This window comes from Micromys minutus, assembly GCF_963924665.1.
Source record: "Micromys minutus genome assembly, chromosome: 26".
Lineage (NCBI taxonomy): Eukaryota > Metazoa > Chordata > Mammalia > Rodentia > Muridae > Micromys > Micromys minutus.
In genome coordinates, this window is record NC_137961.1 from 16,291,085 (window position 1) to 16,363,173 (window position 72,089).

The following is a 72,089-nucleotide window of genomic DNA, read 5'->3' on the forward strand; positions in this document are numbered from 1 at the left end:
GATTAAGACACAGGAGGAAACAGGCATTTAAGCTAACTGCAGAATCACCTGCTGGGAAGGTCATCCTTGCAGTTATAAAGGCAAACATGATGTGTTCCAGATATCAGCCTGGTCTGGCCGTTTTCCTGGGGAGACCTAACTTAGCAGTAGTTTCCGTCAGGTGCATGCTACCAGTCTCAGAAATCACAGCTTTCAGTAGAGCTGCTGAGTGGCTTTATTTAGGTTTCAGCTGAGAACTTGATTTTCAACCACAGGAGGAAAGACAAAGGAATGGTGCTGGCTCTTGAAATCTCAAAGCCCAGCCTCAGTGTTACACCTCCTCTAATAAGGCCACACCTACTAATCTTTCCCAAACAGTTCCATCACTGTGTTCAAATATACAGGTCTATGGGACCATTTTTATTCAAACCATTGCAACCATGGTGAGGAAAACAGATGTGATTATTGTTATGTGTTTTATTTATTTACATTTTTGTTGTTGTAGTTTGAGACAGTTTTTCTTCATAGCCCTGGCTTCCTGGAACTTGCTCTGCAGACCAGGCTGGCCATGAACTCATGGGGATCCACCTGTCTCTGCCTCCAGAGTGCTGGGATTAAAGACATGGGACACCATGCCCAGTACCCCCCTTCTTCTTTTTTTTTTTTTTGTTTGTACACAGGTGTGTGTGTGTATGTATGTGTGTTAGTGTGTTACTTTTCTTGCCTGCTTAAGTGTATGGTGGCCAGAAGTTGATGTTGCAATTTTTTTTTCTCATTTATCCATCTTATTTTCTTGAGATGGTTTCTCATTGACCTTGGAGTTTTGGCTAGAGAGCTGGTTAGCAAGCCCCGAGATGCACCTCTCTCTGCCTGTCTGGCGTTGCTCATTCATGCTGCGTCTGCAGTGACTGTTACATGGGGATTGAGTGTTAGGTCCTTATGTTTGCCCATAACCTCATGTTTGAATCATCTCCCTATGTCAAGTTTTCTAAGGCTTATTTCTCTCTTAATAAAAGATTATTTTTATTTTGTTTATGTGATTGCTTATCTCCATGTGTGCATGTGTACCTTCAGAAGCCAGAAGAGGGTGTCGGATCCTCTGGGACTGGAGTTACAGACATTTGTTGTAACCATGTTCATGGATGGTTTCTGTTTTGGTGTTTTCAGGTTAGTCTTGCTGAAGATGAGACGATCTGCAGCACCGAGTCAGGTGCAGGGAAATTCCTTTAAAAAGACAAGATTCATACCTCCAGGAAGAAGTAATGCAGGTGTGAGTGAAGAGATTACAAAGGTGAGTCCAGATACAAAACTGTTTCAGGTAAATAAAAGGGGACCAGAATATGATCTGTCTGTCAGTCTGTCTGTCTATCTATCTATCTCCTAAAACTAGGTATGGTGCCTCATACTTAAAACCCAGGCGGAGTTTGGAAGGCTGAGACAAGAGGATTGTCATAAGTTCAGAACTGGCTTAGGTTTCATAATGAGTTCAGGCCAGCCTGTTCTGAGTAATGAGACTGTCAGAAACAATCAAACACATGAAACAAACCCAAACAAATAAAAACCTCACAACAAAAAGTAAAACCTTGTTGCTTTTTAGAATTTTCAGTGGCTTTGACAAAATCTTCTAGAATTTTTACAAATAACAGTGTGGCCTTTTGTTAGTAGCAGATAAAAATCTTTTCAACGAAGTGCAGTCTCTTATAGAAAGTCATGTTTGGCTGGCAGGGTGGCTCAGTGGGTAGAGGCACTTGCCACCAAGCCTGGCAACCTGACTACAATCTCCAGGACTTATAGAGTGGCAGGAGAGAACCAACTCCCATAAGTTGTCCTCTGACTTCACATATGTGCTGTGGCATGTGTGTGCACATACATGGACACCTGAAGAGTACATAATAAATAAATGTAATAAAAAACCTAGTCAGTGTTCTTTAGAGTTATTGATTAAATGAATTGATGCTTGGTAGAAAGTTGTTTAAACACATTAATAATTTACATAATTATTTCAGACTTTTACACCATCTTTTTTTTTTTTTGCGCTAGGGGGTAAACCCAGGTCCTTGCATATGGTAGGTTAGTGATTTTTGATGGAGTTACAAACTCAGCTTCTAGGTGTTTAATTTATAAAGAGTAAATGCTTGGGCAAGGTGATTATGTATTTGTATAATTTCAGCAGTCGAGGCAGGAGGATTGGGAGTGGGAGGCTTTGAAAGTTTTGACACTTTGTCTCAAAAACAAAACAAGATTTCTAGAAGTGTCTTCATAGAACTCTTATAAGAAAAATAATATATTTTTATTTTGTGCGTGCTGGTCTTTTTCTGTATGTATGTCTGCACCGTGTGCTTGCAGTGCCCCCACAGAAGGTAAAGAGAGCATTGGATTCCCTGGAGTTAGACCTACAGATAGTTATTAGCAACCATGTGGGTTTTGGGCATTGTACCAGGTCCTCTGCAAGAGCTGTTCATGTTCTCAACCGCCTAGCTGTCTCTCTATTCCTAAAACAATTATTTTTGTTTTATGTCTAAGAAGAAGGTTCTTAAGTGCACAGGTACAATACAAAACATAGAAAGTATATAAATTCTTTCCTATAATTTTTTTATTCATTCATGGTTGGTATGTATTTTATGTGTATGGGTGTTTTATCTGCATGCATCTCTGTATGACATGCATCATGCTTGGTGCCTATAGAGGGCAGAAGAGAGCATCAGGTCTTCTGAGACTGGAGTTTCAGGCAATACTGAGCTGCTGTGTGGTTCTGGGAATTGGACCTCTGGAAGAGAAGCTAGTGCTCTTAACTGCTGAGCCATCTCTCCAGCCTAAGTTACCTTTTAAAAAATATTATTGGGGTAAAACATAGAGATAGCATAAAATGTATCTTTTTTTTTTTTTTTTTTTGGAGTCAAGTTCTCTGTAGCCCAGATTGGCCTGGAACTTGTGTATCTCCAGTTGTCTTTCAACTTGCTTTGAGCCTGTCTCTCCCTCTTGAGAACTGAGGTCACAAGATACCTGACTTTTGAGATTTTAGGGATTTTTAACTGTGCGATTTAGTGGCATTGATAACCTTCAGCCATTGTCCAGAGCATCCTCATTGTTGCCAAAGCTTTCTCAGCAGTCCAAACAGAAACTTTGTGCCACCGAGCAGTAACTCTACCCAAAACTCTACCCTTTACATATACCACTCAGCCCTGGGTAGGGACTGTTACTGTCCATGAATTTCACTCCTTCGTGTTCTACAAAGAGGTGAAATTGTATGCTGTTTGCACTTTTTAAAAATATTTAATATATGTGAACACACCATCTCTCCTTTCAGACACACCAGAAGAGGGCATTGAATCCCATTACAGATGGTTGTGAGCCACCATGTGGTTGCTGGGAATTGAACTCAGGACCTCTGGAAGAGCAGTCAGTGCTCTTAACAGCTGAGCCATCTCTCCAGCCCTTGCCATGGGTTTTATCAAAGCTCATCTACGTTGTACTATATACTGGACTTGATTCTTTTAAAGCGTTCTTATTTTGTGTATTGTATGAGTGCATGTGAGTGCCTTTGTGCTACAGAGCACCTGTGCAGGTCAAAGATTGTTGGTTCTCTTGCGTTATGTGGGTTGGGGACCAAACTCAGGTTGTAAGGTTTGGTAGTAAGTACTTTTAGCTGTGGAGCCATCTTACTGCCCCTTTCCTTTTTCAGACAGTTTCTTCTAGCTCACTGGCCTTGAACTTGCTGTGTAGCCAAGGATGGCCTTGGATTTCTGGTTCTCCTGCCTCTGATGGGATTACAGGCCTGTGGCACTCTGCCTGTTTTAGGTTTGACATGGCTCCAGGGCTCATCCAGTATGTTCACCCAGCAGCTCAGAGCTTTTAATACAGTTTTTATTTTCTTTGTTCTTTCAGGACAGGGTTTTACTGTGTAGCCCTGGCTATCTTGGAACTTGTTCTGTAGACCAGGCTGGCCTCCTGCCTCTGTCTCACAAGTTCTGGGATTAATGGTGTGCACCACCACTGCCCAGCTGATTTTTGATTTTCTTTTCTTTTTTCTTTTTTTTTGGTCTGAATATGAGTGTTTTTTGCATGTTTTTCTCTCTTTCTTCCTCCCCTCCTTTTTTCCTTCCTTACTATTCCCCTGCCCCCTTTCTTATTTATACATCAGGGTTTCTCTGTATAGCTCTGTCTGTCCTGTAACTCATTTACTGTGTAGACCAAGCTGGTCTTGAACTCAGATATCTACTTGCCTCTGCCTCATGAGCACTGGGATTAAAAGTGCGGGGCACTACCTCCTGGTAGTGTTGATTTATTAAATTTACAGGGTGTATAGCTGTGGGACCCTAAAGACACAGAAATGGCTGAAGTCAGACTCAGAAACTTTCCAGTCATCCCAAGGCTCTTGGAAGAAACCAAGCCCTATCTGTGCTGACAAATAAAAGCAATGGCCCGGAGTAATTCTCAGTAAAACCACATAATTTGCTGGTTGACAGCCACAAGGTCTCACAGAAAGGACCCAAATGTACATCATCATCAGCCCAAACCCCCTCATCCAATGACTGCAAAGGTCACTGTAACTCACCAATGCGACGTCACCACCCCATGCTGTTGCTGAAATTTGCCCACTGTAAAGTATAAAAGATGTGTGCTTTTTGAACCCCCTGCGAGAGTGAGCAACCCCATACCTATGGAAGCAAACCTCTTGTTATTACAGCGGTCTGTCGTCTAATTGTGTTCTGTGGGTCGCGCTCCTGAGCTAAGACTCCTCGGGGTCTTACAACGTAGCTATCACCACAGTCAAATGTAGACATTTTCATGACTTCAAAAAAAAACAAAGCTTTCCATGTTAACTACTACTCCCATTTGTTTAAGTTTCCCAGACTTGACACAGCTAATATATTTTGTCTCTAGACTTGCCTGTTATTGACATCTCATATAAATCAACTCATGTAAAACGTGTCTTTTTCCTGTAGTGTGTTTTCAAGGTTTATCCACGTTACAGCAGGCATCAGAGATGACCTGCTCTTATTGCTGAAATACTATTTCTCTCTTGCTCCTGTAACAGTACCATGGGCTATGGAGTTAACAACAGAAACGCACTGTCTAATTTTGAAAGCTAAAAGGTAGAAACAGCCGAGAATCCGTCAATAGGTAGATGATTGAGGAGCAGATGTGGTACACACACATCTGAATATTATTCAGCCATACAGGGGTCAGGGTCAAAGTACCTGTGTTAGTTAGAAGGGCATGAGCAGAATCAGTTTACAGGAGGAAGAACTGACTTGGTTACGATTGCAGAGGATAAGAGTCTGTCATGGTGGGGAAGTATGGCAGCAGGCAGCTGGCACGGTGTCAGGATCAGGAAGCTGAGAGACACAAAGCAGAGTGAGCTGGAGGCTCACCATGTTCACGGTGCACCTATGAACCCTCAAGGTCTGTTTGCACTGGTGTACTTTGTCCAGCAAGGTAGCATCCCCTGACCCTTCCAAGCAGCGCCACTGACTGGGACATTTCTCATTGAATTCACCACATGCAGTACTGTGACTGGGCTGAGATCAAGGTAAGGCCTAGGTTGATTTTTTTTTTTTTTTTTTTTTTGGAGGTTTTAGGGAAGAATCCATTTACTTATCTGGTTTCTTTCTTTCTTTCTTTTTTTTTTTTTTTTTTTTTAAGATTTATTTATTATATATGAGTACATTGTAGCTGTCTTCAGACATCTGCAGAGGAGGGCATCTGATCCCATAACAGATGGTCGTGAGCCACCATGTGATTGCTGGGAATTGAACTCAGGACCTCTGGAAGAGCAGTCAGTGCTCTTAACCACTAAGCCATCTCTCTAGCCCATTTATCTGCTTTCTTGGTCTTTCTCGGCCTGTGCAGTATATCCTACTGGGACGCCCTCGCCGTGCATCATTATGATTTCCTTTTCCATCTTCAAGCCAGCACTGGAAACTGCTGTTTTTCTGCTTTTCTGCAGTTGGAACCCCATTTGGTTAGATTGGATCTGTTTGGATCATGTAAGACTGTCTCTGAAAGTTCCTAACTTATAGCCTCTGAACCCCATTTGCCACATAGAATAAGATGGCAACATCTTGCAGATTCTGGGCTCTAGACTGTATGAGAGAGCTTATTTCTCCCACAGCGCTTAGTCTTTGTGTTCACTTACTGTGTCTTACACATCTCATTCATTAGTTAAGCAGTGTTTGGTTTACTTCAGCTTTCCTTTGCTGAAGTTTAATCTGAAGGCCTTTGGCTTGGCAGGCAGGGCTCTTGAATTTCCAGACACATGTTGCACGACTCAGGCTGAGTTTGGGTTGCTGTATAGTTCAGGTTGGCTGTGGCCTGGTTATATATCCTGGGCTGCTTTGAACTCCAGAACTTAGGTTCTAGAAAAGTAGCTATTGTTACACAGATATGTAGAAATAGGCAGCTCAATTACATGTAGAGCCTATTATATCAAAATGTGGAAACTTAAATTTAGTTCATACATATCTCGTGTGTGGTTGTGTGTGTGTGTGTATGTATGTGTGTATATATATATATGTATATATATATAAAATTTTTTTTTTAGGGTGCTAAACAGTCACAAAATGATCCAGATATATGCAGTTCAAATCCTTGGCCCACTGAGGGACACCCTATGGCGATGGGTGACGGAGCCAGAGTAGGTCCACTTCCTGCAGGTAAGACACTGTGTGTTACATGTGTTTATACTTAGAGTAGATCCACTTCCTGAATTGAGACACTGTTACATGTGTTTATACTTAGAGTAGGTTCACTTCCTACACAGCAGGTAAAAGTGCTTGCTGCCGAGCCTCATAGATATCTTGAATTTTATCCTCTGACCTGCACACACAAATATAAGCAAATAGGCATGTAAGTTAACATTTTTAAAATGCTATGTATGTTGGAAACATTAGGTAGTTAGAGCAGGGTGGAGAAATCTCAGCTAAAGGCCTCAGATGCTGTCTGGATTCTTAGCCTTTGATTAGTGAAAACTAGGCTTTTATGAAGTTAATACATACCAAAAAGCTTTTATCTGTTAGTCTCAAGATGTTAGGTCCTACACAGAGGAGGTTAAAAGTAGTCTAAGTGCATGGTAGGATACTCCTTTAATCTCAACACTCAGGAGCAGAGGCAGGTGGATGTTTGTGAGTTAGAGGCCGTCCTGGCCTACATAAAAAGTTCTAGGATAGCCAGGTTTATGTAAGAGAGACCCTATCTCAAAAAACAAAACAAACAAGCAAAACAAACAACAAAAAAGCCTAAAAAATTGTAATTAAACTCTGCAGTCCCTGAAGTTCTAGACAGTTAATTTGCCTTGCTTCGGAAGGTCCATTTTGAAGCTGTATCTTTTTTTTCTAGGCTCTTATTCACAGAAGTTATCTTAGAAATCTTTTTGTTTGTGTGTTTAAAACTCCCTACCCAGTGATGCTGGCTGAACCCAGAGTAGCTGGAGAGCATCTACCACTGTCTTCCCAGCCCTTACAGTTTTGCTCCATAGCAAAAGATAGCCTTGTTTTCACTGGTTAGCCTAGGCTGGTCTCAAAGTCATGATCTGTAGCAGTAAATATTAAAAAGTAAAATATCTTATTTCTTTATCAGCCCTGTGGTCTCCCTCCACGACCTGCTTTTAATACGGACCTATGCGTGCCTCTGTCACCTGGTCCAAGCCGCCACCCGAGACTCACTTCCCAGGACTCCCTTCCCTTAGTGGTTTTTCTCCGCCTTCCCTATTGTCTCATCCCAGGGTGGTTCTTTACCCCAAATCCCAACACAAACACAACTCTAATGTCTGATAGCTTTTCATACAGGTTTATATATTCAATTCTCAATCCACAAACCCTCTACACAATAAGATTACATCAAATAGACCAAGATACAAAATGCCTTTCTGTATGAGATATTAGACCTATAAAATCCTTAAATGTTCACAGGTATTTAATGCCAGTTAAGCCCACCTGGATCTAATTCCTCCTTCTAGATCTCCATATTGGAGTTTCTTCTCCCTGCCCTCCTCCTTCCTCTGACCCTCTTTCTCCACCTTCCTTACCCGCCCAGTCACTGGCTTTTTTTTATTTCACTAATTAAAATGGGAAGGTTCAGATGAAGTCACCTCTTGAGTACTGACTAGGCAGCCTTTCTTGGGGAAGTGGAATTAACATTAAAATATGAACAGCTTCAGGACTGTCTACAATGATCCTTCTGCCTCAGCCTCAGCTGGAATTGTGGAGGCATTTCAGCATGTCTAGCTAATTCACCTTTTAAAACCTGATCCCACTGTAAGGACATGTCAATGTCTTATCGATGAATTTTTAGGTTATATGGGATCTTTTTGTATTATACAGAAAGCTAAAATGAGCACTCATGTGAGTATACACACACACACAGAATTATGTCTGTGTGTAATGCCTTGGAGTAGGATGTTGGTCACAGGAATGTGCACTTATCATTCTGGTAGGTAGTGGTCTTTGCAGAGGTCAGTACAGGTCTATGTTGTTATTAACAATGCTTGGAAATGTATGGACCATTTTTTGATTATGTGACTCCCCCCACCCCCCACAAGACAGTGTCTCTTTGTATCCCTGGCCTTTCTGAAACCCACTCTGTAGACCAGGTTGATCATGAACTCAGAGATCTACCTGCCTCTGTCTGGGATTAAAGGCATGTGCCACCACAGCCTGGTGATGTTCAACTGTATGTAAATATATACTTATGCCTTTTGATATTTGATAGTTTAATAGTTAAAAATGTGATTTTTGTTGTATTTTTAAGTTTAAAATTTTTTTTACTATCTATATAATTATTTGAGTCAAATGTGGTGTGATACAGTCTTGTAATACCAGCATTTGGGAGGCTGAAGAAAGTTTTGAGTCAGCCTGAGCCATATAGCAAAATCCCTACCCCTTTAAATATTCAAGACTAAAATAAATATGCATGAAATACTTTTTGTGTGAGTTGTATGTCTGTGTGCTTTGTGTGAACTTGTTGAAAATAAGCTGCTGGCACGATGCCCTCAAATCTTCAGTGTATGTTTTGTAAACAAACTGTAGAGCCTCCTGAATGTGGTCATGCTTTTTAATAATAGGTTCTGGGTTTAGAGATAAGGACCTGGGTTCTATTCCTAACACCCACATAGTGTGTCTCAGAGTTATCTGCAACTCTAAATCCAGGGGATCTGATGTTCTTTTCTGACCTTTGTAGGCACTGGACATGCACAGTGTAGACAATACTCATACACATAAAATAACAATAGGCTAAAAACAATTTAAAATCGGCTTTATAGAGTGCTTTTACCTCTTCCACTGTGGACACCATTCCATGTATACAACCTTTTCTAAATACTTAACATTCCAGTGCCTTGATTTTGGAGCCTAGTCTCTGGGATAGCAGGAAGTAAAAATATTGTTGTTCATAAGCTGTCCAGTTTGTGGTATTTTGTTATGACAACTTGAATGGATCAGGATAGTGTTAATAATGAATGGCCTTCTCCTTGTTAGTCTGTCCTCTGACCTCCGTGTGTGTGTGTGTGTGTGTGTGTGTGTGTGTGTGTGTGTGTGTGTGTGTGTGTAGTAGTAGTAGTAGTAGTAGTAATACAGTAGTTTTATTAGCTAGTTCTCATATTGTAGATTAATTCTTTACTTTAATTCAGTCTGCATAATTAATTTGTCTTTTGAGACAATATCTCATATAGGCCAGACTAGCCTCAAACTCAGTATGTAACTGGTCCTCTTGTCTCTGGCTCTCTAGTACTAGAATTATAAGCTATATCAACATGTCTAACATCAGTGGTTTTTTGCATTTCTCTAATGATGAATGATGTTGAGCATATATATGTTCATGAACCTCTTTGATATTTTTAATTCTTTTTTTTTGAAAAATGTCTGTTTAGCTGTTTTGCCTTTTTAAAATTTTAATAATTTTTTTTAGTTATTTAGTTGAGCAAGGTTTAAAGCCTAGGCTGCCTGAATTTCAAACACTTGTTCTACTGCTGAGTCACACCCCTAGCGGCGTTATTTATTTTGAACTCTCAATAGTACATGCTGCCTCAAAAGCTGTAAAACCCATACAGTCTCCCTGTTCTCCCACTCATCTCTGGGGGTGTGATTTCCCAGAGGAAACACCTTCTCTCTGAAGGCTCATGCCTGGTTTCTGCTTATTCCTAAGTAGCAGGCTTCAGTTCTCAAGGCCTGTGAGTCAGTGTGTATGACTAGTGAACAGTGGTCCATCTAGCTTTACAGTGTCAGGAGTCATGTGTCTTATGTTAGAACAGAAAATCTTTTCCCATTGGTTGGATGAATGGGAGGCATTTAAAATTTTGAGGGACATTTGTGACATGCATTTTTCTAAGTGGAGTGCATTTTTCTCATTGTTTTTCTGTGTTTTTCATAGTTTCTGAATCCTTACTAATAAAACTTTGTAAGACATGTTCACCAAGTGGGTTTTCAAAAAACTTTTCCTTCCCTAGCAGTCGGTTTAGACTCGTTCACTTACTTTGACTCTGCTTTTGTGAGGACCAGTGTGGGAAAAATAAAATTATGATATCCAGAGATCTCTCTGACTAAAAGGAATCAGAGTGTTGTTCTGTGGAAGAAGGCAAAAGCAGCTGGCTCAACATGTTCTACTGGCCAGTGTTGGTTCAGATTCTGAGAGTTTATTTTAGGTATTTATATGCACAGCACAACTTGAAAAAATGTATTTCTGGTGATGATTAGCTCAGTCCCTTGTGCACCACACCACTACATCGAAATTCTTTCCATGCAAGTTACAAAGTTACAAACGACGTCTATAAAGATAGGTTCTATAGATTAACTGAGAAAACAGCCTGAAGATAAAGGTCTGGGGAAGAAAGCCTTATAGCTTGACCAAGACAAACAAACCCTAGATAAGGACTGGGGTAGTCTGGTAATGGGTTCAGTACAAAGGTCACCAGGCTTCTTGGGGACCAAAGACAACTGTGTGTTTAGTCCCCTAGTGCTTGCTTATCTGTGAGCAAAGACTCACCTCCTATAGAAATAGATTTAACCTTTGCTTTTTAATTTGTTTATTTTTGCTTGTGGTCCCAGATGTGTGATCTTTCTGTCTTGGCCTTCCCAGGGCTGGGGTTGCAGGTGTGTACCATTTCTTCCAGCTTTAGTATTTCTTCTTAAAGATCTGAGACGGGATCTCATTGTATAGCCTGAGCTGGCCTTGAAGGTTTGGTCCCTTGTGTGTCTCTGCTAGGGCTGCAGTGTGAGCCACCAAACCCCACACAACTCTGTTTATACTGTCTTCTTTTGCCATTCATATGAATCTTTTTACTTATTTATTTTTGTGGAGCTTGGCCACAGAGCTCTCAGGATTGCAGTTTTTTTTTTAACTTTCAAGATTGAGTCAGAAGCTGCTTGTAAAATGGAGTCTTGCAGAAGGCATAGCCTGAAAAACTACCTTTACACAATATACTGTAACTTAGAACAACCCTTTTTTTCTGTCACCATCTAACTTGTAGCACAGACTGGCCTTGGATTTGTTGTAATCCTCCTGTCTCAGCTCCCTGAAGTCACAGTGACCATCTCAAGGTCCCCTTGCTGATGGATAACAGCGCAGAGGGTTGAGATGCCACAGAAACATTAGTCACCTCCAAATTGGGCATTCATTTTATATTATCAGGGCTCACAGCTAAGGACTGGCTCATTAGCCTATCAGTACCACCCTGTATCTAGCTAATTAGCATACCAACACCTGCTTTGGGGTTGGCTCACCCGAGTATGATTGGCTCTTATTGCAAACACTACGTTATTCCAAGTCACAAAAAGTTTTGTTCCTAACAGTGAGAAAACGGGGGAGATTTAGAAAGTATGGTGCTGGCTTTAGCCTATGTAGCAGATACATGTCAGAGAAATGCCTCCTTGTCCTTAGGGATGAGAGAAGGAATTCTGTTCTGAGATTGCCTTTATTTTATAGAACTTAGAGATGGAATACTATACTTTAGGAGTATCTGTGTTGGATTCCAAATATCAACCCAGTACAGCCAGTTGTACTGGCTGGTTTTGTGTCAGCTTGACACAAGCTGGAGTTATCACACAGAAAGGAGCCTCAGTTGATTAAATGCCTCCATGAGATCCAGCTGTAAGACATTTTCACAACTAGTGATCGAGGGGGAGGGCCCAGCCCATTGTGGGTGGAGCCATCCCTGGGCTGGTAGACCTGGGTTCTATAAGAAAGCAGGCTGAGCAAACCAGGGGAAGCAAGCCAGTAAGTAACATCCCTCCATGGCCTCTGCATCAGCTCCTGCTTCCTGACCTGCTTGGGTTCCAGTCCTGACTTCCTTTGGTGATAAACAGTAAAATAAAGTGTAAGCTGAATAAACCTCTTCCTCCCCAACTTGCTTCTTGGTCATGATTTGTGCAGGAATAAAACCCTGACTGAGACACGAGTTCTCTTTAAGTGTACCATGTAAATACTGTCCTATGTTAATATTTAGAAATCTATTCTCCTTTCCCTTTTTTGCATATGTATGTCATGTGCATATGTACATTTATATTTGCATGCCTGGGAACCCATGTGGGTGGCTGCTTGTGTTCGAAGCTAGACTTGGTGTCCTATCTTTCTATTGATCTCTACTTTTTTTATTTACTAAGGCAAGGTCTCTGACTACCCTGGAGTTCTCATATTGGGCTAATCTAGTTAGCCAGTTTACCCTGGGAATCCCCTGATTTTGCTTCCTAAATTTAGAGATTACAGGTAGGTTGCAGTGCCTTACCAGTTTTTTGTTTTGTTTTGCTCTTAAAGACAGAGTTTCTTTGTGTAGCCCTGGCTGTCTGGAACTAGCTCTGTAAACCAGGCTGGCCTCAAACTTACAGAGATCTGCCTGCTTCTGATAGGCTTAAAGGTACTTTATTGTCTGAGCCATTTCATCTGCCCCTGTTGTCTCTTAATGGAAGGTCTTGCTATATATAGCCCAGTCTGGCCTTGAACTTGTGCTCTCATCCCTGGGTTTGTAAGCCACTATTCCTAGCTTTTATTTCTTCTTTATCTCCCTTCCTCCCTCCCTTCCCTTCCTCCCTCCCTTCCCTTCCTCCCCCCTTCCTTCCTTCCTTCCTTCCTTCCTTCCTTCCTTCTTTTTGGGCAGATAATACATGTAAACCGTGCTGCATTTTGCTAGGCTCATTGATCTTGTTTGTACATGTTTATTGTCTAGCACTCTGGATAATCATGAGTTGGAGGCCAGCCTGGGCTACATTGAGAATTTGAGCTATACAGGGAGACTCTGTCTCAAAACAACAATAAGCTCCAACAAAATGAGAGTTCAGAAAGTTTAGTTTGCTTCTTGGTTAATGAGAACAAAGTAAAGAGCTGTGGGGCTGGGTTGTAGGCCAGGGTCCAGTGTGTCGAGCAGTCATAAAGACCTCGTGGGCCATGAGACCATGAGACGTCTGTAGCATTTCTGTGCATTCCAGCTGTTTGCAGAGCAGCTGTAGCTAGACCTACCTTTATAAATTTAGGGTCTTGTGCTGAGCTCAGGATCATTGGTATAGGTTTGGTTAATTGTTCTATAGAGTTGCTCTTACTTCTTAAACATTCATTTATTTGCTTACTTGCATGCGCCTGTGGCTTTGGGAGTTGATTTTCTTCTTTCATCCTGTGGGTTCCAGGGATGAAACTGAGGTAACCAGCCTTGGTAGCAGGCGCTTTCACATATGAACTATCTTGCCAGTCTTTGAATCAGATATGTTCAAGTTTTGTTGTATTTATTTATTTCACTAGTTTTGAGGTGCTGGAGAGTCAAGCTGGGGCCTTAACCATGTTAAGCACTTGCTGCACCTTGAGTCTTTCACATATGTTTCAAGTAATTCCTGTCTGGACAAGTACATCATGAGAAAATAAGCTTGTTTTGTTTTCATGATGATTATATGCTTCAAACTAGGATTAAACATGAAAACTCTTAGCTAGATTAGGTGTTTCTTTTCATCATTTATGTTGTGTGATTAAGATAAAAAATATTGCTTTAATAGAAATAGGATTTTGTTTGTACATGATTATGCCATTTCTCACCATTAATTTTTACACATGATCAAACAGGCTAGTATATTTACATACAGTACAGGTAGAATAATAATGAATATTTTTGTCTGGTTTTTATATCTAGTATTCAATAAAAATTTGTCCTTAAATAGCAAAATTATGCAGAGGATACTACTATACGCTGGAAGTGAAGAGGAAGCTTAGCTTTACTGCAGACTGAGCTGGTGTAACCTAACTAGCTAGAGGATATGCAATTCCTGATTGACAGCAGGACCAGCAGTATGCAGATTTTGTAAGGGAGAACACCCAGCTCAGAAACAGTGATTAGAGCTTCGTCAGGAGCCACTACATTCACCCCTGGTGTCTTGTATTTTTCGGTCTGCTAGATCTGTAAACAAACAACACAGAACAGTTCCTCTTTTGTTTTTATTAAAGTGATTCTGCAGTGCTGTTTCAGCCCCTCAGCCAGGCATCCATGTGTGGAAATTTGATATTCTCACTAAATTAGCTAATTTTAAGCTGTGTTTCATGCTTATCTCTAGACCTCTGTGCATTAAATCCTATCTTGGGCTGCTCCCTTTGTACACAAGTGTGCTTTGCTGTGCTTTCCTGTCTTCTGTGAGAAGCTTTATGTAGGTCAGGCTTGGCTTAAGCAGCTTTCCCCAACCTGCGTCAGCTTAAGCTGGAGGAATTTTAATAAGCCCTCCCCTGTAGGCGTGGGCCTAAATGAGGCTAGCCTAGTTAAGCCTGATCTTTCTGTTTGTGAAAAGAGCTGAGCAGAGCTGAAGGCTGCATGGTGGTTTCAGCAACTGCCTACTTAATTCCAAAGGAACAATGGTAGGAAAGGCCAGATCTTCTAATTTTACCTTATCTGAAAAGCTTGATTTGCTAAACCTTGTGAAGCCATATGTGAAGATTCTCGAGGAGCACACTAATAAGAATTCAGTAATAGTGGAGAAGAATAGATGTTGGGATGTCATAGCAGTTAACTACAATGCAATTGGAGTAGACCGCCCTCCTCGCACGGCTCAGGGCCTACGCAGCCTTTACAAAAGGCTCAAAGAATATGCCAAACAGGAGCTGTTGCAGCACAAGGAGGCCCAGTCAGATTTTAAAAGCAATATCTCTGAACCAACCAAGAAAGTTATGGAGATGATTCCCCAGATTGCCAGCTTTTGCCTGATAAGAGACAGGAACCACATACAAAGGTAAGCTTTATGTTGTTTTGTTGTGGGAATTATGGCGCCTCCTAGCTCTCGGGCTCCGGCTTAGTTGTGCTAGACATGTGCATAGCCGGCGTCCCCACAAGGGGAGCCGTGCCTGAACAGTGTCTTTGTTTTGCTTTCTTAAAAAAAAAAGTAAAGCTCTGAGGAATTTTCTGTTAGGTTAGACGTAAGCGACTTCCCTCTTTTATCCTGTGGTTTCTAGAAGTAAAGGTTAAGGAAGAATTAAAGGGACAGGGACGGAGCTTGCAACAAACATCACTAGATAAACTTTAAAGACTTCATAGATATATTGTACAAACTAATGGGCTTTATTTGACATTTTCACATTTATTATGTACTTTAATTGTATCTCATAAACTTGTAAGCCTTAAAATTAGATTATTTGCTTCTGTGATAAATTATTCTTTTTTCATGATTACATGTCATTAAAATGGTTTAAATTTTTTTTACATAAAATTTATATGAAGTTAGTAGTTTTGGGAACAAATGGTATCTTTTTTTATGAATTATTACTGTGTACACTTTCTGAATATGTACTAAAGTAACAAAACTTAAAATCAAACTTATTGATGATGACTTTGTGTGTGAAGACTGTTTTGTTTCTCTAGTGCATTTGAAGTCGATAAAATAGAAACATTAACTAAAGGAGCTTAATACCTAATTTAGAGGTTCGGTTACATAACAGAATAAAGTGTAATTGATTAATGGTTTAGTTTCACTTTGATATTGGGTCATAGGAAAAGGTAAACTTTCTCATAATGTTCTCTGTAAGTTATAAAAACCTCAGTTTTAATTAGGGCAACCTGGGTTAGGAGTTGAGAACAATTTTGGGTTAGGTATGATTATTTGCCTAAGAATCTTAAAAGCTGTTACCTGTCATAATTTTAATTTAATTCTTGACTTAAGATAAAAATGGCAGCTCCATTCTGAATCATTTAGGTACTTTACACAAAGTGCAAACTATTTTTTGCTGAGGCTCTTTCAAACAAATTCAGTGTGCTTTGTTGCTCCAGGAGAGGCATTATAGAAGCAAAATTGCTGATTACCTGTGGAACTTTTTGAAGTTAGGGGAGAAAACTTTTTAGCTGAACCTCCCTTGTTTTGGTGACATTAAAAAACATTTTTTAGTGTTTTACACTATACTGTGTATGTCTACATGATAGCATAGATTAAAAAACACACCAACCACCCACTGCCTCTGGGAATTCAGGACATGGCTGTGCAGTGGGTTAGTTCTTGCCACCACTGCTAGAAATTTTCACTGTGATGGCAAATGATGAGATTTTCTATTGGACGGGTAATAATCTCACAGTAAAAGTGGTTGACACTGCTGCTTGTTTTGAATTTTGCCTCTTTCAAAAATAGCCTGAAGAAAAATGGCTTTTGTTTTACTGGTATACCTTTACTGGTATATAATACTGGGTATTAAATTTAGATTTTTATAATTTGAAAATGATATACAGAAACTGTGATTTAGTGGCATATTTAAAAAATAGAGTATAGAAGAGCACATAAGTAGGTGCCTGCTTTATTTTGACCATAATATCTCCCCTCCCCCGTCACACACACACACAAACACACACACACACACACACACACACACACACACACGAGTGTTTGACACACCAACAATTCTCTGATAGAAATGAACTAGCTGATTTGTATATTTCTAGATCTGTTGTTGAAATAGCACTGTTTAACAGGTTTAGGTTTAAGAAAAGGAAGAATATAAAAAATATGCCACTAATGTTAGTATCTGCATTGACATTTTTCTGCTAGTTTATTTATTTAATATAGTTATGTATTTATCTTAGCTATATTTTTTTTAGCAGAGATTATCTCAAATCCTAATTATCCCAGTTTATAAATCTATGTTTGATTATATTTTATACAGATATTACTACTAATTTGATTGGGCTCTCTATTAGGAAATTTTATGGTATGTGATATATATATTTTAAAAAATATCTATTGTATTTTTTAACATTATAACTTAGAATGATTTAAAAAATTCTTATGTCTCTAAAACTAGATAGTAGTTTATACTTCATAATCTTTTTGAATCTCTAAATTTATTTAGATTTTTAGTTTTTTGAAAAATTTACTTCTGTTTATCTTTTTTTGAGATATTTTTTCTAATGTTATGTTTTATTACTTAGAATGTTTCACCAAAATGGAATGAATAATCTGGTATAAGCATATTTTTAATTTGCATAGGAGTAGAACGCCTGTATTTATATGCTACATACTATTTTGCAGTAGAAATTATGAAGATAATTAAAAACAATTTTAATTATAGTTTTAACCTTTTCTGATCCCAGACTTTAGTTTAGATTAGAGGTTTCAACTTGTGGATCAGTCGTGACTCCTTTGGGGGAGGGCCACATGTCTGATATTTACATTATAATTCATAACAGTAGCAACATTACTGTTCTGAAATAGCAGTGAAATCATTTATGGTTGGTCCCAAAGACAGTTGTTTACCATCTTCCTTTTATGGTTTGTAGATCAGTCTATGACAGAAGCATCTCAGAACCTCAACAGTGTAGGACAATCGAGAACATTCAGATAGATTCTCTGGGATAGGGAGATGGCTCAGGTGGTAAAGGTATTGCTGCCAAACCTGATGACCTGCCTTTGCTCTAGTACCTGCATGGTGGGAGGAAGGAGGAGAGGACCACCTCCTATCTATGTGTTCTGATCTCCATGCACACCGATAAGTACATGTAGAAAAAGTTTGTTTGAAGCTTAAGTCTGGGGAGATGGTTCTATTAGTAACTGCCTACCATGCAAGCATGAGGATCTGAATTCAGGTCCCTAAGCACATATGAACGCTGGGATGACTCAGAGACGTGGACCACTGAAGTTTAATGACTTTAGCTTTAGCTCAGTGGATAAGTGGCAGGTTCAGAGATGCCCTACATCAAATAAAGAAAAAGAAAAAAAGAAAAGAAAAAGTAGAGAGCAGTGGAAGAGGGACCTGACAATGTCCGTCAGTCTGTGGGGATCCACACTCGTGAATACACACACACACTTGTACATATGGAGAGAGAGAGTATTACAGCTGTGTATTTGTAATATAGTCTAGGGGTCTTGATTAGGTTCATTCTGAATGCCAATTAAAGAATTAAAAGGCAGAAAAAAATCTTGAGCTGCAACAGGTAGCAGAAAAATCTCGAACATTGCAGAACAACAGAATCAGCAGTTGAAGAAAGGCATTTATGGGGTTGAGGAAACATGTATACAGCAGACACACAGAAAAAGATTCTCTACAAAGAGAAGGGGGTATTCTCAAAAGGAAAAAAAAAATCCAAACAAATAAAAACAAAAAACCCCCACAGCTTTATTTGGAGAGTGGGGTTGAAACAGGGTTTCTCCGTGTGGCCCTGTCTGTCCTGGAACTTACTATGTAGACCAGGGCAGGCTGGCCTCGAACTCAAAAATCCACTTACCTCTGTCTCCTGAGTGCTGGGATTAAAGGCATTTTTATTGTAGCTGTTTGGTTGTTTTTATGACATAGGGTATGTAGCTTTGACTGTCCTGGAACTTGATATCGTCTATCTCTATCTCTCAGGTGCTGGGATTAAAAGTGTATGCCACTACCCTCTTTCAAAGGTTTATAGTTAAATGTTTATTAATATCAAATACCAAATAATAAAAATATGTTAATATCAGATATATAAACATGAAGTTGTGCTATAAATACATCGTGCTTATTGTTTCTCATGCTTTTTTTAAAATGTGCTATAGTGCAAACATGGAGGAGGCTGCCCAGGCTGGTACCAGCTCACTGCAGGTAATGGCGGGTCACCATCCTGCTGCCATCACTGTAGAGGTGAAGCAAGAAGAGGACATTAAAGTGTCTCCTCCCCTGGTTCCAAATCCTCAACAGGATGATGCGTTAGAGCAAAGAGAAGAACAGGACTTGATGCATGTTGCGGAAGGATCTGTGTCTCCATCCCTCTCTTCTGTTGACATGAGAATGACGTCATCTCCGTCTTCTGTCCCCAGGAGAGACTGTGATTTCCATCCGGAAAGTGGAGAACACGTTAGGTCTTTGCTAAGATGTGACCCTCAGGTCCTGCAGATGCTAAAGGAGGAACATCAGCTAATTTTAGAAAATCAGAAGAATTTTGGATTGTATGTTCAGGAGAAGAGGGATGGATTGAAGAGAAGGCAGCGGCTCGAGGAAGAGCTGCTAAGAGCAAAGATTGAAGTGGAGAAGCTGAAAGCCATTCGCTTACGGCATGATCTGCCTGAATATAGTCTCTAAGGAGTTTCCAGTCTTGGAATTTGATAACTTTAATTTTGTCAGAGATATTTTAATTTTGGAGTATCATGAAGCTCGGCATATGTCTTATAACATGTTAATTTCTCTTATAAAAATGTTTTTGACATACTTTTGTTTCCTTCTTAACCGTCCTTTTTATTTTCCTGAGACAGGGTTTCTCTGTATAGCCCTGGCTGTTTTGGAACTAGCTCTGTAGAACAGGCTGGCCTTGAGCCTATTTTTTCCTATAAACACAATTTTCTAAGTATTTATAAAATAATGGAAATAGAGTTGCATCTGCTGCCTAAACCTGTTACCTCAGCACTTGGGAGGTGGAGCAGATGAGAAGAAGATGAAGGCCAGTCTTGGCTACGTATCAATATCAGGGTCAGCCTGTGCTATGTGGAATCCTGCTAAACAACAAAATTCACACAATTGCATAAGTGCACACATACTACTTCAAAGAACTGAATCTTTAACAGTTTTAGTGATGACTTTAAAAGTTAGAGTTGAGAGAGACGGGGTTGGGGGAAGCGAGAGCTCGAGAGCTCGAGATGGAGAGCCAGAGAATGACTGAGGGCGGGTTGGAGGAGCTCCCAGTGAGTGGCAAGCACCGGCCTTTACTGTTGTTACATCCCTGTTTCTATTTTTTCTATTTGGAGACAAGATCTCACTGTAGCCCAGGCTAGCCTGTAGTATAAATTTCTCCTGCCCCAGCTTTCTGAATACTGAGATTATAAGTTTCTGTTAAACTGACAGTAGCAAAAAACTTGTATGTATGACATTGGCATTGTCTGTATCTTTGGGAAGAGTGTTGGCAGAACTTAGAGTTGGAGGATATCTGGAAAACGGAGTGAAGCCGAGGTCCAGGGAGGGCACCGTAATTCATTCCTGGTGTGTAGCAAAGCTTTTCACGGAGAGGTGGGTGGGGCAGAGGGGGGAGTAATAGGGGTAATTTTTATTCTTTATTCTATAGAAATAAAGATCTAGAAGAATTTAATTAAAACCAACTTTTGGATGGAGATGTAGCTCAAGGGTGGAACACTCACCTGGCCTATGTTGTCACCATACCCAGGTGACAGAGAAACTTTTACACACTGCTGGGTGATAAAGCCCAGGGATTGTATCTACCCTGCACCTTTTTTTTGTTTTGCTAAAAGAGATCAGGTATTTTTATTGAAAGTATTTCATATTTTAATCATGTGAGTAATATTATCTTAATTCATTTTAAATGTTTTTCTGGAAAATACTTTCTTCATAGTAACTTAGAAAAAATGAAATGAAAATTACTTAGAATGAAACAAAGATCATGTTTATATAAATAGAACTTGTAGATTTTTTAAGTATAATTTTTTTTGTAAATATATTCATGGAAATAAAATCTTGATTTTTTTTTATAAAGCTTACATATTGATGTTATGTATTTAATGCATATCTTACATATTTGATTTTTACTTTTTGCTGGGATTTTGATGAGGAAGGACAGGAAAAGTTTCAGAAATGCTGGGGATAAAGCAAGCTCGGAGTCAGAGTAACTCTTGTGAAAACTTAAGACAGTGGGTGAATTGGACCAAGCACAAATACACTAAGCCAGGCAGTTGTTTACTGAGAGGATAGGTAGAAAGCTTTGGTGACCTGAACAAGGGACCTGGAACACACTGTAAATCAGTCTGGCCTCAGTCTCACAGAGACCATTCACCTCCAGAGTGTTGGAATTAAAAGGCTTGCCTGAGGACATCTTTGTTGACTACATTGGATAGCTTCTGTTTACTTCAAGTTGAAATTTTTTACACAGAAATATTTCAGAAATCTGTATTCTGTGTGAGAATTTCCAACTTTAAATGTTTGCAAGTCATTCAGAATACTTTTAAAACAGTCTAGGCATGCCAGTGGGCCTGCCAGTTAGCTCCCAGGCTTCTGGTTGGTGGTCTTTAGAGTAAAAATCTCAGGAGGGTCTGTGGTGTGATCCAGGACTTTCCTGGTGTAACTGAGACCTCAGATTCCACTCACAGCGGCACACACACTAGAGTTAAGACAGTAGTATCAGTTCTGAATCAGAAACTAGGGCTGGGGTTCAGCAGTCTGCTAATAGTGTCCCCTAGGGACTCTGATGCTCACTGCAGGGTAAGCATTGAACTTGGTGCTTAAATCAGCCAGCTTCTCAACAATTCTTGTTGAAGATTGATGTGGGTGAAAAGAAATCGAGAGGGTATCAACTGGATGTCAGTTGTTACCAAATTATGGATTACATTAAATGCTATTTTTTAAGGAGTCAGATTTAACCAAATACAAAGTGAGAAGCTGCTGACGGCTTTTTGATTATAGAGATGACATGTTTAAAGATGTGATTTAGAAAAATTGAACTCGAATTTAGTGATCCAAGCTAGGGTGATAGAAATAGAAAAGTAAATACAGTGTATTCTCAGCAGATTCTTAGGGCATTAGGTTAGTTTATTTAATTTCCTTAGCTGAATCACAAAGGCATTTTATACTTTATACTTGCAGAAGTGAAAATTTGTATTGTGAAATGTCTTGAGGGTGGAGGAGGTAGCTCAGGTGATAGATGCTTGCCTAGTGCCCAGGAGGCACTGGGATGGATTCTCAACATCGCATGGACCCTGTGTGTGTGTGGGTGTAGTGCCTCTCTGTAATTCTAGCATTTGGCTCTGGAGAGTCAGGGAATCATGATGTATTATTCTCTCCCACCCCCACTCCCAAGATGGGGTTTCTCTATGTAGCTTTGGCTGTCCTGGAACTTCTGTAGATCAGGCTGGCTTTGAATTTCCAGAGATCCTCCCGCCTCTGTCTCCAGAGTAGTAGGATTAAAGATGTGGCCACCATGGCCCTGTCTTTATGGCAGTTTATCTTTGTACTCTGTGCTTTGACTTTCATTTGAAATGTAACAAACCTTCTAATTTGAGGTACCTTATTTTATAACGTGATTGGAGTACATGTCTTTTTTGAAATTATTAAAAGTAAGCTAAGATATGCAGTACAATTTGTGTTATAATTTTAGCATGCTGCCGCTCATACTTGTTAGGAAACACAAGTGTTGGCTTTGTAAAGCAAAACCCACTTTACGAGTGTTGCTGTGGAAAATTAATTCTGTGAAATGTTTCTAGAAAACAATTCAGCGTTTAAAGTTCATTTCTGATAGTTTGATTCTATGATCAGTGTGGGGATTAAAAATAGATGCAAAATTGTCTCTGAAAAATTTCTTTGCTGTACATAAAATAGTATTATAACTGCATTTTTCTCTGGTATTGTTCAAATTTGTTGCTTCTCTATGTCAAGTGACACAGTTTGGTAGCAGTTAAGGGCTGTGTAGAATAATAAACTTAGTTTTTCCTTTAAGTCCAGAATTCCATTCATCAGGGTAAACTCACGTAAGTTTTTATGAGTCATTGTTGTTTTAATTATAAACATTATCTAACATACTTCTGCCACATTCTTCTAATTCTTTCCCCCATGCAGCTGTCACTTCAGAGCATGGTTTATGAGAATTCTCAAATAAGGCCAAAAAAAAAAAATTTTAGTTACTTGGCCACAGAACCTGTCTTGAAGCCCCCCCCCCCACCCCATGTGGTGCAGAACTTTTGAGCTGAACCTCTTTATCTCTTTTCTTTTTGATACCGAGAGTTTTCCAATTTGAGAACTACTTATAAGAAAGCAGGCTAAGCAAACCATTGGACAGCAAGCCAGTAAGCAGCCCCCCCCCCCCCCCCCCCCCCCGCGCACTTCTGCATCAGCTCTTGTCTCCATGCTCTTGGCCTGTGTGAGTTCCTGCCCTGACTTCAGTGAACTGTGATGTGGAAGTGTGAGCCAAATAAACCCTTTCCCCCTTGCTTGTCTGGTCATGGTGTTTCTGCGTAGCAAGAGTAACCCTGACTAGGTGACTACCTTCATGTCTTTAGTTTCCACTTTACCTGTATGTCTGTCTGTCCTCCTAGTAGTAGCTTGCTGTATTTTTATTATGGAATAGGATTCCATTGTAAAACCTCTTGTTTTCCTTTGAGACAGTTTCTCTGTGTAGCTCCGGCTGTCCTGGAGTCACTGTATAAATCTTGAGTGGAAAGGAATATATGTGTGGTTTGTGCACAGTACTTTGAAGTCATTTCTATGTTATTGTATACTTTAAGAAAGTTATTTTATGTGTATGGTGTCTTGCCTGTGTGTATGTCTGTGCCTGTGGCTCCCCTGGGACTGGATTGGAATTACAGACACAGTCATGCTGGGGCTCAAACCAAACCCTGGTCCTCTGGTAAAACAGCCAGTGTTCTTAACCACTGAGCCATCTCTCCAGCCCCCATTGGTTTGAGTGTAATGAAAGCATTCTTGAGTGCAGGGTTGTAGCTTAGTTTATAGAATGCTTACCGAAGCATGGAACCAGTCCTAGCTAGCACTCAGGAAGTAAAGGTGGGAGGGTCAGGAATTCAGGGTCATCACTGGCTGAGTTTGAGGCCAGTCTGGACTACACAAGACTTGTCTCCCCAACCACTACCAGAAAAAAAATTGTTAACTTTCTATTTTAGTTATTTATCAATGCGTATATGGTGGGTTAACTGAGAATGGCCATTTCAGTGTTTGGTTCTTAATTAGTGGATTGTCTAGGAAGGATTTGGACGTATGACCTGATTGGAGGAGGCATGCCTCTAGGAGTAGGCTTTGAGGATTCAGAGCCCGAGCTAAGACTAGTCTTTTTCTGCCTTCTATGGGTGGTTCAGGATATAAGTTCTCAGATGCTGTTCTGCACCATGTCCAACTGCTACATGCTGTGCAGCGGTGGTCACGGACTAATCCTCTGAAACTATAAGGAAGCCCACAATTTTAAGAACTCTCTTGTATAAGTTTGGTGTTTATTCACAGCAGTAGAAGAGTAACTAAGACAGAAGATTTCGAATTTCTAGAGGTTTTGGTAATTTTAATAAAAAATGATTTATAGGAATACTTAGTTTTGGAATTGATTATATATAAGACACTTTAAATTTCATGTACTCTCTTGAAAACAACTTGAATATTTAGAATTGTTTTTTTAAAGATTTATTTATTACATATAAGTACACTGTAGCTGTCCTCAGATACACCAGAAGAGGGTATCAGATCTCATTACAGATGGTTGTGAGCTACCATGTGGTTGCTGGGATTTGAACTCAGGACCTCTGGAAGAGCAGTCAATGCTCTTAATCACTGAGCATCTCTCCAGCTCTAGAATTATTAAAACAGAAAAGAATGTTAGAGGCTTGTGCTTAAAGATAAATATTTAGGTCATCCCATTCTTAGGAATCATTGCTGATAGTAAGAAATGCCAAAGGTGGGTGTGATAGCATACACCTTTAAATTCAGCACTCAGGTGGGCCGCTGTGAGTTCTGGGTATCAAGTTTCAGGTCAACCAAATATACAGAGAGTATATAGTGTCTCAAAGAAAAAGAGATGAGATGCCACTGTTGATTAGAAGTTACCTTATTTTCCTTAAGACTTGCTTTTACCCTTTTATTCTTGCTGAAAGACCCTTAAGTCTCTTGTTACCTTTTTTTTGTTTGTTTGTTTGTTTTTGGTATTGATTTGGGAAGTATGTTCCAGAGTCTTAGAAGAACTAGAATGGATTTCAGAAACAAAAAAATTACTATTCTAGTGGAATTTGAGGGAGCATAGTGAGGGAAATGGTAAATCAATATTTTCTGTCATACAGGGGGTCGTATCCCTTGCTGCTCTTCCCAGTGGTCTTCATTCATTCTTTGGAGTCCCTCATCTTTTCCCTTTCCTGACTTATGAGGGGTTTCAGTGACAGAAGGATTGATTGTGGTAGTCAAAATTTCAGGTTCATTTTCTATGCGCCAAGTTGCATTTTAAACATTATATGTGTCCACGTGCACCTGTGCGCACACACAGCTGAGTTAGGTTTTAAAGTAACTTTTTTTCCATGTGTAATGGTATAAGTTTGCATCTTCCTGTGTGTGTGGGCACGTGTGCCCGTGAGCTCTGGAATCCCAAGGATGATACTGGGTGTGTTCCCTCATTGCAATCTACTTAAATCCTGAGGCAGGGTGGTTCACTGGACTCAGAGCTTGCTGTCTCAGAGCAAGCTCTGTCTGTCTGGCCAGCTTGTCCTTGGGCACCTGTGCTCCACAGAAGAAAGGGTACACAGCTGAATCTGAGAGTCTTGGTTTTAAAATTAATTATAAAGTCTGAGCTTACAGAATTGAATTGTCCTTTCTAGGGAGCGAGAGCATTGGACATAAAAATAATTTATTTCAGAATATTTACTCTATTTCAAGCTTTTTTTTTTCTAGAGACAAAGTCTAATTATGTGACCTGGCTGCCCAGACCTTGGTGCACAGCTCAAGCTGGTCTTTAGCTGTGCCACTCCTCCCTCAGCCTCCCAGACCCTTGCTGCCAAGCCCGAGTTTCCAGTCATTTGATAAGGTAGCCCTCTCGATTTGGGCGGCATTGAAACGTTTAAAGGGAAATTCTGCTTTTGCCCCTGGGTAATATTAACAGAACAGATTTTAAAGATGCAGTGCGTTTGCTCAGTGCATAGTGACTGCTACTGGTGGGGATTATGTGAAAACAGCCACACTCCACATTTTAAAAAATTATGTTTATGGGTGTTTTGCCTACATGTTAGTCTGTGTACCATGAATACCTGGTGCTACTAAAGACCAAAAAAGGGCATCAGACCTCCTGGAGTAGAGCACAGACAACTCTGAGCCCCCAGTGTGGGTTCTGGGAATCACACTGGCACGAGCAGTAAATGTTCTTTTTTTTTTTTTTTTTTTTTTTTTTTTTTAATAGTTCACAGAGAGACCAAGATATTCTTCGTTTTACAAACCTTAAAATTGTCTGATAATAAAAAAAACCCAAAAATAATAAATGCATGTTCAGATGTCTTTTTAAAGCAAGATCTTCACTATATAGTCCAGGCTGGCCTGGAACTCACTATTATGCTATCCCACGAGCCACCATGCCTAGCCAGTTACGACCTAATTTATTTTAAAACTAAAAATTGTTTTTAAACTAAAGATTGCTGGATTAATACAGTGCCGACAGAATTTAGTTGCACAAATTTTGAGTTAGCAAAATCCTATTAGTTAGAAACGATGGACATGCCAGGTGGTGGCGGTCCATACCTTTAATCCCGGCACTTGGGAGATAGAAGCAGGCAGATCTCTTGAGAGTTTAAGGCCAGCCTGGTCTACAAAATAAGTTCTAACACCTAGGGTTATACAGAGAAACTCTCTCTTGAAAAACAAGTCCTGTCATTTGTGGCCGCATAGGATGCTAAGGGCATCGTGCAAGCGGAACAGGCAGCCACTGTGTGGTTTCACTTACATCTAATATTTACAAATGTTGAGCAGAGTACGGCAGCCACCCGGGAGGGAGTGGGGTGGGAGATGGAGGATGTGCCAGTCAACACACAGTGTTTAAGTTGTGCAACATAATCTGTACAGATTTATCAAAGAAAAATAAATGAAGGGAAAAAAACCAAACTTTCTTAATCTGAAAAAAAAAAAAAAACTCTGCAAGCTTGTTAATTAAATCAGTCATTACAACATAGTTTTATGTATTTCTCTATGTCTAGACGTTGGAATAATAGCTTTAATTTCTAAGGTCCCATAGTTTTTACGATGCTGTGTTACACTGTTTCATCTGAATGTATATAGCTCATGGCTGACAAACATTACATTCATTATACTCATGGTAATGCTTGCACCTAGCATTTGGACATGTCAAATACCCTTTACTGGTTCTTTTGTTTACAGTCTTATTTTTCTGTGTGTCGGAGGCATTTGTCATTGGCGATCAGATGACAATTTGTGGGAGAGTTGATTGTCTCCTACCATGTGGGGTCCTGGGACCAAACTGATTGTCTGGTGCCTTTACTCACTGACCCATCCCACTGACCCACAGAGACTTTTATTTTCTTTAATGCACTCTGACTTTCTTGTGCATACAGTCATTACTGTTGTTGTTATAGACAGACTCTTCACACAGCATAGGTTTAACCTTAAACAGATCCTCTTGTCCCTACCGCCAGCATTTTGGATTGCTGGTGGAACTCATGCCGTCGTATTGGAGTGCCGATTTACTTTTGTTTGAATGAACTTGATACTTAGAAATTACTCATCCTCGATAATGATGTTTTCAATTTACTTTTTATTTCTGTTCACTCAGCCTCTAAAGAAATCAGAGACTCCAAGGCACAAGAAGAAGAATCTAGTACCTTGTTTAAATATTTCAGTGTTGTTTGGTGTAAAGCTTCAAAGAAGAAACACAAAAAATGGGAAGGCGATGCTATTCTTATTGTAAAAGGAAGGTCCTTCACATTGAAAGACTTGGAAGGAAAAGATATTGGAAGAGGTATTGTGCTTATATATTACCCATATTTATGATTTGGTCAAAAATATTAGTATCTTTTTGTTGTTGTACAATTGAAACACAATTGGGCTTTATAAGGTCAGCTCGGGGTGTTATTTAATTGAATGTTGTGTCTCGACTTTATATGATATATAATGTTTTTCATAATAGTGAACCTAATACTCTTATGAGCTATGTTACTTCCTCAGGGTAAATTCTGTCCGAGGCTTTAATTTTCTCTGAAAGGAGCCTTGCAGCTGTAGCTGTCTTAGCGCTCTGATGTGATGGAGGAGTTTGTCTTGGCCGTCCCCGCCCCCACTGTTCAGTGACTGAGATTGTTAGGAGCTGCCATCACTAGTTGCTCTGTGCCGTCCACTTTCAGAGTAGGGAGACGGGGGGTTGGGCCTGACTACATCCACACAGTGAGGTTGGAGAGCAACAGTGTTTCAGGGTAGCGTGTCCTAATAAAAATGTAGTTTATAGTTTAATTTTCAGCTTCTATGCCAACTACTATGCTAGGAATAAAGATTCAGAGGTAACTATAATGTATAGCTTAGTAAGGAGAGGGCAGTGGAACTGATAGTTGGACGTGTGAATTCCTGCAGCTGAAGTGATGGAGCCTGATCTTCCAGTGCAGCAAGCAGGGCGGCAGGGCCAGCTGCTCAGCCCTCTGACATCAGCTTGGCCACAGTCGCCTGCCTGACCTTTGGGAACACAGGCAGTACCCCTGCTGCCGTAAGGCCACGGACCTTTCTGTCTTCATTGTGCACACAGCATTTGCTTCTGTTTCCTTCCATCTCTCCACTCGCCCATCCCAGTGGCACCCGGGGCCTCTGGGTGGCTTCTGCCCACCATGCCTCATAGCAGGGCTGGGGGATGGCAGAGGTGGAGTAGGAGTGGGGTGGGATGGGAGCTCAGTGTAGTGGTGTGCATATGTGTGGAGGGAGGTAAGAAGACAACTTTTGGGAGTTTCAAGCAATTTTTCTGTTCCAAATTTTTCATCTTACCATAAGAATGCTGGGAAATGGGTGTGAGAGTATTTTGTAGTTAAGAATATATATTATATTGTTCTTCCCTTGGACCCAAGTTGACTTTCCAGCACCTATGTAGGTGTATATATTGTTTATATACATACATACATATATGTATATATATGCTTTTATAAAAAGTGCTGAGATTATTACACTACTGCATTAAAAGAACATTTGGCTTTTTAATTCTGAGAACTAAACTTGAATCATTAGGCTTGTTCACATAGCATGCTGAGCTATTTCCTGGCTCTTAACTTTTTTGTAAAATCAGAATGATAATTTGTGTTTTTGGCTGATGAAATATATATATGTAATTTATATGCAAAGTATAATATATATTTTGTAGTCATGGAAAGGAAACTTTTATTAGTAAGTTTTTCTTAGAATGTCAGTACAATTAATTTGTTTCTTTGTTTTTTCTTAAAGGCATTGGATATAAATTCAAAGAGCTTGAAAATGTAGAAGAAGGCCAAACATTGATGATTGGGGGGAAAGAGATAGAAATCCTGGGTCCCATCTCTTCTGATGACTTCAACAGTGGCAAATGTTTCCAGTATGGAAGTAGAAGTCCTGCTGTCTCGAGTCCCCAGGCTGCCAGGAAATGCTTTTCTAACCCTTTCAAAAGTGTGTGTCAGCCAGCTCAAGCACAGGGCAAGGGATGGAAAGACGGGCAAAACTGCACACCACGCCATGACCCACACACGCCCAGTAAGACTTTAAAGGGTTAAAGATAATCCAACTTTCTGCTTTCATTGCTTAAAGATATATATATATATATATATATATATATATCTTTATATTTTTATATATATATTTGATAAAATATATCAAATATATATATGTTTTTTGTTTTCTTTTTTTGAGACAGTGTTTTTGTGTGGAACAGCCTTGGCTGTCCTGGAATTCACTCTGTAGACCAGGCTGGCCTTAAACTTAGAGAGATCCACCTGCCTTTGCCTCCTGAGTGCTGGGATTAGGTGCCACCAATACCTCCTGGCTCCTGTCTAACGATTGATGACATGTGAATTAAGTTTAACTTTTGTTTTAAAATTGCAAATGGTTGAGGTCAGCTTGAGTTACATAGTGAGTTGAAAGACAGTCTACACTATATATTGAGATTTGTCTCAAAACTAAAAACTAAACAAAAGCTTGCAGGTAAGGGTCTGGAAACTGGATGAGTGGTAAAGGCACCTGCTGCCAAGTCTGATCACCTGACTTGTCCATGGCATGCACATACCTACCTACATACACGCTTATGCTCAGATACACCCTTTCACGTAAGGGGTAAAGATGAAGTCAGATACTGTTGGGAGTTTACATGATTTATAAGTGATACGTGCTGATCTTGGTAGTTGCTGTGCATCTGTGAGGATTTCCAGTTTCTTGTTCCCAGAAGAAAGCATCGAGCAGACACATACCTACAGCATAAAGTTTATCAATAAATAGCACATTTCCAAGGAGGGGAGGAAGCTAGCACGGAGAGTTTAGGAGCTCTGTGGCAGAGCCACACAAAGGATGGACACTCATTTTCCAATGTCACAGGCTTTATGGCTCATTTGCATACTTTGAGCTTCCTCAGGAATGCTTTCTGTTGCATGTTATCCTCTCAGCTCGAGTCCTGCCAGTGGCTCCTGCTGCTTCTGTTGGTCTATGCCTGGGATCCCAGCCTTCCTTTTGGACCATAGGCTGATCTCATTGTTAATTGTGTAGCTTTTCCTTCCTGACCTTACTGTCTGCACTGTCCAGTCTCAGCTCCTCCCTGAGAGCTTTTTGGGTCACTGAAGGATGATGATGCATCTTACAGCCAGTTCTTTCTGTTCAGGAAGGAGTGTATTCCCTTCCTGCGGGAGACCACAAATTCTCACTCCTCATGGACTGATTGGAGAAGAGGGCCTGGACTCCTGTGGAAGGAACTGCCCGTGGTCCTTGCGGTACAAGTGGTCTGGAATTGCTGCATCCTCGGTGACACAAAGTCTCTCTGTGAGCACTAGGCAATGTGCTAACTAGTTCTAGTTAACTTGATATAAGCTGGAATTGTCTGAGAAGAGGGAAGCACAACCAAGAAAATGCTTCTACGATTGGCCTGTGGGCAAGTTTTTAGTGCATTTTAATTAATTAATTAATTAAATGTAGTACGCTGTAGCTGTCTTCAGACGCACCAGAAGAGGGCATCAGATCTCAATACAGATGGTTGTGAGTCACCATGTGGTTGCTGGGAATTGAACTCAGGACCTATGGAAGAGCAGTCAACGCTCTTAACCACCAAGCCATCTCTCCAGCCCTGTGCATTTTAAAATAAATTGATGATTGATATGGGCGGGCCTAGCCAGGGTGGGTAGTGCCACCTCTGGCCTGAGCTTCTGAATGTTGTGAGAAATCAGGCTGAGCAAGCCATGGTGAGCAGGCCAGTAAGCAGCACTCCTTGATGGTCTCTGCGTCTGTTCCTGCCTCCAAACTTCTGTCCTGAGTTCCTGTCTGGCTTCCCTAATGATGGATTTATAAGCTGAAAGGTACAATAACCCTTTCCTCCCAAGGTTGCTCTTGGTCATGGTGTACATTCAGGTTTTTGGTAGGGTTTCTGTTACCATATCTAGGGCCGTCAGTTTTTTTGTAATGCAGCTGTCATTCTGATTTGAACCTTTGAGATTAGGAGGGGAGTTCTCAGCTATAGTGGAAGGCATGTACTGCTGACTGTATGCTGACAGTGAGGTCAAGTATAAAGGAGCAATTTTAAGAAGGAGTCTGGTTGGGGGATGGGTTGAATGGATCATTGCTAACAGTGAACAGCACTGTGTGCTCATTCCATGACTGTGCATGAAGTAGATGTTTATTCAGTGTACTAGAATATTTTTTCATTCTTTCTCATCTCTTTATTCTTCCTTTTTTCTTCTTAATATTTTGGATTGAATTAAGTTTTAACCACATTGTCAATGTGCAAACATACTCCAAGTTTTGCTGGATTAATTAACTTCAGATTTATCAACTGTCAGTCATCTTTCTTCCTTTAGTCTTTGGAGGATATTTTAGGGAATCCTTTAAGCTGTGTTACCTTATTTCTAAAAAAAAAAAAAAAAAAAAAAATTAGCTTATCATTTGATGGTTAATTTATGCTGCTTTGTAAAAACTCATGAATTTGACATTCATGAACGTACTTGTTAACCTTCAGCAGTAATGGTGGTTAAGTCAAAGGGAGAGTTGCCATTTTCAGTTCTGACTAATGCTAATAGAAGTGGTGGTCACTGTCAGTTTGTCCAGACTTTACAATAAAGGCTGCATTTACTTTGGAGCTTGGGGAGTCGTCACAGAACGGGAATCTGAACACTGGCAAGTGCATCTTGTCAAAATTCTGACTGTGCGTTCCAGTGGGAATGGCCCTGTGTACTCAGTGAAATGCTGTGCTAACTGAATTTCTTCTTCGACAGAAATGAATTTCAGCGTCTTGAGCACTGCAGAGCACACAAAGTTTATGACACCCCCCCTTCCTTCCTCTTCTATTTCCACCATGCTCTCCTGTTCCTTCCCTTTCTCCCCTTTTGGCCTAGAACTTCCTCTTTTCCTTCTTCTGCCTCTAGAGTGCTAGAATTACAGGTGTGTGTTCACATCTAGTGTGTATACACACACAGTTCACGATGGTGTAGGAACAACAGGAATGAGATGATGCTGTGCTGACAGTGGTATTACCTTTATACTTTTGCCTTATTTTTAAGATGCCCTTGTTATGCCGCGACCAGACAAGAATCACCAGTGGATGTTTAATAGGAACTGCTTTCCTGTTGTGGATGTGGTGATAGATCCTCACCTTGCACATCACCTCCGACCACATCAAAAAGATGGGATCATCTTCCTCTACGAGTGTGTGATGGGAATGAGGTAGGAAAATAGATGGTAACAGTTGGCTCCTTTGAGAAGAGTCTGATAGCATCAGCTTCAGGTCTGCGCCACAGATGCCATTTGGTGGGAAAGGCAGTTGGTACTGAATGTGTGCATCCCAGAGTGGGCCTTGGTCTAAGCCATGTGCTATATGTCCTGGTGTGAAGTAGCTCCGCCCTGCACAACCCATTTAGTTTAGTCTTTTTATCCATAGTACTTCACTTATTCCTCACAAAAACTCTGTAAGGTAGGTAGGGAAAATACCAGGCTTACTTTATAGACAACGATAAGAATTGAGAGATTTAGGTGCGGGCTGGTGGATGAGGTGGGTAAAAAAAAGGGAGATTTATTTTCTCAGTTATTTCTCAGTAAGAGGTGGTGTTAGATACAGTGTAGGAATGATCAGCTTTTAGTTGAAGGCTTTTTTCTCTAAACCATTTAGCTTCTAAGAGGTACGTAATTTATGTTTAAAGGTGTGTGTGCACGTACACACACACACACATATAAACTTTTTCATGTAGTATATTGAGCCCAGGACTTTGTACACACTTTTCTAGCCTCATCAAGTCTTTCCATCTGATCCCCACTTTCACATAGGCTTCAACAAAAGATCTAGTTCCACGCTTGCTTCTCACGGCTGCAAAAGTGTATTGTTTTGGAAAGCACCATCTTCTGGTGTGAGGCTCACACGAGCATCAGCAGTCTGAAGTCATGTTGGTAACTGAGGCAGCTGAGGAGAACCCAGGAATATTAAACTGCATGGTACATCTTCTCTCCAGACGTCCTCTCTGAGGAGATGCTTTAGCACAGAGCCGACTGGAAGTGACATCTTCGTGTGTGTTCCTGTGTGTGTGCGTGCACTGTGTACCTAGCAAATGGGCACCGGAAGTCCATTTCATGGTTTTTTGTTTGCTGTTGTTTTGGAGTTTTGGTCTCTTAGTGACCCCAACTTGCTGAGTTGGCAGACTGGCTGGCCAGTGCTCTGGGAATCTGCCTGTCCCTGTCTCTACTGCATAGGGATTCCAAGTGTGTCCCACTATGCCTGGCTCTTTATGTGGGTTGTGAGATTGAATTTAGGTTTTAATCTGTGTTTCTGCTGAAGCCATCTCTTCAAACCCTGCTTATTCCTATTTCAAACAGAGAAATACAATTAAGCTAACAAACTATGTTTTTGGTAATTCCTTAATTCCATTGGATGTTGTAACTTTTAAATATTATATAGCCTTCTAAGAGCTTAAAAATATAAAGCAGTATAAAATTTATGATTTTGAAAATATTCTTAATGACTTCATTTTAAGTTGTATTATTTTAGGATATCAGACATTTTCTGTGCTATTTTGGTTGAGGACTCCATTGTCTGTCAGAGAGTGATAAATTTTGATTGTAAAATATGCTTATTTTAAACAATTTTAGCTCAGGTCTTGATGTCTAAAGTTTTAATGTATTTTGAATTGTTTTGATACAGTAGAATTGATTAATAAGTGTTCAAAATGTTAGTGATGAGAAACATAGCTTAGTTAAATTATCCCAATGTAGATACAGAACTGTAATTCATTTCTAGTATTCAACTATGTCTAAATGACAATAGTAGAAGTTTTATATTCAGGTCTTTAACTTCAGATTCATATTTTGATAATTAGTTCATAATACATAATGGTTATAAGTGTTAAAGACTGAAAATTGATAGATTGTTTTCAGCCAGATGAAACACTAAACTAGTCTGTAAGGTCATTATTACCAGGCTCTTGTTCTTGATGATATCATGAAATATTTTCCCATTGTGATTCAATAAACTATAATTATTTCTAACAGAGCAATTGGCAAATATGGTGCTATTCTTGCTGATGAAATGGGCTTAGGAAAAACACTGCAGTGTATCTCGCTCATCTGGACCCTCCAGTGTCAGGGACCATATGGTGGCAAGCCAGTAATAAAGAAGACACTTATTGTTACCCCTGGAAGCTTGGTGAATAATTGGAAGAAAGAATTTCAAAAATGGCTGGGAAGTGAAAGGATCAAGATTTTCACTGTTGATCAGGTAAGGGAGTTTTAAAGGTTTTAAGTCCTAAACATTCTTAAAATATCTAGCCTTTTAACTTAGTGTAGTCCTTAGCTTTTTGAGTGTATGGAATTCTACAAGTCCCTTGCATAGACATGGAGTTTTGACCTGCATTTTGATTTTGAGTTGTTACAGTATGGTGGCCTTTGATTCCTCAGATCATATGTTCAGGGACTGACTCTCATTGTGCAAGTATTCATTTTCTTGGAGTGTGATAATGTACCATCATGAGTTGGACATGCATCTGGGCACATGTTTATAATCCCAGAATTTGAGGCCAACCTCAGCTATATAATGAGACCATAACCTGTTACATACATACATAATGTGTGTGTGTTATGAATTCATGTAATATTCTGTACATTATAGTTTAGTCTAATTCACCTTAAATATGCTTAAAACAATAATATTAGCTTGCACCTTGAAAAACTCAGGTTTTGTATGTGAGCAGATGATTCAAGAGGACACTGAGTTGGATTGCTGGAGATTAAGGAGTTTATTAGAAGTGTTGTTAATGACTTTGATAGAGAGACAGAGGCAACAGCATGACTCTGAGGAGAGTTCAGTCCCCAGTACAGAAAGGCAGCTTGACAGTGTCTCTGAAGAGAAAGTCTGAGAGGCAGAAGAGGAAGTCTCTTTATAACTTTTGAGGATGAGGAGGTTCACAGGCAGGAGGCACGGAGAGGGTCGGGGACAGTATGGGTGCCCCTTTGTTGTAGACTCAGTAGACAGCACTTCCCAGCTGGGATGCCATGGTGAGGCAGTTCACAGTCAGTATTCGGGAGGGGGCCTCAGCAGAGACACTGCTGACGTCTATAATCACCAATGTTGAGTATTTTATTTGTTTTACTGAATACTGAGAAAACAGAATGGCTTTATGGGTATCTTTCTTTTCTTTCTTTCTTTCTTTTTTTTTTTTTTTTACCATTTTCAAATCAAAATACCAGAAGTCAACCATTGGAAGTCACTCAGGAGCTTGTAATGCTTTAGGAGATAGGGCATTGGAAGGTGATTGGGGTTAGATAAAGTCATAAGGATGGAGCCCTATGATGAGATTAGTATGTTGGTATTAAGGAAGGGAGATCAGATCTTTCCCATTCTACTGAGAGCCATACTTTCCAGTGAAACCAGGGAGAAGGGGAAGGCTTTTTATGCTAACAGTCTAGGTCTTACTGGCCTGGCTGTGGTCTAGTTCATATTACCTGAGAACATTATGTTACGGTCAGCTCTTTGGGGCTTTGATGATGCTGAGGAGGTTCTGTTGCTGGGTGTGTGGTGTAATTTTGTCCTTTGACTGAAGATATTTGTCAGCCAGGCCCCTTGTTCCTGGGATCTAATGCAGTTGTAGGGGAGAGAAACCCAGGAGAGCTCAGAAGGAAGGAAAAGAACAAAATGAACACACCTGAATCCATGGCTGGGACCGTCTTCAGTCTTAGGCTTCCCATCCCTGTGAGAAGTCATGGATGTTGTTCAAGCCTTTTTAATGCAGCCTGACAGAGCCAAGACAGAAAGGGTTAATGGATTCTGATAGTTGGGTACCGGAGGGCAAAGTATGTTGCTTAGATTTGATTATAAAGTTTCTGTTTATGGTTTATTAAATATTATTTTTTTCTCCTTAGGACCATAAAGTCGAGGGATTTATCAGTGCTACATTTCATTCTGTTCTTATCATCAGTTATGAAATGTTACTTCGTTCCCTAGATCAAATTAAGACTATAGCATTTGGTCTTCTGATCTGTGATGAGGGGCACCGTTTGAAGAACAGTAGTATTAAGACAACGACAGCCCTTTCTAGCCTCTCTTGTGAGAAGAGAGTGATTCTGACTGGTTAGTAGTCACTCTGGGGGATGGAATTTTTGCTTAATGAACCTTTGCAGTTTGTAATCTGATGCTTACCGTAAAAAGAACTGGTGGCATGGGGGTTCATATGAATAAACCTGTGTTAATTGATTATCTTCAAATCCCTGTGCCCCTTCTGCAGCCCTGCTTTTGCTGTTTGAGGACTAAGTTTAATGGTAGCATAGTAAAGCATGAGGCTGAACTGGGTGTGCTTGGCGAAGTGCGCACTTGCCAAAGTAATTTGACTTCTTGGTACTTCAGTTTCCTTGTCTGTGAAATAGAGATATGGCATCATGTGGCAGAGTTGTGAGGACCAGAGGACTTGATCCCTGTAAATTTAATTCAGTTATGTGGTAGACATGTCTGTCTTGCACACCTAGCCTTGTTTAAGAAATTTTTTTAAATTACCTATTTATTTCTGCTTTGTGTGTATATGTGTGGGTATACACATGCTTTGGAGGTCAGAGAACAACTTATAGGGGTCTGTTTTGTTCTCCCACCATGTGGGTCCCTGCTGAGCCATCTCTCTGGGCTTGTTTTTTAGGGCTGGAGAGATGGCTCAGCAGTTAAGAGCACCGGCTGCTCTTCTAGAGGTCCTGAGTTCAATTCCCAGCAACCACATGGTGTAATAGAATCTGATGCCCTCTTGTGGTGTGTCTGAAGACAGCGACAGTATACTCACATAAAATAAATAAAGCTTTAAAAATGTTAATTAAAGATGAAAAAGATGAAAAGAATTTTGGCATCAAATATCATATATACTGATGCCCAATGTTTAGTAGATAACCAATGTTTTTATGTAATAATAACATAAAAAGTGGACAGTAGAGAAGCTGGTGTGTAGTACTTGGAAAATTCCGTTTTTAAAGGAAACAGGAAGTTGGAGAACCGGAATGTAGAGTCTAGGTGATTTCCATGGCTTTGGCTGATTGAGGAACTGAGAGGATTCTTCCAACTTCACCATCAGCCTTGGATCTTGAAATGATTGAGAAACAATGGGGAAATGACTTAATTTGGCTTTAATACATGATTATTCCTCCTCCCCATTTAGTGTGAGATCAGTATTGCAGCCATAAACCAGGAAAGATTAGCTCTAGAAGATGGGAGGGCAGCTGAGAGGGTGTAAAAGGTGGCTTTGGAAAGAGCCGCAGCCAGAGAGTCAAAGCTCCTTCCTCAGGTGGATGGAGAGTGATTCAGATCCTCACAAGAGCCTGACTTCCGAGTCGGTGTTCCAGATTAAGTTTGATTTCTTCAGTAGAAAATGGGTTCTGGAATGTCGTTTAGAAGGAATGTTCTGTTGGTGACTTGCTTCAGGGGGTATTGCCACTGTCCTGTGTGGCCCTACTTTGTTCATCTTGAGACTGTTTTGTTCTTGTCACTTGCTCCTAGAGTTGTAAATTTGGATAAAAACTAGCACTAACATCTTAAATTAAAAAAAAATACATAGTTTTTTTTTTTTTTAAATGTCTTCAGAATTGTCTGAATCAATCCATCTATATGTGTCTATCATTTTGTGGTTCCAGGGACTGAACCTAGGATTTACTTTATTTTGTTCTTTCATTTTTGGTTTTTATTGACAATAGAACTTTATAATATATCCTAATTATAATTTCTCCTCCCTCTACTCCAGGTTCCTCTCCAGCTACTCATCCTCTCCCACTGCACTTTCTGTCCTCAGTAGAAAAGAATAGGCTTCTACCAGCTAGCAGCCTCACCTGACAGTATAATATAATAAGGCTGAAGCAAAGCCATCATATTGAGTTATGGCAACAATCAAGAGGAGGAGGACAGTCCTAAGAGCAGGCACAAGGGTCAGGAGTCCCATAAAGATACTAAGCTAATAGCTATGACGGAAGAGGGGTTGGACCCGTGTTGGTCCCGTGTTGGTCCCGTGCTTGCTGCTCTTGTCTCTGCGCTCATGTGCACCTTGCTTAGTTGATTGAGAGGAGAAGGCCTTGCTAACCAGCTCTCTGTAACTGGCCTAGATCTTTGGACCCATTCTTGTTTTTCCTAATTACAGGGCCTTGTGCTCCGAAAGTGATGGCTCACCTTCTGTGAAAGTACATGTTGCATGTGAGCATGTGCAGTCTTACATATGGGATCTATACTCAGTCAGTCATAGTAGAAGACATTTTGATTTTGTTTCCTGCTATATTTTAGCTCATTGATATGGAAAGTATTCAGTTGGTATTGACTATAGGCTAAGAGTTGGATAGCTAATAGGTATGTTGTCTGTCAGGGTGGCTGTAATAAAAAGCCACAGTCATGCCTTAAACAACACTTTTCTTGTGGTTCCCAGTACTTAGGTATGCTGTGTGGATTGACACCCCTGACTCACAGGCAATAAGCTGCTGTAAATCTTTCTCAGGCTACTCAAGGGAGGAGGAGGGTTCAGAACGTGAGCAGCCAGACCCCAGACCCCAGAGCCTGTGCTGAGCCACTCTGATGAAACCAGATGCAGTGGTTTAGGTGAAGATCGTGATTTTAAGCTTTGGTTCGGCTGTTCCTCTTTAGTTGTAAGGTGTTTGCTTGTATTTATGCTCTCAGAAAGAAGGGACAAGTTTCTACAAGACCTTTGATTATAAGAGAAATTCAGCCTCTCACCACTGTTCTCTCTCCTTAGGTACCCCAATTCAGAATGATTTGCAAGAGTTTTTTGCATTGGTTGATTTTGTTAATCCAGGAATATTAGGGTCTCTGTCGTCTTATAAGAAAATATTTGAGGAACCCATCATTATGTCAAGAGAGCCTTCTTCTTCCCAGGTATCAATTACTTGTTCTTTTTTAGAGAGTAGTGTGTCTGGAAGAATTATAATTTTGGTATTCATTTATATATACTGTATTTTATTAAATCTAAGGCACAACATTCTGTATATCACTAAAGAGGGCATGACTAAAATTGTAAGGAAAACATTGACTGTTAAAAACCATCCCAGAGGATTGCTGCAAGTTCTAGGGGAGGTTGGGCTGCAAAATATGACTGTATTTAGCATAAAGACACATGCACAAATGCACACACATGCATACACACGTACTCGCATGCACACACACAGGGCAGGGGTAGCAGACACCAAGCAACAGCAGGTATGAGTTCAAGGCCAGCTGCCTGTTGTACATCGTGATGAATTTCAGGATAGCAAGAACTGCATAGTAAGATCCTGTCTCGTGCACCCACACACCAAACAAACAAACCACCCCCTTCCAGAGCTGACTTTATTAGTTTGTTTGCTTGTTTTGGAGATAGTCTGTAGCTCAGGCTGACTTTGAACTGATCCACCCGTTTCCCCAGTGCAGGGGCTACAGGTGTGCCACAGACAGCTTTGTTGGGTGTTATGTGGCTGAGACCTAGGGCTTCTTGCATATGTGACAAGGAGTCTAGAATCTGAGCAACATCTCAAGTGATACATCTTGTTCCAGGGAAATTAAATTTAAAGGTAATTTGTCAGCATATATTTTAAGAAGTATTTTACATGAATCAGAAACAGTACCTGAATATTTCATAATTGTGTGGAAAGTGTTCATGGTATATTGTATAAAAATAATATTAGCCACTTAATGATCTAGACTAGGCTGTCCTTTAACTCATGGATCCATCTGCTCTGTCTGTTCTGTTAAGAGCTGGGATCAAAGGCAAGTGTCACCACACCCAGCCCTATCTAAGACATTCTCAGTACTGTAAGTGGGTCACAGGTACACAAGGAGAACTACAAAGATGAACCAGAATTACTAGATCCTTCTCTGCGTGGAGTGTCGTCGTTTGAGATTGTGCTTCTCACTGCAAATGATGGCCTCACTGCATATTTGTACCGAGACAGACTGCTCAAAACTGTGTAGCTTGACACCATTTCTTTCAAATCTTTTTTGTGTGTAGCTTGAATGCTCAGGCATGTGTGTGGTCGGGGGACGACTTTCAGGAGCTGGTTGTTTCCATCATGAGGATTATGGATTCCTGGGGTTATTATCCCTGAGTCAGCATTCTTTACCTACTGAGCCATCTCACCAGCTCAGCCGTAGTTGATTTTGGTTGATTAAAATAGACTTTATATTAGATTTCTTATAGTTCAGTACAGAACTATAGTTTCTATCACATTTGTAATAAAAATTAGACTCTTAAAAATAAGGAGTTTTTTTTTATACAGGAGATATATATGATTTTCCTTTGTAAACAACCCACTGAACCTGCTAGTGTAGCCCATATATATCCAGGCGGCACTGGCACACAACTGGGCTTGGGGCTTCCTACCATGACTCCTTCTGGCAAGGATTGGGGACTGTTGCAGAAGAGAGAACCAGAGGCTAGGGAGGATCAGAGCAAAGCAGTGTCCTCCGGACATGAAAGGACTGTTGCCCGAACAGACTCACAACTCACAGCAGCCTTGGTTTCTGTTCAAGACCAAGCCAGTCAACAGTCCGTTATGGAGGGGCCCGTGCATCCCTACCCCTAGCTGAGGAGCTAATGGCAGTTGATGGCTTCTCTAAGGCTGTGGCACCTGGCCAGTCCGCTGTGTCCCAGCAGATGACCCACTCCCATGAGTGCTCGGGCAGCACAAATTGGAGTTGGTGGTTGACTTAAGCCCCTTTTTATTGTTGTGAAGACGTGTGTAGAGACACCACGACAATCAGTTCTTATAAAAGAAAACATGTACTTGGAGGCCTGCTTACAGTTCAGAGATTTAGTCTGTTATGTCAGGGAGCATGGTGGCAGGTCTGGCAGGCATGGTGCTGGAGCTACATCCTGATCCACAGACAGAGAGAGGAGGGTAGGGAAGGAGAGAGGGAGGGAGAGAGGGAGGGAGAGAGGGAGGGAAGGAGGGAGGGAGGGAGAGAGGGAGGGAGGGAGAGGGAGGGAGGGAGGGAGGGAGAGAGAGAGAGGGAGGGAGGGAGGGAGAGGGAGAGAGGGAGGGAGGGAGAGAGAGAGAGAGAGAGAGAGAGAGAGAGAGAGAGAGAGAGAACTTCAACAAGACTATACATACTTCCTGATCCTTCTAATCCTCTCAAACAGTGCTACTTTCTGGTAGCTAAACATTTAAGTACATGAGCTTATAGGGGCCATTCTTACTCAAATCACCAATGGGTTTTTGTTTTTTTAAAGGACAAGAAATTGGTAGGTGAGGAATTAGGGTTCATCTGAGAGGAGTTAGTGGGAGGAGTAGGGGGAGAATATGATAAAAATACCTAGTGTGCATTTTGATTAATAAAATTATATAATTAATAAAATATAAATTAATAAAAAGTATATATTTGAAAATGTTGTGATGGAGTTTTGCTTTGGTTTTCTTCTGTGGTAGGAGTTGATCCCAGGGTCCCGCACCTACTCCGCTATTGAGTTAGACTGCCAAATACCGCGGGTGGGTTCTCTGTCCCTGTACCTGTATTTCATTCCCACTGCTGAGAAGGGCCTCACGTGGCTTGGTAGTACTGTGCGCTGTAATCTCAACATTCTGGAGGCAGAGGCAGGAAGAGCAAACTCGAGCAGGCTGTTCAACGTGCTGAGTCTCGGGCTAGCCTGAGCTACTGTACTGGGACGTTGTCTCAAAAGCCACCCCTTGCTCCCCCTAAAATCTGATAGAAAGAGTTAATGATACATTATTATTCCACAATATTTAATGTTCATTTAAGTCATAATTACAGGTATCTTTGTACATAACTACTTTTAAAAGTCTGCTTTTTTTTCTGTAGGAAGAGAGAGAGTTAGGAGAGAGAAGAGCAGCTGAGCTCACGAGCCTCACTGGACGTTTTATTCTTAGAAGAACTCAGGAAGTCATCAATAAATATCTCCCCGCTAAGATTGAGAACGTAGTCTTTTGCCGACCAGGAGCACTGCAGATTGAACTTTACCGAAAGCTGCTGAGTTCTCAGTCTGTCCGGTTCTGTCTGCAAGGACTGTTGGAAAATAGTGCTCACCTCATCTGCATAGCAGCCCTAAAGAAGCTGTGTAATCACCCTTGCCTCTTGTTTGGCTCTGTGAAGGTAAGTCTGAGGGGAGGGCCATGTGGCTCGGGAGCCCCGAAGCCAGATCGTGCCGGGCCCTGGAGTGGGTTTGTGAGGGAGCCCTCCTGTGTGGTTCTGTCGTAGACTCTCTCCAACATTTGCCATGGCCGCTCCCTTCCTATTTTATGTTAATATTCTCACTTGGTTTTTTGTGATACTAACAAATACAGAACTGAGCATTAAAGTAATTTATTTTTCTTCTTATAAAATAACACACGATTGTTGCAGAAAATTTGGAAAATTTAGAAAATACACAAAAAGAAAATAGACAACTGGCGTGGAGTTGGCGCTAATACTCGCCTGTTGGAGGCTGAGGCAGGATTGCTTTGATCTTGAGGTCAGCCTGGGCACAGAGGAAGATTCTGTTGCAGAACAGAAAGAAAAATAAAAATCATACAGTTTCCAACCAGCAAAACCACATTTTGTTACTAATAGTACTAACCAATAGTTTTAAGTATTTTCTGTATACCTAGAATGAAGTGCTTTTCTGGTCTTATTCTCTATGCAACTATCTGGAATAAATACTCTTACGGTCTCTGGATCTTTGTTAAAAGGGCTCTTGCTGTTTTGCCCAGGCTAATAGTAAGTTCCTGGCTCTTTAACGAATCTCCTGCTTCAGCCTTCAGTCTGCTGTTCTTAGCTTCCATCCCTATTTTTGTGGCACACGTCTTTAATCTCAACACTTGGGAGGCAGAGGCAGGCAAAACTCTGAATTCTAGGCCAGCCTGGTCTATAGAATGAGTTCCAAGACAGCCTGGACTACACAGGAAAACTCAGAAAAGGGGAAAAATGAATGAATGAATGAATGAAGGAAGGAAGGAAGTAAGGAAGGAAGGAAAGCAAGGAGAGACTTAGATACTTATGTATGGTCTCCTTCTTGAGTATTTCCCAAATTATGTTCTTTCTATAGCTGTGAATTTGAATGGTGACATGGTTGAGCTAACGGTTTGCATATTTAATGAGTAAGGCAGTCTGCAGCACCTTCAGGATTTTTGAGATTAGGACGGGTATCAGTTCCTTAAGTGATATTGTACCTGTCATTCTTTTTCTCCCAGAGCATCCCCTGCAGCTCAGGTTGGCCTTGGTGTTACCTAGGGCTGAGCTTGACTCTGGGCTCCGATTCTAATTGCTTTACTTCCCAGCAGCCAGGATTACAGGTGTGCACCACAATTCTCAGCTCTGACTCTTTAACGAGAATTTTGTTTGGCAAATTTAGTACTTAAGCTGTATCTGTAAACGCTGCTTGTCTTATCTGGAATGCAGAGCTAACAATTACTTCATGATGACGTCTTTGTGACGGTTCTGGAAGAATGTGTGGGAAGGACCTAGTAGTTCTTCCATGCCTACTTACAGAAATCGCACAATAACCACTAATGATGGAGATTTCCAGCTCACCATGGAAAACCTTTATTCAACTATTTAAATAGTAAAATCAAAATATGTTCACAAATAACCTTCCCAAACAAAAACTGTGGGTGCTGACTTATGTATGAGATCATTAATTTTATACTTAAAAAATGGTGTGCTGTAATGGAATTCTCCAAGTTTATCCTACAGTGAATCCTGTTTACTTAGTTTATTATAGAAGTGAGCTTCGTGTAACTGCAGAAAGCTGGATTTTAACAATTTATTAAGCAACTTTTAAAGAAACAGATTTTATATACAGTGGTAAAAATTAAACCCTTTGGGCATGAAGCCCAGGAAGGATAGAAGCCAAAAATTCTTCCTTAAAAGGAAGAAATATTGATGGCCCAGAACACATCACTTAATTTAGAATGTTTTTGCAGAGCCCCTTTCCGTGTGTGTGTGTGTGTGTGTGTGTGTGTGTGTGTGTGTGTGTGTGTATGTGTGTCTGTCTGTCTGTCTGTCTGTCTGTCTGTCTTGTCTCTGTGTGTGTGTTTGATATGTATGTGGTGTATGTGTGTGTGGTATATGTGAATGTGTGTGTCCACCCCAAATAGTTCTTTACAGCATATTCAAATATTTAGACTAAATCCTGTGTCAAGACTTCTTCAAATTATTGGTGTATTATGTAGATCTAACCTGATATAAACTCTTCAAGTTCTACAGATATTTAATCAAGTGACTTTACCTAAGTATTTTTTTTTCCTTGTTTAAAGCTAAATTACAATGAACTATGTACCCAGAATTTGTCTAGTACACTAAAAAAGGAATATAATAGGAGCTTAAAATGTACTTAATTACTCAGTTAAGTAAAGTGAAAGATGAATATAGTGTGCATTAAAAAAAACAAAAAACCTGGCCTGTTGTGTTGGCTCATGCCTGTAATTTCAGCACTCAAAAAGTGGAGACTGGTGATCTCTGAGTCCAAGGCCAGTTTAGACTTCATAGAAAGTTCCTGGCCAGCCTTGTCTCTAGGGTGGGACTCTGAAAGAAGAAAGGGCTCTGAATTAGCAGATGAAATTTGCATTAGGCCCTCGGGTCTTTATAGAACTGAGATAACAGCAGAAAAGGAAGAAGCCTTTGTAGATTAACAAAGTGCAGGGAAGAAGAGAATTCTGGTAAACTAGGAAGAGAGGCTTGCCAGTCCTGACCATTCAACCGGAACAGGAGCTGTCATCTCATCTATTTAGGTGTCAACTAGGCAGTTTTGGAAAGAATTTCAGAGGTACCTATAAGCACTTTGGAATAAAAGTAATTTGAGTTGAAATTAGGGGCCCTGGGTTCAATATCCAGCATATCCCCCTACTACAAATTCTAGTTATATAAGCAAACTGTATTGTAAGATACATTTCTCTATTAGCCTATTGGTGACACCATTGCTTTTCATGAAGAAACCGATAAGATTTATGACTCAGGACACTGTTGTCTTGTTTCAGTTTGTCACTTGGGAGATGATGTGAGCCACCTACAAATCAAGAGAAAAAGTAGGAGTAGAGGAGAGAGTGAAAAGGAGAGGGTATTGATGGGGATGCCAGGGCTTTGGAAAAGCCCAGGAGCTGTGCTGGGGGCATGGTACTACCTGGAAATGGAAATTGTGACTTACAGAGATTTACTTCTCAGTTGTCTTAGACTAAGTTTTTCTCCTTACTTATTAAAACAATAAACGTGAACAAGTATTAACTCACATTTGAACAGGGTAAAGAGTTTAGCTCAAGTTGTGATGGAAATGAAGAAAGGAATCTATGCCAAGGCTTGCTGACTGTGTTCCCTGCTGACTACAACCCTCTGCAGCTCTGTGAGAATGAGTCAGGAAAACTGCAGGTGTTAGTAAAGCTCCTGGCAGTGATCCGTGAACTTCGTCCCACTGAAAAGTAAGCCAGTATTCAGCTGTTCACGTTATTGCCTGTCACGGCTTTCTGCCTCCACAGTCCCTCCCTAGACTTAAGTTCTTTGGTTTACTTTCTCCAAAGAATCAGTTTTTGCAAGTTACCTAGTCACATGGAGGTGAGACCTGGGTTCTGAGAACTGATATAAGAGCCTTAGAGGGATTGTAAGCCAAATGGGCTTATGAGCTTGTTCCATGCTTTAGAGTATTACTGTTCTTCCAGTCGACCTGAGTTTGGTTCCTAGCCTCCCACACAGGGTAGCTAGCAGCTCCTGTAACTGCCTTCAGGGATCTGCTGCTCTCTCCTGGCCCCTGTGGGTACCTGTACTCTCTCTCTCTCACACACACACACACACACACACAGTTAAAGATGGAAAAACTGAGGTGTGAACACCTGTGTTGACTTCCCTTTCCTGAGGCTCTTTAAGGCCAGCCAGTCCCTGCCTTACTTTTCTCCTTTTACTTTTGCATATGAACACTTCCTTGTTTATATGATAGAGTTTGAATTTCTGTTCACTTTTGCATTTTGTTTATTCTGCTCTTCTTAGGGGACATCAGAGATGAAGGAGGCAAGGTCTTTGTCCTTGCATCTTAAAACTGGCAGTTTAATAGGGACTTGGAGGATGAGGGAGGGGTCCCCGTGGGCTGGTTGTTCAGTGATGCTCCTTCTGTAAGACTGTTACATTGTTCTTCACCTAAAAAACACCCCGAGACACCGCTTTAAAACCTTATGGAATGATGTTTTGTTTTTGGTTGACAGAGTGGTTTTGGTATCCAACTACAGACAAACCTTGAACGTTTTAGAAGAAGTATGCAAGCGTCATGGTTATGCTTGTGCAAGACTTGATGGCCAAACACCAGTCTCCCAAAGGCAGCAAATGGTTGATAGTTTCAATAGTAAATACTCTGCTGATTTTATTTTCTTATTAAGTTCAAAAGCTGGTGGTGTGGGACTTAATCTTATTGGAGGATCTCACTTAATTCTCTATGATATTGATTGGAACCCGGCTACTGACATCCAGGTAGGACTATTTATGCATTAAGTCGACATTATGAATGTCTGGAAACACAACTGTGTGATGATGATGATGTTGCTACGATCTGGGCTCTGGTTCTGTACCAGTTCTCTGCTGCGTGCTTTCCACAGTCTTTAATCCTCACATCTCCACGTGTGGATGTTGGTAGCCTGTTTTGTATGTGGAGAGGTGGAGATTTGTTCTTCTTCCAGCATGAGAAACCTTTGGGCCACACTGCACAGCTAACTTGCAGGGTGTTCATGACTACCAGGGTGACAGGTATGAGCTATGACTTGTGTAGGCTACAGTAGGCCTACAGCATTAATCTCCTTAGGACTTTTTCAATGTACAGACTACTTTTTATGTATGTTGAGGTCTTAAGTAGATTTTTTTACCTCAGTTGGTATTTCTTTATGGGATCCTGAGACATCCGTGAAGTTTCGTGATTAACCAGGTCTCAGAGAACAGAGGAAAGCAGCTATACTCAGTTATTCTTTTACAAGGATACGAAGATCAGCAAATGCTTAAGGAGAGACCAGGCACAAACTCCATTTATCTCTCCTCTCAGAACTCTATGAACAGTAGTTAATTCTCAGTACCAGTGAGGGACAATACCATGGGTATCACCAGCCAAGGAACTTCACCCAAGGCTTGGTGTCCAGAGCTGCTGCTGGGAGTTGGTTCTGCAGCATTAGCACCTCCACAGCAGCCTGATGAGTCCTTCGATCCTCTTCCCCTCCAGAGGTCATGACGTGAAGCATGAGGGAGACGAGGATGAGTGTAGAGAGAAAACAGGCATTTAATGGTTCTTTAAGTGTCCTCTGGTTTGTTGTACTTGGGAGTGGTACTCTTTGAAATCTTGAAAGTTAGGGGATTTCCTTTTGTAAACTTTAGATCAGTGGGTAGTTTGTGTGGTAGAAGTTGATGGGCAAGCATGCTGGCATTGTTCTGTGCCTGGCAGAGTTTTCCCCTGTTGGTAAGGTAAAGGATGAGAGACAGCCACACACATTGTCAGTAAGAGAGGAATGCAGTAACAGGCTTCATGGATTAAGGGCATTGGAGGCAGCCTTTTTGGGAGATTGGGAAGGTATAAACATCAACCCTTTGCTGCACAGTATCACTGTTAATCCCAAAACTAGAGGAAGCCTAAAGTGACTGCAGATACCTTAAGGAATTTTCAAGGGTGAGCTGTCATTAGCTTCTGGGAACTTGCATGCCCAGGCTGTGCTTGGTTCTTTGCATCTTGGCTGTCCACATTTGCTTTCATGCTTTATGAAAACACCCATGTCACGCACATTTGCATGGCACTTCTGCAGCTCTTTCACATGCTCAGTCTCCTCTCTGAACCCAGGTCAAGGATGTAAAGAGGGCACATTGTGTGTGTGTGTGTGTGTGTGTGTGTGTGTGTGTGTGTGTGTGTGTGCCATTGTGTGCCATGGTATGTCTGTAGAGGTCAAAGGTCAGCCTGTAGGAGCTGGCTGTCTTACAGTGTAGGTTTTAGGCCTTAGACTGACTTGTCAGGCTGGTGCTTTTACCTCTGAGCATCTTGCTGGCGCTCTGCTTGATTTTTGAATCTGTGAGTGAAATCCAGAATTCCCAATAGTAAAGTATATTCCTGCAGATTGTTTATGGGGTAAAGGTCATTGGATTCTACTGTATTCAGAATTCTTATTTTGTCTAGGCTATGTCTAGAGTATGGAGAGATGGTCAGAAACATCCTGTACATATTTACAGACTCCTGACTACAGGTAAAATCCTTTATGTGACAAAAGCGTATCTCCTTAAAATTTTTGTTGTTGTTAATTTGTGCTTCAATATCTGAAATGTATTCTTTTATCAGATAATAAGTAACAAACATATATTTTACCAAACACAAGTGTTAGACATAAGAAGGAGATCTAATGGGTGTTTCTTCCCCAGGTACAATAGAGGAAAAGATCTATCAAAGGCAGATCAGTAAACAAGGCCTCTCTGGGGCAGTTGTAGACATAACCAGATCATCGGAACATACCCAGTTTTCAGTGGAAGAGCTTAAAGACTTGTTCACATTACATGAAAATTCACAATGTGTTACTCATGACCTGCTTGACTGTGAGTGCACAGGGGAAAAAGACCACACTGGTGAGTTGTCTGTTGATTCCATTACCACAGTACACGCAACTTGGCTCTGAAAACATTGAAAAAGTAACTTAAGAATGTCTGCCATTCGCATGTGTTAGTTTGCTTTGTCTCTTAGGTTGTAGGGCAAGTACTGCGTATACGCTTGAGAAAGTATTCAGTTGAACCTTAGGCTCAGTTTAGTCTCTTCTAAGTTTGCTGTGAAAAAATTAACAGGCAAATCTCTCAAAGCCTGGTAGAGTGGCTTCAGAGTAAGAAAGATGTTTTACTGAAATTTCATAGAAATATTACTTAGAATTGTGTATTGTTTGCTTAAATTAGGTAAGATTTATTCATAATGAGGCAAGACTTTGAGGTGCTTAGAATAATCAACTATGCTTCTCAGTAGTTGGACCATGAGTGTTGTATAAGTTATCCTGAAAATATCTGTCTTTAAAGTTAGACACCATTCACAGGGCAACTAGGTGAGAACAGGAAGTAAGGAAGCCATGCCCAGGGATGGAAGGTCACTTGGTAGATGATGCTGGGGGCTGGACTTAGGATCCTTGCACCTGTAACAGACAGGCATGGTTCTGTGTACTTGGTGCATAAAGTGCAAAGGCACTGCCCACCCAGCACACAGACACTTACACAGAAATTATAAAATTCCTTAACTTCTTTTAAGGGAGGAGTTTGAGGTGTGTATATGATGTAAGTACTGTACTTATATATGAAATTCTCAAAACAAAACGTACATACATATTAAATTGTTATACACATGCACACATATACAGATACACACATTAAATCATATACACATACCCATACATTATACAATTGTATTTTGTAGTTTTAGAGATTACATCTAGAGCTCTGAACTTGCTAAATACTCTGAGTGCTGAGCCACAGCCCAACCCAAAGCTAATGTTTTATATAGCGTATAGTTTATATAAATTTACATATTCTAAAATGTATGTTGTACATGCTAGAATTAATAGATATTACTATGTATAATCATAATTATATTTCAGTTATGTTGATATGGTGTATTTTTATTTATTAGGGTGGATTTTATTTTACTTGTTTAGTTTTTGAGACTGTCTAATTCTGTAGCTCTGGCTGGTCTGGAACATGTATATAGACAGGCTAACCTTCGTCTCTTCACTGTTTTACCCGGCCTTAAGTAGATTTAAACCTGCAGATAGATATTTTTATTTGTCACTTCATGGACATTTGGTCTGACTATGTACTCTTTTTTTTTTTTTTTTTTTTGCGTTAGTTTGTAAAACTTTTCTTTTTTAAAAAACTTTTTTTAAGTCAAGTTTTTGTTAGGTAGCCTGAGATAGCGTCAAATTCCTTTTGTAGCCTAGGCTAGCCTGGAACTCAGAGATACACTTGTCTCTGATGGGATTAAAGGACTACACTACCTTCCAGAATGACTTAATGATTTTCAAATTTATTTTCTAAAATGATTTTTAACCCTTTAAAATTTTTTACTATGTAGAGTCTCATAAATTTGCTATTTTTATTGTTAATTTTTAAACATTTCATATTTTGTATTGTTATTTCTTCTTTACTTGGGATTTAGTTAAAATATTCAGTCATATATATATATGTATATATATGTATACACACACACACACACACAAGCAATACTAAATAAATGCAGCCTCTTTTGCACGTGTGTGTAGCAGTAGTTATTATAGAAGAGGCCACACATTTCAGAGTGAGTGTGATGAGAGGGTAGTTGGAGGCGTGTTAATGGCATAAACACAATATATTCACTGTTAGCTTTGAGGAATAGCAACATGCAGGGCAGAGTGAGTTCCTTCCCCACTCAGCCGTGCTGCCTGACATTGTATGGATTTTAATCATTTATTTACCCACCACACTATGTGGTCATTGGTTATATACCTTTATTTATGTGCATTTTCCATGCAGTCAAGTATATAGTTGTCAGATAACTTATTAGTCACTGGTGGCTCACAAGTGTCTGTAATTCCACCTGCAGGGTTGTGATTGCTCTGGCCTCCTTGGCCACCTGTACGCACACACCCACATGCAGACACAGAAACCACATAATTAAAAAGTAACAACTCTTTAAAGAAATCTTACCTAAGTTGATGAATCTTATGACTCATTTCATAGGGAGCCAGCTTAGAGACTATTAGTGTGTTCACTGCAGAAACTAAAGAATTTGATGGAGTTCTGACCCAGATGTTTGTGTTTGCAACATAGAAAAAAATAAACACAGAACTGGTCTCTATTTATCGGTGCTGGAGATTGGCCAGGAGACCTTATGCACACAAGACAAGGGCTCACTCACTCCGTGACTCTGCCCTAGCTCTGTCTCATAGGCCTTACCTAATGGATTGTGCATTTGTAAACATTTCTTTGGGAGATTATTTGTCTGATGGGTATTTTTCTTACTAGACCTTATATCTGTTGGACTCAGGCCCGGAGGCGTACTGAGCACCCAGTCAGCAGCCTTTGGAAATGTGTAAAAAGGATGACTGGTTGAACAGTTTAATCTGAACTATGATGACGATTCTGTATGTAGTGGGGCATCTGCTGTCCAAAGGGTCTCACTGTCTGACTCATTGCAGATGGTGCGTCGGAAGGCCCTGCCACCTCTAGACAGTGTCAGCTCGGCCCTCAGAAGTCCACCTCCCTGAGACCTCTGTCCATGTCACAGCTGAAGCAGTGGAAACATTTTTCTGGAGACTGTTTAAATCTTCCAGACCCATTTCTCGAAAGAATAAGGGGAAATGTGTCGTTCTTTTTCCAGAATGTAACCAACCAAGCTCCTGCCATCTAACGAAGGACTACTTCCTAACATTCCTTTGCTCTCCTTAAAAATTAATTGTAATTTTGGAAATGAACAAAATTATTTAAATTCTAATAGTGAACTTTGTTTCACGATATGGCTGTTTAAATACAATAAAAACAGGGTTGTTTGCTCTCTTAACTGTTGAGAGGACACACTAACTATGTGTCCTGTTGCATCTGTTCACACCCTGCGAGTCTGATCGATACACTTCATCCCGTGTCAGCAGTTTAACTTGCATTTGCTGCTGCACGTTCCTGAGTGTGTCTGTTGGTTGTTTCTTGTTTTGAGAGCTGTATGTAGTTTATTAGCTGTTTATTGATAGGATGATTTGGGTTTTGTTTGTTTAGTTTTTGTGGTTCTTCATGTAGCCTGAATATGACTTTCAGGCTCTCTTTGCTCTGGTGATGGCTTCCTGTGCTTGCTCAGGGCTTCCTGTTGCTTTTACAAGTGGGAGATTAAGGAAGGGTCCTCCGGGCAGGGGTAGGAGGGAGCAAGGGAGCGTTTGAGCCAGTGAAAGCACACACCCTGGAGTATTGCCGGACACACCTCGTTTCCTGTTAAGAAAAACCCTGCTTGTTCCTGTTTCTTGCAGTGTCTGTGTTTTCCTCTAGTTTACACAATTCCAGTCATGATTTTGGGTAGATTTTTGTGCAGAGAAAGAGGGATTCAGCGTCCTTCTACGAATGGAAACTAAGTGTAGCATTTCTGAAGGGAAAGCAATGCTGGGGAAACTGAGGCAGCTGGAGCAGAACTTCTGTAGGGAAATCTTCAGTGAAACAGCTTGTGTGCACACAGTCCTTGGCAAACATACAGGTTCAGTTTCCTTTTTCCTGATAAGAACAGGCTAAGCAAATACCTGGGATTCCTGGAATGCCTCTTCATACAAATAAGCCATCCACAGTACTTTCAACTCCACCCAATGATCCACATTCACCCAGAAAACTCCTTCCCACTCTTAAGGTTCATACACAGCCTTTGGTCACCCCAAATAAAGTGCACACAAGCTGTTTCACTGAAGATCATCTAAGAGAGCGGTTTCGTTGAGTATCATCTAAAAGAGCTGTAAAACAAAAGTCCTTAGAGAAGACACCCCCCCCCCCCACCTCAGCACTCATTCCCAGCCGGACCTGGATCCTGCTGACCTCACCTTTACTGGACCCCCCTTCAACCTTTCAGCTCAGTGTGCAGTGTTGCCTGGATACCCTGAGAGACGAAATGGAGGACGTGGAATCATAACTGGTCCCCAACACATGTACCACAGCCATGACTCGGTGGGGACCATGAGATAGAATGTGGTGAATGACTGAGAAATGTCCCCCATAGGCTCACGTATTTGAACATTTGGTTCCCTCTTGGTGGCACTGTTTGGGGGATTGGGAGGTATGGGAAGCCAGACCCACTCAAGACTTTCTCAGGGGACTCAAACGCACAAAGGGAACTTTAGTTCTGTGGTTTTGTCCAGGGATAGACTTGGCAAGGCCAGTCTGGGGCTGCAGTCGGTTCCTTGAAGGAGTTGTCTTAGGGTTTCTAGTGCTGTGAAGAGACTTCATAACCACAGTACAGCAACTTAAAAAAAAAGATTGATCGATTGGTTGATTGATTGATTTATTGTACATTGTAGGTGTCTTCAGACACACCAGAAGAGGGCATCCTTCTTACAGATCTCATTACAGATGGCTGTGAGCCACCATGTGGTTGCTGGGATTTGAACTCAAGACCTCTGGAAGAGCCGCCAGTGCTCTTCTGAGCCATCTCTCCAGCCCTACAGCAACTCTTAGAAAACGTTTAATTAGGGCTGGATTATAGTTTCAGAGGTTTTGTCCATTATTGTCTTGGCAGGAAGCATGGCAGCTAGACCCAAAGGCAGCAAGAACTGACAGCCACACTGGCCAGGCTAGAGCTGAGATCTCAAAGCTCACCCCGTATTGATCCTAGTGACCTCCAACAAAGCCACACTTTCTCCACCAAGGCTACACCTTCTAGTGCCATTTCCTGTGGGCCTATGGGGACCATTTTTATTCAGATCACCTCAAGTATCAAGTGTGATTTCTGGGGGCTCGACTCTGTCCTGGTTTGTGATCGTCAATCCTTAAGCAGCTGTGTCTGAGGTATCCTGTGTTCTCTTTGCTGACGTTATCTGATTTAGCTTTTTGCTGACCTTGGCTACCGTCTTCCTGCAAATAGTATGTATGATGATGTACTTTGTTTTGTTCTGTTGAGGCTGGCCTCACTCAGACATCTGCCTACCTCTACCTCCTGAGTGCTGGGATTAAAGGTGTGCACCACCACTGCCTGGCTTATGTTGCACTTCTTAGCAAAGTTACTTGGTACCTTAGTCAGGGTTTGTATTCCTGAACAAAACATGACCAGGAAGCAAGTTGGGGAGGAAAGGGCTTGTTCAGTTTACCCTTCCACATGCTGTTCATCACCAAAGGAAGTGAGGATAGGAACTCACACAGGGCAGGAACTTGGAGGCAGGAGCTGATGCAGAGGCCATGGAGGGGTGCTGCTCACTGGCTTGCTTGCTCTGGCTTGCTTAGCTTGCTTTTCTTTTTTTTTTAAGATTTATTTATTTATTATATGTAAGTATACTGTAACTGTCATCAGATACACCTGAAGAGGGCATCAGATCCCATTACAGATCCACCATGTGGTTGCTGGGACTTGAACTCAGGACCTCTGGAAGAGCAGTTGGAACTCTTAACCACTGAGCCATCTTTCCAGCCCTTAGCTTGCTTTTCTTATAGAACCCAGGACTTCTAGTCCAGAGATGGCACCACCCACAATGAGCCCTCCCCCCCCTTGATCACTAGTTGAGAAAATGCCTTATAGCTGGATCTCATAAAGGCATTTCCTCAAGGGAGGCTCCTTTCTGTGAAAACTCCAACTTCTGTCAAGTTGATACACAAGACTAGCCAGTATACTTGGTGTAAGTCAGCAGCTTATGCAAGACCTCCTGGTCCCAGCTATTGCTTTTGTTTCTTTATTTCTCATCCACAGTCCTACTTGAAACCTCCCAACCTTGCTATTTGGGAGCCTTATTTCCGTGGGTTTGGGTCAGGAAAGGTTATGGGACTTTTAAAGGTAGCTCGCCGGAGGAAGTGCATCCCTGGGGGTAGGCTTTAAGAGTTTACAGTTCGCTCTCCGCTGTGTTTGCCATCATGCTAGATAACCGCTGCTGTTGATTCCATCCCCCCGGAACCCTGATCTTAAATAAAGGCTTCTTTAAAAGCAAATGGCAACGATCGCTTATCTTCGATGTCTCTTCGTAGAAACAGAACACTGAGTAGACGAGAAGTTGTTGCATTAAGGCTAACGCTACTTAAATTGCTCCACCGGTGGTGGTCACATCTCTCTCCACCCACCACCCACCCAGTGTTCTGGATTCCTGACAGAAGCAGACACAGACACAAACACACACAGCCTTATAGTTAATGTTCCCTAAACAGCACAGTAGCTGGGCACTTACAGACCTCCCTGTGGCTACTCCCCTCTGATACTCCTGAATTTTTACTTATTAAAACCTATAGTCCATCCTGGCCACCAGGGACCTAGGCCTGCAGCCCTTCCAACTCTTACATGTTGGCAGTGTCTCTGGTTCTCTGGTAACCACTTCTCACCTTTTCCTTCCCCAGCAATGGCGATCCTCCCTTCATTCCAGTTCCTGGCCTGGGAGCCTCAGAGTCCTGCCTCTGGCCTGCCAGCCACTTCATTTACCAGTTACAGCCAGCTCAGGGCGGGACCCACAGTGTCTTGCATGCAGACACGCCAATTTCTGTATAACTTGGGAAACCCATAATGCAAGCATTAAACCAAACCCACAACAAGGAGTAATAGCAATTACAATACAGAATTAATTTCTAATTATACACATATGGTTTTTATTTTCCTTTTACACTGGTGACCTTTGGTTTTTACATGACAACGTAAATATACTCAGTCATATTCTCGTTAGCACCGAATCACTAAGTTTAAAACATGGATGCCTCTAATCTCCATAATTCATGTGTTGGACCAGACCGTCTTCTATACCCTCTTTGGAAGGGTATGCATGATAAAGGAGCAGATACAGTCCAGCTGGATTTCACTCAACAGTCTCAACCCTGTGTTGGCCACTTTGGAGTCAGGCTTGCAGAAACCACACACAACCAGCAGATGGTACTGTTTCTCCACTTTGGTCCCAGAAGACTTGTGCCCTAGAGGGGTTTGCTGATTTAATTTTGGTGTTCAAGAAAGGATTCAATACGATTTGTTGTGAAGGATATTATTTTCTTCTTCCTTGTGTAACAGGTTTTTTCCTGTCTAGGACCAGTTTCCCGTGGCTCTCCTCCATAGCCAGTTTATTCTTTCCCTTGAGCTCTTTCAAATCCCAATCCGTGAGACTCTTTTTGTTGCCCACAAAATCAATAGCAATTCAGGATCCAGCTTTTATGATTAAGAAATTCTGTGGGGGAAGTTTTTTTTTATTATTCAGACAATGCTTTATTGGAGTTTGTTACACAACTTGAAAGCCTGAAGTGTTAGATGTAATTTAATCATATATTTTGGGAGTCATACTTTTTTTTAAAGCCTGGTACCCACAATGCAAGCTCTCTATGTGCCTACTGCCTCTCTCTGCACTAATTACAGAAAAGACTCCCAAGCCTAGTAACATGATTGTGTCTCAGGTAGAAGCCTGAGTCAGCAGTGCAGATTCCTCGAGTCTTTGGGACCTCACTCTTTATTGGTGTAGACAGGCTCCCCAAATCACTAATGCATTTTAGTCAATGGAAAACGGATGGCAAGCCTGCACCCTAAGGGCCCAGTCAAATGTTGCGCCAACTTTCATTTAATTTTCATTAACTGCCCTTAGATTATCGGGGAGTGGAGTTAACTTCTTAGGGTAGATGCTAAGAAAGGTGCTAAGAGGGCTGGAGTTGAGCTGTCCTCAGTGAAGTGAGCATCAAGGGATGGAGACTCGATCAGTCACCATGAGGATGACTAAGGCAGGAGTGAGGCACAAGTTAAGCTTTGACAAAGTAACTCATGACAGGGTTTTGCAAAGGTTGCATTTTTGTTTGTCTTTGCTGTTGTATTGTGTTTTCAACTTTTGGACTATGATGATTTATGTCCCTGTGACTAGTTTGTCATGAGAACGGCACAGGTGTGAACAGCTAGGGCGTGTATCAGCACTTTGGGAGTGTGTTAATGACTGCTTTCTCCCGTAAGCAAAACCATTGCAGTAGCTGTCACTTTAACCTTTATTCTTTGAATCCTCTTACACTGTAAAATTTGATCACGGGCAAAGAAGACACTGTCAGCTTTAGTACAAGGGCTGGTTGCTCTAATATTTATTCACTTGGCCGTCTGGAAGGTAGAACCTTGTAGAACCTTGGAGGAAACCATTCAGAGAAACCTTCTGTTTATCAATAGCCTTGTTATATTTCAAATTATGGTACAGGACCATAGTAATAACAAAAGGACACAAAACAGGATTCTTGACTAGTAGAAAAGAACACAGGACCTAGAAATAAACCTAAAAGCTTTCCTAGCTCAATCTTTACCACCCCCACACAGGGGATTGGTGTCTAGAATATAGAACTGTAAAAATTAAAAACCCAGATCAAATCATCTAATCAGTAAGTTGTGGGCTCTTGAATTAAAATACAGTTCTCAAAAGGTCTACAAATGACCAGTGAATACGCAGAAAGGTGTTTAACATCCTCCACAGCAGAGACTTGCAACTTAAAGCTGCCTGGAAATTCCATTTCCCCCTGGTCAGGATGGGTGCAGTCAGGAAAACAGTGGGCAGCTGTGCTGGCACACTCCTTAATCTCAGGAAACAGAGGCCGGCAGAGTTCTCTGAATTCGATGCCAGCCTGGTTTATATAGTTCCAGGACAGCCAGACTTATGTGGAGAAACTGTATCTGAAAAAGAAAAGAAATGACAAATGCTAGTGAGGACAGGGGAGAGGAGACTTCACTCAGCGATGATGGGAAGGCGAGCTAGTGCAGCTACTGTGGAAATCAGTGTGGGGTCTTCAAAAGGACAAAAACAGAATTATGATGATCAATGGGATCACTCTTGACACTTCCCAGAAGCACACATTTATTTATTGTTACAGTATACACAGTTCCAAAAGATGGAATTAAGTTCAGTGTATGAATGGCAAATAAAAAGTATATATACACCACACCAACCTATTTCAACAAAGAAAAATGAAATTGTGGTGGAGATATGGCCCAGTGGTTAAGAGCAGGTGTTGTTGCTCTTATAGAAGACCTGAGTTGAGGTTCCAGCATCATCAGGTGGCTCGTCATCTCCTGTGACTTCAGCTTTAGGACATCTAATGTCCTCTCTGGCCTCTGTGGACACTACACTCACATGCACATACCTGCCTCCCATATATGCACATAATGAAAAAGTAAATCTTTAGAGAAAATAAAACCACGATATTTACAGGAAAATGGATTGGACTAGAGATAAATGTTAAGCAAATAAACCAGACCAGACACAGGCAAATAACTCATTTTCTTTCATATGCACAATCTACATTTAAAATGTCTATCAAAATAATTGTTAAATTGGATAAATATTGATAGGTCCATGTATATGTGCAGTCATGAGTTAGAAAGAAGACCATGAGAGGAAAAGAGGAGGTCTAAAGCAGAAGGTAGAAAAGAGGAAAATGGAATGTATGTGCCATGAAACCAGAAGGGAGGGAGGCTATTTTAGGGAAGGAGAGTGACCAGTAGGAAGAGGGGTGTGCCGTTGGTTTTTGTCAACTTGACGCAAGGGAAAAGGGGACCTCACTTGAAGATTCGTCTCCATCATGGACCAAGCATGCATGCCTGTGCGCGCACTTTGTCTGCATGTATATATATGTACATGTGTAAGCCTGGAGCCCATGAAGGCCAGAAGAGGGTGGCAGAGTCCTTGGAAGTAGTTACAGGTGATGGTGAGCCTCCATGTGGGTGCAGGGAATGAAGCCCAGGTCCTCTGAAGAGCAGCAATCTTGACTGCTGAGCCATCTCCCCAGGTGCCAGGGAAAGGTTTTTTTTTTTTTTTTTTTTTTTAAGTACTTGTGTGATACTTACTACTAAACCAACCCACCTCCCTCTGTAAGAAAGGCTGGCCTTTGGTGCCTCGACGCTTTCCTCAGCTCTTGAAACCACAGATTTTTAGCAACAACACTAGATGGGAATCTGCAGCATCTCCACTTTCACAGAAGCACTGTCACTGGAACGTGAGCAAGAAGACTCTGGCTCTGGTTGACAGGCAGTGACCTCTCCTGGGGGAAAAAGCATCTGGTCCTGCTCCACCAGGAACATAATGGAATCACCAGACAGAAACCAGCAATGGGTATTCTTATTAATCTAAAGAATTTATCTAAAGCATTTTTAAAGGAGATTTCAGAGTGGAGGGGGAAATAGTATGTACTTCCTTTTTATGAGTCACAGTGTCACAAAAAATTGGTATCGTGGCTGATGCCTGCAATCCCAGCAACAAGGGAGTTAGAGGCAGGAGGATTGCCATGAGGTTAAGGCCAGTCTCTGCTATGGTATAAGACCCTATCTGAAGGTATAAGATCTGGCTAGAAAGCTAGCTCAGCAGGTAAGAACACTTGTCTGTACAGAGCCCGAGCACCCACACAGTTGTTCACGACCACACCTAACTCCAGTTCCTGGGATCTTACCCTCTTCTGACCTCAAGCACCAGGCACACGGCCTTGTGCACAGGCACGTAGGAAAACAAAATTAATCTTAAGAATATATTAAAAAATCAAACAGAAAACCAAAGCGAAACTACTTTTGTTATTCCAACACAACAAAGTCATTAGATGTTGGAGAATTGTCCGGTAATCTTAATCTATGATGTTCTGGGTTTATAAAGGACTTAGGAAGCTATTTAAGATAACTGTTTGTGAGAATTCTGTGGTCATCTTAAGGAAGCCCGAGCCTTTATGGTAATTACATGAAGAACAAATCAGCATCCTTGCGATGATCTGACACCTGGCTTACAGTCAGCAGTCTGAATTTAATCATAAGCCAGTGTGGCTTCAGATTTTCTATATTTGGTTCATAAGTTGAATGAAAACTTAGGGCTGTCTTTAGCAGTTATTAGTAGAGGCTGAGAGCCTCTACTGTTAATGCCAGAAACAAATATATCAAGACATATTTACTGAGAACAAAATCTCAAAACAAAGAAAACCCCCAAGGATTTGGGGGTTTAATGAAAAAAAATATTGGGTCAGTGGGAAGTCTCAGTGGGTAAGGGTGTTTGTTTTTCCTTCTCATGATCTGAGTTTGAGCACCGGGACCCACACAGTAGGAGAGAAGACTCCACAAATTGTTCTCTGACCTCCACAGGCTGTGGCACGCCCCTTAACTCCATGGAAATAAATGTAATAAAAACGTGAAGAAAAAATATTAGGCTAATAACTCAACCGTATAACGTATTTGCTAATTTATTATCTGTAACTTTAATTATCCTGCATATTCTGGCAACAACTATTTGTATATGCAATGCTGTTTATGGGGATGATCTGCAGGGGGCAGCAACAGCTCACAGTTGTTTCATCAGGCCTTGGAGGGAGGTCTTAGAGCAGCCCTCATGCTTCCGTTATGATAGCTATAAAAGCTACAACCCATTTTAGTTCTCCATATGCCTGACGGTGTTGTTTTCTCTACCATTTTATACCATCAGAGTTTTACAGTCCTTGTGTGGGTGAAGGGCCATGAACAGTAAACTATTTAATTAAGTGAAAAGTGAGTGGGTTCCAACTGGGAGCCCTTCTGCCAGCTGACCAACTCGGCTACCATCTGGCTCAGACTTAGTGCTTTGAGCTAGTCTACCCCAACATCTACGCCATCTGTGAGCTGCTGGAGTACAGGAAAGGGCCGGTCCTGCTGAACCAGAGCTGCAGGAGCACCAAGATTCTGGCGGGCTCTCCAAAATGGGTCAGCAGTGGTCCAGTGTTTCTGATGCTTCAGAAACCAGAAACTTTGAACCAATGTCTCATTGCAATAAATATTTGCATGTACAGCATTCTGGGCTTGTGTGTGTGTGTGTGTGTGTGTGTGTGTGTGTGTGTGTGTATGGAGCAGTGAGTGAATGGTGGATAGGGTGCAGAACTAGAGAGGTTATGGTGGTGATTGGAGTGATAGATGCCTGCGGTGGGTGGGGAACATGTCATTGTCAAGTAGGGATGACAGGGCAGTGTGTAGCAGCCCGGAGCTTGACTCAGCCCCTGAACACGCTGCCCAGCTGCACAATCGCCATGGTTCTGACCAACGGCAAGCTGAAGAATGGATCATTTTCACGATCGAACCTGCTTGAAAGACCTCAATGGTCCGTGCTGCCCCTGGAGGTCACTTTGGTATCCATAGCCCGCTGCTTCAGACTATGTTGAAGCTCAGGGTTTGTGTAGATGTCTGTGATTGTACCAGCAGCTGGGAGCCACATCGATGTTCCTGGTCTGAGGTACCATTGACTGCCACACCAATGTACGTGGTCTGGGCTGCCTCCCGTGTCTTTGCTGATGTCTGGGTCTGTGCTGCTGCTGAAGGCCATGTCTCAGTCCGTGTTCCAAATTCAGCCAGGGCCTGTGTTGATGTCTATGACTGGAGTTACCACCAAAGGCCATGTGGATGTCTGTGGTGTGTGCTGCAACCTAAAGCCATCTTGATGTCTGTGATGATTTGTATGTGCTTGGCCCAAGAAGCGGCACTATTAGGAGGTGTGGCCTTGTTGGTGAAGGTGTGTCACTGTGGGCTTTAAGACCCTCGTTGTAGCTTCTTGGAGGTCAGTCTTCTGTCTGCCTTTGGATGCAGATGTAGAACTCTCAGCAACACAGTCTTCCATATTCCTAGTAGGATGGCCCATCAAGCCCCACTTAAAGCATCCCACTGCTTTCCAGATCCCAAGTCCTAAGCTTGGTCAGGCCTATCACAGCAATACCCCACTCATGGTACCAACATAGGGTTTTACTGCTGTGAACAGACACCATGACCAAGGCAACTCTTATAAGGACAATATTTAATTGAGGCTGGCTTATAGGTTCAGAGGTTCAGTCCATTATCATCAAGATGGGAGCATGGCAGTGTCTAGGCAGACATGGTGAAGGAGGAGCTAAGAGTTCTATATCTTCTTCCAAAGACAGGAGAAGACTGATTTCCAGGCAGCTACCTTAAGGGTCTTAAAGGCCACACCCACAGTGACATACCTACTCCAAGCAGGCCACATCAACTCCAAGGCCACACCTACTTCAACAAGGCCACAACTACAACAAGACCACACTTCCTAATAGTGCCATGCCCTGGGCCAAGCATATACTAACCACCACAGTGTCCATGGGCCATGCTGCCACTGGGGGCCATATTCAGGCACTACCACCTGAAGCCATGGTGTTGTCCAGCAGTGACCACATCTGTACTGCCACTGGAGACCATGTGGATGTCTGTGGTCCGAGCTATGTCCAGAGACCATGTCTAAGTCCATGATCCAGGCTCCTGCAGACGGTAAAGGGCAAGGAAGCTACTTTTCCCATGGTATTGATCATGGCAGACTCACAGTTGAGAAAGAGGGATATAAAATGCTTCTGTGTCAACCTTTACTCCCATCCCTTTCCCCCAAGTAATAAAAGCCTAGACAGAAGTCTACCAAAAAGAACTCTTAAAATTGTGAAAGGATACTGGAGTTGAAGCTCTCCATAGTTGATGCCTTCGGGGATGGGGGTGGGGCTGAGGGTGGGGAAGGACTCAGTTTTCTTAAGAGGACTGATCACTGGGAGTTTGACTATGTTCCAGTGAGTATACGACCAACACAAATTGGACTTGGTTTCCCCTCTTCTTGCAGGAAGTTGGGGGAAGGTCACAAGGGTGGGTGGGAGGCAGACTTGGGAGGGCCAGGAAGAGAGTGTGCTTGGGGGTCATCATATGAAATTTCCAAATAATCAATATAAAATATGAAAAAAATTGAGCAAATCTTTTAAGACTTGATATAAATAATGTTGAATCAATAACACCTCAATTGCCAACTTCTGATTTTCCTGTAAGATCAACACAGTTTTAACAAGAGTTGATAAAAATAAATGGTTTGCTACTTGATTGTAACAGTTTCAGGAGACTTCCAGTAATAATTTTTTCTGTTTTCCTATGAAAAATTACTGAAGGATTTCCAACTGTCAAATAACAGAAAGCAAAACAAACAGACGATGTTTATTCTATAGTAGTAAAAACCAAAATGCATGTTTTATTTGCATTGCTTATGCTGGAGGACATGCCCATGAGACTTGTCTAACAGAGGCTGTGTCTGCTGCCGCCCCCCTGAGGCAGCAGCAGGTACTGCTTCACTGTGGCTCACTGTAAGCCACACAAGGACTTGTTGAGCCTTTAGGCAGTCCTGTACAGGGGACAATGCTGCGAGGGCTCCACAGAGGTACATTGGATGGATAAGTGGAAGAATTAAACAAGCAGAAAATCACAAGCATTACTACCTAGTAACGATTTGTCATATAACACTGGGGATATTCTAGATGTGTTGTTGTTGAGAAATATCTAGATTAAAAGATGCTTATTTTAATTTCTTGATGGTCTGCTGTCTGTAATTTTGGTGTGAGGAATGAGTCAAGAGTCAATGTTTTAGGAAATGATCCCCCAATCATATAAACACAATCTATTCCTTCCCCATGGTTGTAAAATGGCACCAAGTACTTACATGATTATTTCTACATTTTTTGTCTTTTTTTTAAATTCTTCTCTCATATTCAAACAACATGACGAGCCACAATAAGATGGGGCATATACTAACACATCAAAGCTGGGAAAGGCATTTTAAAAAATTAACTGTTGATTTGTCTGTTCTTAAGGAGTATTTAAGTCATTCTAATTTTATTTATATATTTATTCTATGTATTCATGTATTTTGCATGAATGTATGTAAGGCACCTTGTTGGTCGCTGTTTGTGCTGTACCCAAAGATGGCGCCGGCTTCCTGCCGATGATTCAGCAGACAGAGCTGTTGTCCAGCCCGAGGGACGTAGTGCGCATGTACCACGAACATCACAGCTCGCTCTTGGGGCATGCTAATGAGGTACTGGAGGGCGCACCAATCAGGTAGCGACATGAGTCTCCTGGGCATTTATAAGCAGTGCACTTTCCTTCCTCGGGGTCCCCTGCTCAAGAGTACTGTGCAATAAAGGTTGTTCGCAGAAGAATCCTGTTGCCACGCGTCGTTCTTGCTGGCAAGACGTTAGGCGCGTGACAGTACCTCATGTATCCCTGGTGCCCCTGAAGGCCAGAAGAGGTTTGATCCCCTGGAACTGGAGTTACAGGTAGTTGTGAGCCATCATGTAGGTGCTGGGAACTAAATGTAGGTCTTCTGCAGAAGAGGCAGGTGGGCTTAATCTCTGAGCCATCTCTCCAGCCCTAGTCATTTCACGTGTGTGTGTGTGTGTGTGTGTGTGTATGTATGTATGTGTGTGTATGTATGTGTGTGTGTGTGTGTGTGTGTGGTTTTCAAGACAGGGTTTCTCTATATAGCCCTGGCTGTCCTGTAACCTGAACTCACTCTGTAGACCAGGCTGGCCTCAAACCTGGGGATTCCACCTTCCTCTGCTTCCCAAGTGCTGAGATAAAGGCACCTGGCTTTAAAAAGAAAAGATTTATTTGACATATATGCAGCATTTTGCCTGTACATATGTCTGTCTTATATATTTCAGTTGGTGTGTCTTTACATTGGCCTTAGTCTGGACTTCAGCCTTTTGCTGTGGAATGGAGACCCACAGCTTTGGCTCTTCATGGCCTTCCTTATTGCATATTTTTGTTGTCTTAGTTCCCTATACATTCTCAATACAGATTATACAATTTCCAGAAGTTTTCTTTCATTCTGTGGATTGCCCTTTTAGCCTGGTGAAATTGCCTTTCTACAGACAAATTTTAGAACTGTTCATGGGAGTCTGACTTGTCAGTTTAATCCCTTTGGAGAACGGACCTGTTAACTGGACACACCCACAAGATGCCACTCACACCTCACAACTTGGGCTCTGCTTTAAGGGCTGATTTTGTGTTCTCAGATTTCCTGTACACATTAGGTGAGGTTATATTTTACCTCCAGTGAATAAAAAGTGAAAATTTAACTGATATTTTGGGTGCCCTGTGCAACACAGATAATATCCATAGAAACCTGGAAACAGGAGTGAGTCCTGGCTGGCTATTGCCAAGAAATTTGAAATTCAAATTCAGATAAGGGGTGGGGTCCACTGCAGGGCTCAAAACTATTTATCTACCCGGAGTGCGGCTGAGTGTTCTGAAGATCTGATTGGCTCTGGCCCGTGGCCTCTCAGAACGGCCTTCCAGGTCTCCCTTGGAACAAACCCAGAAGCACAGAACCCAACGCCCTCCTTTCTGAAACACTGCTGTAACTTGCTCTTCGGACGCTGACTCAAGCTGCTGGGTTGTCAGCTGCCCCACGGCCACTGACAATAAAGATCTCTCTATCTGAGCCCCACGGAGGCAGAGTTCATCAACTGGTGCCTTGTGGAGACTTTTAAGGACTGCTAAGACGGGGACATGTCTATAAATAGGAGTAAATTGTGTCTAAATTGCAACAGACAAAGGCAGGCCTGTTTATCTTTTTATCCGGGCTCCGTAAAGCATGCACCATTAGTGATGACAGCTAACAACCCTCTGTTGCTCCTGACTACACTTCTTGGCTGTTTGCATTTATTCACACATCCTCATTTACCAATGACATCATCATTAGACCACCGTCTGTTTCCCTAACACGTCACGATGCCACATTGACCATTCTGAGTTAAAGGCACATGAGAAACAGGTGTGACAAGGTCACCTTCACCTTTGCTCTGGTTCTTAAAAGTGGAGTTAGAACTCCCTGGTGAAAGACATCCTCCTGATGGCAGAAGGAGGTGTCGTCCCTTGTGGGGGGAGGAGTGGACAGGGTGGTGGGGTAGCCCCGGCTCACCTGACTTCATCCTCACAAAGGATCACAGGTCACTTTGCCTGGGTTAGAACACATCACTCAGGTCAGCAAGGACAGGAAGTGGAGACAAATAACATGTGCAAACAGACTTCACTAACTCACCTCTCTTCCTACGTAAGACATCCACCGCCCAACCCTAGTCTTGTCCCTCTGCCTTGTGATGTTTATCACTTGCCTGTTGGTTCCGCTCAGCACAACTGCGCTCCTCTCTGTGCTGCTGAGTCCTCACGTCCTGTGCTGCCCTTTCCCCCTTCGTTCCGTCGTAAGGCCAATTTATTTCTAAGGCAGGTCAAAGGCCGAGAGCGTGTCCCCTACACGCTTCATGCCTATCACATTCTAGCACAGAACACCATACAGTACTTGCTTCGGGTCTTTTTTAATTAAGAAATAAAATATGACAAACATGTGAAAATATTCCCTGGTCCCTTCTTCAGAGAGTATTACCATCCTGAAGATTGGAGTAATAAGCTTATTACCCTCATTCATGCTGAAGATTGTGTGTGTGCATGTGTGTATGTGTGCATGAGTATGTGTATGAGTATGTGCATGTGTGCAGTGCATGTGCACACACACGTGCATGTATGTGTGTGTGTATGTGCGCACATGTTTCAGTGCATGTGCATGCAGGTATGTGCGTGTGCTCACATGCATGCCGTGTCTGGAGATCAAAAGACACCTTATGGAAGTAGAATTTTTGTTCATTTCTAATTTTTATTTTATGCGTGTGGGTATTTTGCTTGCACATATGTCTGTGCATCACTTGCATGCCTGGTGCTCACAGGAACCACAGAATTGGATTCTTTGTAACTAGAGCTACCGTTGTGAACCAGAATGTGGGTGCTGGGAATTGAACTCAGATCCTCTGCAAGAGTAGACAATGCTCTCAACTACTGGGCGATTTCTCTGGCATGCTTCCTTTCCCCCAGTACTGAGAGTTTGACTGTCTTGACCATGTGCAGGCCTTTTGCAAGTAACTGCAGTTTAGCCCTGTCTGGTACAAGTCACCATTTCCTAGAGCTCCTCCTAGCTTCTGGCTCTTACACTCTCTCTACCTTTGCAAAGTACCTTCTGCAAAGTACCCGGAGCCTTGCCTGCTAGGTTGTTAATATAGATGACACACCCACAGCTAAACACCCAGCCCTTTATCCTCGGCCCTTTGACCCATTATAAGTCTGCATTAACCATCACCCACTGCTAAAAGAAGCCTCTCTGACCAACACTGGAAGCAATAGAAGACTACAGATTTAAACATCAGCAGTCAGAATGCAGTCTGACAACTTAACCATTTAGCAAAACAATATTAGTTTTCTCATTACGCCTAATATCTCTCCAGTCATAGGATTTTGACAAGGTTTACAGTACCAGGTATGAAATCCCTCCTGTGGAGCACGTTCTTACCCAACCAACTGCTTGCCCCCATGTGCACTGGTGCATGTATCTTTCCCTAGCACTTTAGTGAGGTGATGCACAGAAATTTAAACATTTTAAAACATTATTATTATTATTATTATTATTATTATTATTATTATTATTATTATAGCTTTTAGGAACTTTGTTTTCCTTCCATCTTTCCCCGCTTTCCTCAGGTGTCTACAGAGCAGCTCAGGACCTTTCAGTGTGGCTCTGGCCCACTCCGTGACCTGCTCTGGGGGAACTGCTGAGCGGTCCTCAGTGGCTGGCTGCGCACTCCAGTCTTCTGTGGGGAACTGCTGGTTGGGCACAGAGGGCACCTGCACACCCTCAGACCAGTCAGCCACCTCAGGCTGAGCAGCAGTGAACTCAGGAGCTGGTGCAGTCCATTCACCCTGGAATTCCTCCTTGGTCAGAGCCTTCTCAGCAGCAGCCTGTTTCTCCTTCTCAGTCTCCTCTGGATCTCTGTAGAAGTAAAGATCAGGCATAACCTCCCATGGGTGCTCACGGAAGACAGTACCTCACATGCGGAGTACTTCCCGGGCCAACATCCACCACATCAGACCCACTGAGTGAGCTCCCTTGTTGCTGCACGGGATGGCAGTGTCCACGTCACACAGGGGAGAGTCTGTGTTACACAGAGCAGTGGTGGGCAGGTTGACATAAGAGGCCTCCGTGAGGGGCTGATGGTCAGCCCTGGGATCAGTCACCACTAGAAGCCGTGGCTCCCTGAAGGCCGCTTGGATCTGGTTAGTGAAGGTCCCAGGTGTGAAGCGGCCAGCAATTGGAATGGCTCCTGTGGCAGCAGCAAACTTCAGCATAGCTCGATGGCCAGTGTTCCTGGAGGAGATGACGCTGACGTGGGCGGGGTTCTCAATGGCAGCAATAGCATGAACTGCAAGCAACAGCTTCTCCCAGGTCCTCTTCAGATTTATGATGTAGATACCGTCACTTTTCCTTTTGTAAATGTACTGCTCCATCTGAAAGTCAAGGTTGGTGCCACCTAAGTGGGTTCCTGCAGCAAGGATTTTGAGGGTATCCGCCTTCATTTGCAGGATGTCAAGGGCTCTGGACATTGTGTAAGTTTCCCTATTAAGTTATGATGGGAACTAAGAACAACACCATATGGACTCATCCCTAGGTAGCATGGTAAAAAGCAAAATTGTTATTATTATTTTTACTTATTCACTTTACATCCTGTTCACTTTCCCTCTCCTGGTCATGCCCTCCCCCAGCCCTCTTTCCAGCCCCATCCCCTTCTCTTTTGAGTGGGTGAGGACCCCCTGGGTATCCCTCAACCCAGGTACATCATGTCTCCATGAGGCTAGGCACATCCTCTCCCACTGAGTCCAGACAAGACAGCCTAGTTAGAGGAACATATACACAGATAGGTGTCAGCTTTTGGGATTGCCCTAGCTCTAGTTGTTTTGTTTTCAGAATTCTTCTCTACTTTGTCTTCTTTCAGCTCACTTCTGTTTATCTCAGGATAATAATTCAGAGTCTGTTTTGTAGGACTCAAATCGAGCCTTAACTCCCAGGAGACTCCCGTGAATGAGATGAGAGATTTGAGATCAATGCAAAAAGCAAGAGGTTTATTAGTCCAGCAGAACCCTGAACTCCCCATTAGTACAGTTTTTATACATTTTATAGAGGGTGAATTGGCATACAAGCATTGGTGGGGTCATTTGACCTTTAAGGTGATTGGCTGCTGCCAACCTGAGCCATGTTGGGGCTCCTGACCCACACTCCAGGGTCTGGTGCTAGATAAGGTTGGGACACTTCTTCCTGGGGGGAAGGGCTGCCCAGAGCCTTGGAGGCACTCCAGGAACTGTGGCTAGATAAGACTGGAACACTGTCTTCTGGAGGGGAGGGGTCACTCAGGCCCTGAGGCTAATGGGAAATTACTAGCCTTTTCTTTTCAGTTTCACTAGGCTTCTCCCTTCCCCTTTTAAATCAACATTGAGTTTGTTGGTTAATTATTATTCTCTGATTCATTGATTTCTGTGATTTTTCTTTTTTTCATTCTTTATATTTATTTAGTATTTTTTTGTAATATTGTTCTTTAAAAACTTTTGAGTTGGATATTTTGGCCCACTCATTTTAAGTATTCTTTTTTTCTAAACATTTATTCTGTTCATGTATGTACATTGTATGTGTGTCCATGTTTGTTTGTGCCATAGTTATTGTGTGGAGGTCAGAAGACAGCTTATAGGAATTACTTTTCTCTTTCCATCATCTGGGGCCAGGCATTGAACTTGGATCTTTAGGCTTATTGGCAAGTATCTTTACCTACTGAGCCATCTGGCTGGCCCCAGAACTTCTTCCTTTTAAGATAAATGTTTAAAGGCTTTACAAATGGAGAAAGGGCATTGTGTTTCAGCGCACCTCATGGCCTTCTCCTGGATCATGTCTGTGTCATTCTTCATAGTCTTCTTTAGCTAGTCTAACATTATCAGAATGTGAGTTTTGATACATATATTTAACCATAAATAATGGATAGAATTAATATATTCATCACTCTACAAATTTATTCCTGTGGTGTAAATGTAACTTTTATTCACCTGACACAAGTGTTGTCTTGGTGGCTTATTGCTGAATAAGCTCACTGTGTTTAGCTCTTTCTAAACGTTGACTGGCTGCTTCACCTCAGCTGTTCTGGGTCAACTTCTTTCCATGCTGACTGATTTAAATTGGCTTCTGTCAGCTTCTGACTGAATTGCTCTGCTTGGCCTTTAAACAAACTCTGGCAATTTGTTATAATCTTCTGGCTCCTTATTCCTCATATGTGCCTCTGCTGCACACACTGAAGGAAACCAAACTGAACTCCAGTGCACTGAACTGACTGGACAAAACTACCCAACTCCATGCCCCAAACTGCACTCCAAATGGGCACCACTTTCAAACATGGCTGCTACCTTCTACAAACTAACCATACCTACATGGTTTGGGATTAAAAGAGTATACTAAAGCTGTGTCTACATTTTAGCCAGACCAAACAGATCTAGGCGGTCTTTGAATCTGATCTCTTGCCAGAGCAGCCATGTTGATGGATTAACTTTTTTCTACACTGTGGCTTTTGGTTTTCTACCATATGCTTCATCCTAACTCCCATCCTTAGGTAACAACTGATTTGTTTACGGCTTCTAGGAATTCCTATAAACAAATGTGTACACTCTTTGCTCCTTTTGCCTAGCTTCCTTTACTCAGAGTAAGTTGTTGCTGCACAAAGCAGTAGTTCACCCCTTTGCACTTCTTGGAATAGATAGATGCATGCACAGTTTATTTGACCATTCACCTGCTGGTCGACACTTGAATTGTTTCCCACTTGGGGCTTATGCAAATACTGTTGCTGTGAACATTTGTGGGATAGTCCTTGTGTGAATATACATTATCATTTCCCATTAGTAAGCACTAAGGCATTGGATAACTTGTCCCTGCAGTGTGTGCTTTAACATTTTATTTGTTCTCAGCAGGATAGTTGGTTGAACTACCTAATCTACTATTATACATGTAAGTCCTTATATCTTTTTGTAATTTCTCCCTTCCCCTCAATGTCCTTCTCCTCCTTTTCTTCTTATTTTTTGTTGTTCTGAGACAAAGTTGACTTGAACTTTCTATGTAGCCAATGATGACAACCTGTCTCTACGCCAAGTGCTGCAATTTCAGACACTCGCCAGTACCTCGGCTGCTTTTTGTAACTTCTTTTAACTGTTTATGTTTCTGATTCTACTAGAATTGGCCCTGATGTAAGGAGTATGATATCTAATATTATTGTAAAGAAAGTCAGACAGTTGTATCAATACAGTGATTGCCGTAATCTGTCAATAGGATCTGTGGTAGTTTGAATAAAATTGGCCCACATAGGCTCATAGATTTGAATACTTGGTCACCAGAAAGTGTCACTATTTGAATGGATTAAGAGGTGTGGCCTTTTTGGAAGAAATATGCCATGGGGGTTGGAGGACTGGGGTAAGGGTAGACTTTGTGGTTTCAAGGTCAAAGATTCAAGGCCTAAATGAGGCTTTGTATCTTTTTTCTTCCTGATGCCTGTAGATCCAGATCTAGAACTTGTAGCTACCTCTCTAGCACCATGTTGGCCAGCATGCCACCATACTTCCCACATGATAAGAATGGACTGAACTTCTGAAACTGTAAGCAAACCCCAAGTAAATGTGTTCTTCTATAAGAATTGCCTTGGTCAGGTGTCTCTTCACAGCAATAGACACTGACTAAGATGGTATAAATAGACTACTCTTTTTATGATAGTAGATAACAAAAGTCTACTCTTAAAACTTATCAGGTGATTCAGTGTGGGTTTGGAAATCCTGTTTATTAAAATCAACAGCCCCTAAGGAGGCTTCTCTTTCTGAGAAGAATTGTTGGAAAGTCAACATGGGAGTGAGCCATCACCAAAGGAAACATTAATTAAGGTTATTTTGAAGATTTTTCTTTGTTGTTATTTATAGAAGAGCAGAAAACAAGTGCTACTCTAATCCCAACCATTTATCTTGGACAATAACTTTACACAGTGTATATTTTCCTTCAATACTAATTATGTAATTTTAAGATGACAAGGTTGTAATTTTGAATTTTAATCATGTTCATTAAATGTGAAGTCAGAATGAAAAATGAAATAGCTTTTCAAGTAGCCAGTGTGAGAGACATGAAACAGAGAGGGCCACCCTTTCGTATGACTCTGAGTAGGAACAGACACCTCTCTGTTTCCCAAACCTGATGATTTCTAAAGTTAAGATAAATAATCTGGGAAGAGCCAAATTTTACAAGTGTGAAAATGTGAAAAAGCAACCACTGGATTAAAAGGAGCTGCCACCAATAACCCTTCAAGGGCTCCACAAAGCCCCAGGGGT

General features: G+C 41.5%; 1 protein-coding gene and 1 pseudogene across 3 annotated transcripts; one reads left to right on the forward strand and one right to left on the reverse strand.

The window, feature by feature from the left end:
- Positions 1-1,162: 1,162 nt before the first annotated feature.
- RAD54B (RAD54 homolog B) lies at positions 1,163-51,818 on the forward strand (the record flags this gene model as incomplete). 2 transcript variants are annotated; one of them, XM_080938532.1, is made up of 14 exons in its annotated part: positions 1,163-1,297; positions 6,524-6,635; positions 27,626-27,811; positions 29,266-29,547; positions 32,547-32,709; positions 34,522-34,747; positions 36,388-36,595; positions 39,231-39,370; positions 42,287-42,577; positions 45,698-45,873; positions 46,648-46,909; positions 48,585-48,651; positions 48,824-49,024; positions 51,607-51,818. In XM_080938532.1, the coding sequence occupies 14 exons, from the start codon at positions 1,163-1,165 to the stop codon at positions 51,816-51,818; spliced, it is 2,661 nt and encodes an 886-aa protein (XP_080794658.1). The 2 variants fall into 2 exon arrangements, with proteins under 2 accessions (XP_080794658.1, XP_080794657.1); XM_080938531.1 differs by lacking the exons at positions 1,163-1,297; positions 6,524-6,635 and adding exons at positions 14,791-15,164; positions 18,933-19,041 and having other exon boundaries at positions 27,622-27,811.
- A 13,272-nt stretch (positions 51,819-65,090) lies between these two features.
- LOC308437443 (small ribosomal subunit protein uS2-like) lies at positions 65,091-68,297 on the reverse strand (annotated as a pseudogene). The gene is made up of 3 exons: positions 67,421-68,297; positions 65,987-66,090; positions 65,091-65,408 (listed from the first exon to the last, which is right to left on the reverse strand). The product of its transcript is annotated as a small ribosomal subunit protein uS2-like (transcript).
- Positions 68,298-72,089: the final 3,792 nt, after the last annotated feature.